Source organism: Lolium perenne, chromosome 7 (assembly GCF_019359855.2).
Source record: "Lolium perenne isolate Kyuss_39 chromosome 7, Kyuss_2.0, whole genome shotgun sequence".
NCBI classification, from domain to species: Eukaryota; Viridiplantae; Streptophyta; class Magnoliopsida; order Poales; family Poaceae; genus Lolium; species Lolium perenne.
In genome coordinates this window covers 194,359,769-194,431,857 of record NC_067250.2, presented here as the reverse complement: position 1 = coordinate 194,431,857, position 72,089 = coordinate 194,359,769, and the positions used below count along the sequence as shown (strand labels likewise).

The 72,089-nt window shown below is 43.8% G+C and overlaps 1 long non-coding RNA gene across 1 annotated transcript; it reads right to left on the bottom strand.

The window, feature by feature from the left end:
- Positions 1–21,845: 21,845 nt before the first annotated feature.
- On the bottom strand, positions 21,846–36,691 carry LOC139833151 (uncharacterized). The gene is made up of 2 exons (XR_011748297.1): positions 36,405–36,691; positions 21,846–22,156 (listed from the first exon to the last, which is right to left on the bottom strand). It is a non-coding gene; the product is annotated as an uncharacterized lncRNA (long non-coding RNA).
- Positions 36,692–72,089: the final 35,398 nt, after the last annotated feature.

Sequence of the window (72,089 nt, the reverse complement as noted above, 5' to 3'; positions counted from 1 at the left end):
TTCCCGCTACAATTCGGGGTTTCTTGACGCGCCAATGCGTCCCGCCGTGCAGGTTCAAGTGAATTTGGGGTGCCACACTATGGGCCCTGGTTTCGATGAGACATGTAATGACTAGTCACATCAGTAAGTTCACTGTGTAACAAAATATGTTACCCCTCCCCTTTATGTAGCCCCCTTTGTCTCTCCCGATCGAGTGCCGACAGCCGACGGATGCAAGCCGCTAGCTCGATCCCCTCCTTTCGCCTCCACCGTCCAGGCATCCAGCTTGGAGGGGCAAGCTGCATCTAGACCAAGCGGATTAGGTAGTACTAGTAATGCTCTTTCCTTTCTCGAGATCGGTTCTTTTTTCCTCACCTCGATATCTTGCGCTTCTACTATTTCCTATTCTGGGCGAAGGGGTGTCTTTCTGGTCACCCTCGCGGTGGGAGTGATTGATGGGGGTGGGGGGCGGGGGCTACCTTTGCTTGGATTGGGGTGTTCTTCCTTTATTTGTCGACATTTGCAACCTTTGTAGTTTCTGCAGAACCTCAATTTATCTTTGGTCAGATTGACATGGAACGGAAATACCTGGGTGGGGGTGGGGGGGGGGGCAATGGAGCGTACGGCCACCACGCATGTGGGCGGTTGGTGAGCCGAGGCTGCGTCCCACCCATAAAGCGGGTACTCCGTTTGCTTATCCACTCTGTCCGCTGCATCCTCAATCTGTTCCTCGTTACGGAAGATGCTTAAAGTAGCACATGTCTTGTTTGTTTGTGCATAAAGCCTCTGTGACACCATGCTCTATATTCTCTGTATCAGGTTGGTACCTCCGGGTTCCGTCTTGAGGCTATGGGGAACGAGAATAGCGCCCCACTGCTGCGGGAGCATGGCCCGATCTGCAAGACAAGAAGCGAAATGCCTTTGCCGAGTGGCGGGGACCGCCGAGGGGTAATTTTTTTTAACCAACTTACCATGATGTAGTCTGAATCTGATACTCCCTCAGATCCAAATTAATTGACTCAACTATCTATAGATACGAATGTATCTAGATGTGTTTTTAGCTCTAGATACTACTACCTCCATCCCAAAGCTTAGGGATTATATTATTTTTAGAAAGTCAAACTATACCATGTTTGACTAAGCTTTTACCAAAAATCATTAACATGCAAAATACAAAATTAATATCATTAAATAGGTTGTGAAATATATTTTCCTACGGTATCTACACAATATTATATTTGTTGATAGAATGTTCTAAAATTTTGGTCAAACTTTACTTGTTTTGATTTCTCAAAAATAAATAAGCCTTAAGCTTTGGGATGGAGGTATCTAGACAAAGCTGAGTTAAGCTGGAGTAGTTTTTTGTCTGTCCATAGCTAGTGTTCATGGTGCAAAAGGCTAAGAGCATCCACTATATGCATCAGTCTATCTCATACGATAATTCAATATCAACTGCCGAGGTCTGCCTTTTGTTTTGCTATTCATATGCAGACTGAAACTTTAGGGCCTTTACTCAAAGGAAGATCAAAGCTGCGGTGATCAGGCTGCCGGTATGTTGATGCCGCCCCATCTTCTAAATGCCTCTACAAGAACAAGGCCACGCACCCATTTGGTGGTGATCTTTTAATGAATATGGTATATTTTCTTAATCCACAAAACATGCCTTGATATTTGTCTGTTTATTGTCGGTTTTCTAATGCTTGCCAAAAGTTTACAACAACAACAACAACAACCAAGCCTTTAGGTCCCAAACAAGTTGGGGTAGGCTATAGTTGAAGCCCATAAGATCTAAAGCCAAAAGTTTAGAAACACCAAATTCGTTTGCTTACAATCATCATACAGGTAATGTTCATCTACTCTAGTTCCCTAACCCAACAAAAAATGATGTTAATTACGATTTTTAGATTAAAAGAGCACCATTAGGCGCTGTTAATTACGATTTTGAGATTAAATGTCATTTGCAATTGCTAATTACAATTTTGAGGCAAATGATTAGTTTAACCTTGATCTGTTCCGCTCTCCATTTTTCCCAACCGAAAAAATGTAACCATTCCATTCCTCTGAAATGGAACCATTCCATTCCACGCTATTTCAGAACCGAACACACCCTTGCATTGTTGTGAACTGTTGTCCATACACAGCCATACCCTTCCACTTACATCCAGCACTATATGCATCAGTCTGTCTCAGAGTCATTCAATATCACTGCTGAGATCTGTTCCCATTCTTATGCAGGCTGAAACTGCTGCGCCTTTACTCAAGTGGATGCAAAATGAGGCTGATGAGGCTGTTGTGAGGACGATGGTGCCGGCACCATCATCCGAAAACCTCTACAAGCACGAGGCCATGGGCCAGCTGGGTGGTGACCTTTTAATGAATCTGGTATATTTTCTTAATCCACATACATGATTTTATTATTATTTGTTTAATTACTGTTGGCTTTGCCTAATGCTTACCAAAAGTTCAGAAACACTGCATTTGCTTACAATCATCATACACTAATTTTTCACTTTTCAGTCTGTCTCATCCAGTATATAAACTGTTGAGTTCCGTTGGCTTCTTTTGTAATCATTTGCATTGTTGTCAACTGTTGTCTATGCATAACCCTATTCTTCCACTTACATCCCGCACGTTTTGCATCAGTCCATCTCATAGATTTATTAAATATCAATGATGAGTTCTGTTGCTATTCATATGCAGGATGAAGCTTCTGTGCCTCTACTCAAATGGATAAAAAATGATCCTGATGAGGCTGCTGTGAAGATGATGGTGCCACCACCATCTTCTGAAAACCTCATCAAGCACAAGGCCACGGGCCAGCTGGGTGGTATCCTTTTTAAGCAGGTATATTTTCTTAATCCTCATACATGATTTGATTTGTCTGTTTATTGCCGGCTTTGTCTAATTATGCTTACCAATAGTTCAGAAACACACACAACCCTATTCTTCCACTTACATCCAGCACTATATGTATCAGTGTCTCATAGATTTATTTTATATATCACTGCTGATGTCTGTTGCTCATCAATTTTCATATGCAGACTGAAACTGTTAAGCCTTCATTGGTCAAAAGGATTGCAACTGCTGCGATGAGGCATCTGCGAGGCTGCCACCAAGTTCTTGTATCGGCCCCACCTTACGGATGCTTATATAAGCTCAAGTCCAAGGACCAGCCGGGCCGTAACCATCCAAGGGTTCGGGTATATTTTCTTAAGCCACATATACATGCCATGATTTATTTACGATATTATCACCGGCTCATCTCTTTGCTTCTTGGAATTCGGAAACGCCAAATTAGCATGCTTATATTCATCATACACTAAATTTTATTTGTTCAGTTTGTAACATAGTGTTATGCACTCGCTTGTCAACATTTGCATTGCTCTGAACTATGCACTTTACACAACCTAATTCTTCCACTTACATTCAGCGCTACGCACCAGTAGTACCTCCCATGTTTCCTTCACCATCCCGATGCCGAGCTTCCGAGAATATGGTGGGCCCATGTACATACCCCGCATATAACACCTCCTATGGCTCTATCTACCTTTCTAATAACTCCTTCACAGAGTTACAGGTATGTATTCTCACTGGTTTAGCATGAATTGGCATATAGTAAAGTCTTGTTTTTAGTCTTCCTGCTTCTTACATTAGTATCAATTTTCACCTGCAGACTGTACCTTGTGAACTTCGTCCAATGATTAACCAAATGTGTCCGCATGAAGGGTCTTTCACTATGCATGGCAATGGCAAATTGATGAACACCTACACGGTCTATGAGGTGTATGTCTACAAGACGCAGGCCATCACATATTTGTATGGACATGATCGGAGAAAGTTTGCTTTTGACTACGGTGCGAAGAAGAGAGCGACGAGCTGAGCATCGAAACTCAAACGGGCAGATATACGTAGCGCTTACGAGTTGGAGACACTTCCAAATATATAATATGTAACTTTTTTGTACTCATATCCTTTGATTACGCATTACGAGTAGTTGTTCTAAACCATTCCCTCTGTTCTAGCTTGCTGGGTTTAACATGATCAAAGCTGCGGATCCCCGATGGAACAGAGCGGATGTCACAAAGGGCACCCACACCGGCACCGGCACCGGCTTCCCACTCTCTGCATCAGCACCGGTTCTGTACCGGCACCGTTTATTGCATCTACCCGGCGAGGCCCCTACATCGGCATTGGTTCTGTAGAGGCCCCATATACTACACACGCCCCGTGGGCTCTGCATCGACCGGTTCCTCTAGCTGCACCATTTCTGCACCTGCCCAACAGTCTCTGCATCAGCACCGGTTCCTCTAGAGGCACCGTTTATTGCACCTGCCCAGACAGTCTCCTGCATCAGCACCAGCTCGTGTACCAGCCCAGGCTCTGCACCTGCCCGACCAGATCACCGAGGTCTCAGCTCATTCTTTGTGGCCACCCGTGTGGTGACCAGGACGCATCTGAAGGCTATGTTCGTGAGTATATGACAGCATAACTGCTCTTATCTTGATGTCTTCTCTGCTCAAAGTCTCACATGGTTCAGTCTTCAGTGCATTGGTGCCATTGACTAATTTTTGTTGGTATCTCTTGCTTTGAATCAGAAATTGCCTAAAAGTATCGCCAAGGATCTCAATGCTGGCGAAGGGGCAAGATTTCCCTCGTCATGGAGAGTGAAGGTCTCACCGTGGAGGGACGGTACTCCGTCGAGTCCACAGAGATGGCCGCTTGGCTGTTACTTCCAGGTGGAAAAAGTTTATTGACGGTGCCAAACTTCGCATTGGATCAAAGTTGAAGGTCAAGATCTTTCGATGCCGCATTTGTGACATGCTTTGGTCATCAAGTTTGCGGTTGTCTAGTTCTATTGTCCCATGAGCCCTTAGCAAATGCATTTGTAGTTATACTTATATAAGGTTATCTTATACGAGCTGCTAATTAATTGTATGGGTGGTAAAACTACGGCAAGCTTTTGCTCTTAGTAAGTATGTATGTATGATCAGCTATTATGATAACTAATGTTTGTGTTCATCTTAATTTGCATTTCCGTTTTAGAAAAAAACTTAATTTCTATTTTGGCTGACCTGTTAGAGAACTATCAGATTGAATCCACAACATGATTCAAATAGATTCATTACACCAAGCCACATGTCTTGACCTTGCTATACACTAGTTCCATTAATCGGTGCAAGAAGGCTTACACGAGCTGCTGAACCACGACGGTCGAATCCACCTTAGCTATCTAGCTAGAAATACAACCTTTGCGAGAAAGAGGATTTGCGGTACGGGAGGCTGACATTGGGGACCCATGAGCCAGCCGGCGGCGTCGTCAACGTTTTAAAGGCGGCAGGAGATCGAAACAAAAAAGCCAAAAATCAGTTGGTAAACAAAATCCAAGAAATGAAACTTTTACCTTTACGAGAGGATGACATGCGGGACCCATGAGGCGTGACATCCTCAACTATTCCAAGGTGGCGGGGATCAAAATAAAAATAGGAAATAGCGAGAAATTAATTAGGGTAAAAAAATAAATCTATCAAAGGAAACCTTTATTGTTCATAGAGGATGACATGTGGGACCGACACCGGTACTGCGTCGTCATGGTTTCAAAGGGGGCGGGGATCAAAAGAAAAAGGCAAATAACCAGAAATTAGGGGTAAAAAATAAATCCAACAAAGGAAACTTTTATTGTTCATAGAGGATGACATGCGGGACCCATGAGCGTGACTTCCTCAACGTTTCAAAGTCGGCATGAGATTGAAAGAAAAAGGCAAGTGACCAAATATCGGGAGCCAAAAATAATCCAAGAAAAGAAATTTTATTGTACATAGAGGATGACATGCGGGTCCCATTTTGCAGCAGCGGTCTCAACATTTCCAAGGCGGCACAGCACCAAAAGAAAAATGAAGTAGCCAGAAATCAGGGGGTGAAAAAAATCCAAGAAAAGAAAGATTTCAAGTGGGCTGCATACGGACATCACGGGCCTTCGAACTATCCTGCTGGGCCTTTTGACTCGTACAATTTCAGCCCACTCCAAAACAGGAAAGTTTGGATTTTTCTAAAAAAACAGGAAAGTCCTATGCTTCGCAAAAACACAAAACAAGGAGATTCAACATATAAGTTTGTTTATGTAAAAATAAAGATTTAATTTATCCGTTTGCAATAGCTCAGAGCGAAACACAATGTTTATTGTCTGCAAAATAATCAAGATATCACATGTTTCTTGTACGGGGAGGCTGACATCGGGGACCCATGAGCCAGCAGCGTCGTCAACGTTTTAAAGGCGGCAGGGGATGGAAAGAAAAAATAAACCAAAAATCTGTTGGTAAAAAATACAAGAAAAGAAACATTTTCGTTACGAGAGGATGACATGCGGGACCCATGAGGCGGCGGCATCCTCGGCGTTTATTGTTCATAGAGGTTGACATGTGGGACCCGTGGGCAGAGCGGCGCCACTGAACGTTTTAAAGGCTGTAGGAGATCGAAAGAAAAAATAAGCCAAAAATCGTTTGGTCAACAAAATCCAAGAAAAGAAACATTTACCGTTCTGAGAGGATGACATGCGGGACCCATGAGGCAACAGCATCCTCAACGATTCCAAGGCGGCAGGGGATCAAAGGAAAAAAGGAAATATCGTGAAATTAATTAGGGGTTCAAAATAAATCCATCAAAGGAAACTTTTATTGTTCACAGAGGATGACATGTGGGACCGACCTGCCAGCTGCGTCGTCATCGTTTCAAAGGGGGCAGGAGATCAAAAGAAATAGGCAAATAGCCAGAAATTAGGGGTCAAAAATAACTCCAAGAAAGGAAACTTTTATTGTTCTTAGAGGATGACATGCGGGACCCATGAGCCAGCAGCTTACTCAACGTTTCAAAGGCGGCATGAGATCGAAAGAAAAAGGCAAGTGACAAAATATCAGGAGGCAAAGATAATCCAAGAAAAAAACTTTATTGTACATAGAGGATGACATGCGGGTCCCAACTAGCAGCAGCGGTCTCAACGTTTCAAATGCGGCTTGAGATCAAAAGAAAAAGAAAGTTGATTGTACATAGAGGATGACATGCGGGTCCCATGTGTCAGAAGCTATCTCAACGTTTCCAAGGTGTCAGGCGATCAAATGAAAAAGGAAATAGCCAACAATCAGAGGGTGAAAAAAATCCCAAGAAAATAAACTTTTATAGCACATAGAGGATGACATGCGGGTCCCATGAGCAGGCGGGTTCCTCAACGTTTCAAACGTGGCATGAGATCGAAAGAAAAAGGCAAGTGACCAAATATCAGGAGCCAAAAATAATTCAAGAAAAGAAACTTGAGTGTACATAGAGGATGACATGCGGGTCCCATTTAGCAGCAGTGGTATCACCGTTTGAGAGGTTGCACGGGATCAAAAGAAAAAGGCAAGTGACCAAATATCAGGAGCCAAAAATAATCGAAGAAAAGAAATTTTATTGTACATAGAGGATGACATGCGGGTCCCATGCGCCTGCAGGGTCCTCAACGTGGCATGAGATCGAAAGAAAAATGCAAGTGACCAAATATCAGGAGCCAAAAATAATTCAAGAAAAGAAACTTGATTGTACATAGAGGATGACATGTGGGTCCCATTTAGCAGCAGGGGTATCACCGTTTGAGAGACTGCACGGGATCGAAAGAAAAAGGCAAGTGACCAAATATGAGGTTCCAAAAAAAATCCTAGAAAAGAAAGTTTTATAGTACATAGAGGATGACATGCGGGTCCCATTTAGCAGCAGCGGTCTCACCGTTTGAGAGGCGGCAGGGGATCGAAAGAAAAAGGTAAGTGACCAAATATGAGGTGCCAAAAAATCCAAGAAAAGAAAGTTTTATAGTACATAGAGGATGACATGTGGGTCCCATTTAGCAGCAGCGGTATCACCGTTTGAGAGGCGGCAGGGGATCGAAAGAAAAAGGCAAGTGACCAAATATGAGGTGCCAAAAAAAATCCAAGAAAAGAAAGTTTTATAGTACATAGAGGATGACATGCGGGTCCCATTTAGCAGCAGCGGTATCACCGTTTGAGAGGCGGCAGGGGATCGAAAGAAAAAGGCAAGTGACCAAATTTGAGGTGCCAAAAAAAACTCCAAGAAAAGAAAGTTGATTGCTCATAGAGGATGACATGCGGGTCCCAATTAGCAGCAGCGGTGTCAACGTTTCCAAGGCGGCAAGGGATCAAAAGAAAAAGGAAGTAGCCGTAAATCGGGGGTCAAAAAATCCAAGAATAGAAAGAATTTTGGTTCATAGAGGATGACATGCGGGACCCATGATCCTGCATCGTAAACGGCTCGATCGGAGAGCGTTGAACGAGATGGCGCGATCGAGAAAAAAAACAATGCCAGAGAGGCTGCCATCTGGGCCCTACATCCCTCGGCGGTGCGGATTTGCGTTGACTCGGCTGGCGAACCCGAGAATTCGAGATGCACCACGTCCCGGGCCACCATACGCAACGTTTTGGCCGGTTTCGTCGGGCTAGGTGGCCTCAAAAACGTGAAAAAAACGTTTTGACATGCACAACGGACAGACCCAAAATCGTCGGCCATGGTACACCAGCAACCACGGCGCGACTTCAACTTCATCGGCCATGGCAACTTTTCTTGTAGTGAATGTTTCCACTCCTAATGCAAAGCTTGCAAAACAGCCTAAAACTGCTAAAACTGCTGAAATTGCTTGTGATAAAACTGCTGAAATTTTTCAACATATTGGGGACAATGATCCCATTGCTTTAGATCATAATGGTTTAGATTTTGATGATTGTCACATTTCTGAAGTTATAAAGTTCTTACAAAAACTTGCTAAGAGTCCTAATGCTAGTGCTATAAATTTAGCCTTTACAAAACATATTACAAATGCTCTCATAAAAGCTAGAGAAGAGAAACTAAATCGTGAAACTTCTATTCCTAGGAAGTTAGAGGATGGTTGGGAGCCCATCATTAAGATGAAGGTCAATGATTTTGATTGTAATGCTTTATGTGATCTTGGTGCAAGTATTTCCGTTATGCCTAAGAAAATCTATAATATGCTTGACTTGCCACCATTGAAAAATTGTTATTTGGATGTTAATCTTGCTGATAATTCTACAAAGAAACCTTTGGGGAGGATTGATAATGTTCGCATTACGCTTAACAATAACCTTGTCCCCGTTGATTTCGTTGTGTTGGATATTGAATGCAATGCATCTTGTCCCATTATATTGGGAAGACCTTTTCTTCGAACTGTTGGTGCTATTATTGATATGAAGGAAGGTAATATTAAATATTAATTTCCTCTCAAGAAAGGTATGGAACACTTCCCTAGAAATAGAATGAAGTTACCTTTTGATTCTATCATTAGAACAAATTATGATGTTGATGCTTCATCTCTTGATAATACTTGATTCACACTTTCCGCGCCTAGCTGAAAGGCGTTAAAGAAAAGCGCTTATGGAAGACAACCCATGATTTTACTTCTGCACTTTTGTTTTATATTTGAGTCTTGAAAGTTGTTACTACTGTAGCAACCTCTCCTTATCTTTATTTTATTGCATAGTTGTGCCAAGAAAAGTCTTTGATAGTAAGATTCATACTAGATTTGGATTACTGCGCAGAAACAGATTTCTTGCTGTCACGAATTTGAGTAGTATTCCTTGTAGCTAACTCAGAAAAATCAGCCAATTTACGTGAGTGATCCTCAGATATGTATGCAACTTTCATTCAATTTGAGCATTTTCATTTGAGCAAGTCTGGTGCCTCAGAAAAATTCGTCTTTACAGACTGTTCTGTTTTTGGCAGATTCTGCCTTTTATTTCGCATTGCCTCTTTTGCTATGATTGATGGATTTCTTTATTCCATTAACTTTCAGTAGCTTTGTGCAATGTCTAGAAGTGTTAAGAATGATTATGTCACCTCTGAACATGTTAATTTTTGATTATGCACTAACCCTCTAATGAGTTGTTTTGAGTTTGGTGTGGAGGAAGTTTTCAAGGATCAAGAGAGGAGGATGATACAATATGATCAAGGAGAGTGAAAGCTCTAAGCTTGGGGATGCCCCCGTGGTTCATCCCTGCATATTTCAAGAAGACTCAAACATCTAAGCTTGGGGATGTCCAAGGCATCCCCTTCTTCATCGACAACATTATCAGGTTCCTCTAGTGAAACTATATTTTTATTCCGTCACATCTTATGTGCTTTACTTGGAGCGTCTGTTTGTTTTTATTTTGTTTTGTTTGAATAAATTGGATCCTAGCATTCATTGTGTGGGAGAGAGACACGCTCCGCTGTTGCATATGGACAAATATGTCCTTAGCTTTATTCTTAATGTTCATGGCGAAGGTTGAAACTGCTTCGTTAATTGTTATATGGTTGGAAATAGAAAATGCTACATGTGGTAATTGGTATAATGTCTTCAATAATGTGATACTTGGCAATTGTTATAGCTCATGTTTAAGCTCTTGCATCATATACTTTGCACCTATTAGTGAAGAAATACATAGAGCTTGCTAAACTTTGGTTTGCATGATTGGTCTCTCTAAAGTCTAGATATTTTCTAGTAAGGGTTTGAGCAACAAGGATGACAGTGTAGAGTCTTATAATGCTTGCAATATGTTTTTATGTGAGTTTTGCTGTACCGGTTCATACTTGTGTTTGCTTCAAATAACCTTGATAGCCTAAGCCTTGTATTGAGAGGGATTACTTCTCGTGCATCCAAATCCTTGAGCCAAAAACTATGCCATTTGTATCCACCATACCTAGCTACCTACTACATGGTATTTCTCTGCCATTCCAAAGTAAATTGCTTGAGTGCTATCTTTAAATTTCTATCCTTTGTCTTTGCAATATATAGCTCATGGGAAAAATAGCCTAAACACTATTGTGGTATTGAATATGTACTTATGTATCTTATTTCTTATTAAGTTGCTTGTTGTGCGATAACCATGTTCCTGGGGACGCCATCAACTATTTCACCTTTGTTGAATATCATGTGAGTTGCTATGCATGTTCGTCTTGTCTGAAGTAAGTGCGATTTACCATGAGTTGAATGGTTTGAGCATGCATATTGTTAGAGAAGAACATTGGGCCGCTAACTAAAGCCATGATCCATGGTGGAAGTTTCAGTTTGGACAACAATCCTCAATCTCTTATGAGAATATTATCTGTTGTTGAATGCTTATGCATTAAAGAGGAGTCCATTATCTGTTGTCTATGTTGTCTCGGTATGGATGTCTAAGTTGAGAATAATCAAAAGCGAGAAATCCAATGCGAGCTTTCTCCTTAGACCTTTGTACAGGCGGCATAGAGGTACCCCTTTGTGATACTTGGTTAAAACATATGTATTGCAATGATAATCCAGGTAATCCGAGCTAATTAGGACAAGGTGCAGGCACTATTGGTATACTATGCATGAGGCTTGCAACTTGTAGGATATCTTATACATAATACATATGCTTTATTACTACCGTTGACAAAATTGTTTCTTGTTTTCAAAATAAAAGCTCTAGCACAAATATAGCAATCCATGCTCCCCTCTGCGAAGGGCCTTTCTTTTACTTTTATGTTGAGTCAGTTTACCCACTTCCTTCCATCTTAGAAGCAAACACTTGTGTTAACTGTGTGCATTGATTCTTACATGTTTACCTATTGCACTTGTTATATTGCTTTATGTTGACAATATCCATGAGATATACATGTTACAAGTTGAAAGCAACCGCTGAAACTTAATCTTCCTTTGTGTTGCTTCAATGCCTTTACTATGAATTTATTGCTTTATGAGTTAACTCTTATGCAAGACTTATTGATGCTTGTCTTGAAAGTACTATTCATGAAAAGTCTTTGCTATATGATTCAATTGTTTAACCATTGTCTTTACCATTGCTTTGGATCGCTGCATTCATTTCATATGCTTTACAGTATTGATCAAGATTATGATAGCATGTCACTTCAGAAATTATCTTTGTTATCGTTTACCTACTCGGGACGAGTAGGAACTAAGCTTGGGGATGCTGATACGTCTCCAACGTATCGATAATTTCTTATGTTCCATGCTTGTTTTATGATGATACTCACATGTTTTATACACACTTTATGTCATATTTATGCATTTTCTGGCACTAACCTATTAACGAGATGCCGAAGAGCCGATTCTTGTTTTACACTGTTTTTGGTTTCAGAAATCCTAGTAAGGAAATATTCTCGGAATTGGACGAAATCAACGCCCAGGATCTTATTTTTCCACGAAGCTTCCAGAAGTCCGGATGGGAAACGAAGTGGGGCGACGAGGCGGCGACACGCCAGGGCGGCGCGGGCCACCCCCTGGCCGCGCGGCCCTGTTGTGTGGGCCCCTCGCATCGCCCCTAAACCTACCTCTCCGCCTATAAGAAGCCTTCGTCGATAATAACTCCAGTACCGAGAGCCACGATACGAAAAACCTTCCAGAGATGCCGCCGCCGCCAATCCCATCTCGGGGGATTCAGGAGATCGCCTCCGGCACCCTGCCGGAGAGGGGAATCATCTCCTGAAGGACTCTTCACCGCCATGGTCGCCTCCGGATTGATGTGTGAGTAGTTCACCCCTGGACTATGGGTCCATAGCAGTAGCTAGATGGTCGTCTTCTCCTCATTGTGCTATCATTGTCGGATCTTGTGAGCTGCCTAACATGATCAAGATCATCTATCTGTAATGCTACATGTTGCGTTTGTTGGGATCCGATGAATATGGAATGCTATGTTATGTTGATTATCAATCTATCATCTATGTGTTGTTTATGATCTCGCATGCTCTCCGTTATTAGTAGAGGCTCTGGCCAAGTCATTACTTGTAACTCCAAGAGGGAGTATTTATGCTCGATAGTGGGTTCATGCCTCCATTAAATCTGGGACAGTGACAGAAAGTTCTAAGGTTGTGGATGTGCTGTTGCCACTAGGGATAAAACATCAATGCTATGTCTAAGGATGTATGTGTTGATTACATTACGCACCATACTTAATGCAATTATCTGTTGTTTGCAACTTAATACTGGAAGGGGTTCGGATGATAACCTGAAGGTGGACTTTTTAGGCATAGATGCATGCTGGATAGCGGTCTATGTACTTTGTCGTAATGCCCAATTGAATTTCACACTACTCATCATAACATGTATGTGCATTGTCATGCCATCTTTATTTGTCAATTGCCCAACTGTAATTTGTTCACCCAACATGCTATTTCTTATGGGAGAGACACCACTAGTGAACTGTGGACCCCGGTCCATTCTTTACATCGAATACAATCATCGCAATACTCGTTTCGTTTTCTGCAAACATCATCATCCACACTATACATCTAATCCTTTGTTACAGCAAGCCGGTGAGATTGACAACCTCACTGTTAAGTTGGGGCAAAGTATTTTGGTTGTGTTGTGCAGGTTCCACGTTGGCGCCGGAATCCCTGGTGTTGCACCGCACTACACTCCGCCGCCATCAACCTTCAACGTGCTTCTTGGCTCCTACTGGTTCGATAAACCTTGGTTTCTTACCGAGGGAAAACTTGCTGTTGTACGCATCACACCTTCCTCTTGGGGTTCCCAACGGGCGTGTGCTTTACGCGTCATCATGGCCCTCCTGTGCCATCTTCTCGTGGACCTCCTATGCCCCCGGTTTCGTTGCGGTCTCCAACACTGCCGATACTCTCTACTCCTCCAGTCCAGGGCCAGAGTCAGCCTCAGCAGCCTCGTGGTACGACAGCACCTCCCTGCACCTACTGTGGCAGGTCTGGCCACACTGTCTCTACCTGCTGGCAGAGGGATCCCAGCTTACGTCGGCGACACTATACTCGTCGGCAGGGTGGTTCTTCAGGATCGTCTGCTGTTGCGCTATCTGATCAGGACATTATCCGTGGTCTTCACGGTCTACTCGCTGCTACATGCTCTTCCTCAACGGGTACTGCTGGTTCTGTGCCTGGCTGGCACCGCGCGACCACCACCTTCTACACAGTTAGGTACGTCATTCCCGTGGTATCTGGATTCTGGAGCTTCTTTTCATATGACTTATGCGTCTTCTACTCTCTCTGCTCTTTGCTCTCTTGTTTCTCCTGTCCGTGTTATCACGGCTGATGGTACCTCTCTTCCTGTTTCGAGTCGAGGCACCCTTTCTACTTCTTCTTTCTCTGTTCCTGATGTTTCTCATGTTCCTAGTCTTAAGATGAACTTGTTTTCTGCTAGTCAGCTTACTGATTCTGGTTGTCGCGTCATCCTTGACGCCGATTCTTGTGCTGTTCAGGACCGCCGTACACGGGCCCTGGTTGGAGCTGACCCTCGCAGCCTTGAGTCCCCGGGGCTCTGGGAGTTAGACTAGCTTCGTGTTCCTCCTTCTGACACTTCATCTGCCAGTTCTCCTGCGGTTGCTGCTTCTGTCACTGGATCTTTTCAGCAGTGGCATCATCGGCTGGGTCACCTCTGTGGCTCCCGTTTATCGTCATTAATTCGTAGTGGTCTTCTGGGGTCTGTCTCAGGAGACGTGTCTTTGCATTCATGTCAGAGTTTTAGGTTAGGCAAACAGATTCAGCTTCCCTATCCTACTAGTGCGTCTGTATCTCAGCGACCTTTTGATTTAGGTCATTCAGATTTTTGGGGTCCGACTCCCTTTCCTTCGAAAGGGGGTCATCGATACTATGTTTTGTTTATTGATGATTTTTTGCGGTACACCTGGTTGTTTCTTATGCACTCTCGCAGTGAGGTGCTCTCTATTTATCAGCGCTTTGCAGCCATGGTTCGTACTCAGTATTCCACGTCTATTCGTGTGTTTCGTGCTGATTCTGCAGGAGAGTATATCTCCCAGCACCTGCGTGGTGTTCTTGCGGCACCCTTGCTCAGTTCTCGTGTCCCGGCGCCCATGCTCAAAATGGTGTCGCCGAGCGTAAGCATCGTCATATTCTTGATACTACATGTGCTATGATGATTGCTTCCTCTCTTCCACCGCATTTCTGGGCTGAGGCTGTCGCTACAACGACTTACCTCATTAACATTCAGCCTTCTGCTGCCCTTCAAGGTGACATTCCTCTCGAGCGTCTTTCTGGTCGCTCTCCCGATTACTCGACTCTTCGTTTATTTGGTTGCGTTTGCTATGCCCTTCTCCCTCATCGCGAACGCACAAAGCTGACCACTCAGTCTGTTGAGTGTGTTTTTCTCGGATATAGTGATGAGCATAAGGGCTATCGCTGTTGGGACCCTGTTGGTCGTCGGATGCGCATCTCTCGTGACGTCACGTTTGATGAGATGCGTCCCTTCTATCCTCGCCCCACCTCGGGTACTTATCCGGTGGATGATATCTCTTTTCTTATTTTTCCGGATGCACGCCCTGCTGTCCCTTCTCCTCCTCCTCCTAGTTCTAATGCGCCTCCTTCGGCTTCGGCGCCATCCTCTCCTCCGTCTAGTTCCCCTAGTACTCCCCGTTCTCCGGCTTCGGATCCTTCTGATGCTGTCCCTTTTTCCTCTTTTTCTGATGAGTTGTCTTCTGCCTATGAGCTCCCTCCTTCACGGCCTGTTCATCAGCATCGTGCTCCAGCCCGTTACTCTCCTAGTCAGTATGGTCTCTCTGTCCTTTCTGAGCCGACTTCTTATAGGGATGCCGAGCGTCATCCTGAATGACAGCTTGCCATGGCTGAGGAGATCGCTGCGCTTGAGCGCACTGGCACCTGGGATCTTGTTTTTCCTCCTTCTGGTGTTCGTCCTATCACGTGTAAGTGGATCTATAAAATTAAGACCCGCTCTGATGGATCTCTTGAGCGCTATAAAGCGCGTCCTGTGGCTCGTGGCTTTCAGCAGGAGCACGACTGTGACTATGATGAGACTTTTGCCACTGTGGCTCATATGACCACTGTGCGTACTCTTCTTGCTGTTGTTTCTGTTCGACGTTGGTCTGTGTCCCAGCTTGATGTTCAGAACACTTTTCTTAATGGCGAGTTGAGTGAGGAGGTTTATATGCAGCCTCCTCCTGGGTATTCTGTTCCCGATGGGATGGTTTGTCGTCATCGACGTTCTCTCTATGGTCTGAAACAGGCCCCTCGTGCCTGGTTTGAGCGTTTCGTCTCTGTGGTGACCGCTGCCGGTTTCTCTCCTAGTTTTCATGATCCAGCACTTTTCGTTTACACTTCTTCTCGTTGACGCACTCTTCTTCTTCTCTATGTTGATGATATGATCATTACTGGTGATGATCCTGAGTATATTGCCTTTGTCAAGGCTCGTCTTCGAGATCAGTTTCGGCGAGTTGAGTGAGGAGGTTAGGGCATCGGTGTCGTGGCCATACGCTAGACGTAGGGAAAAGTCTCGGCCTCGGAGCTAGTTCATGAACGCCGTGCCGAAAATGGATCTTCGGCCACTGCCGCTGGCCAGCGGCCGCTCTAGTCGCGTGAGACTATCCGGTAAGAACGGCGGAGAGCATAGCAGTTGTGGACGAGCCCGATTGTGGCTCAAAGTAGAATGTCGTGGGGGTAGGGGGACCACGACGAGCGAGCCTGAACTTGCACAGGAGCACTACACTTCATTTTACGTGTGAAATAAATTTAACGTCTTGTTTGGTACCACTGGAGATTTCTCAAATAAACATATGTTTGGTTCTAGCATATTGGTTAGTTTAATTCATACTTTTTTTCTACTCATCCTTACTTTTTTATTGTATTTTCTCAATTCCTAATACACTACTTCTATCTACTGGATTGGAGATTAGGATTTATGGAGATTTCAGGTGACCAAATGAAGGTAGGGGGTTCACCCAACCTCCTCGAAGATTATCCCTTTAATTCCTATAAAAGCTCTAATACCAAACAAAGCCTAACTGAAAGGTGAGAAACAGTGTATAACCTACAAAATAACAAACAAAAAAAACAGATTAATTCGATTCTAAAAAATAGATAATAGACATGGGCCTTCTGCTCAAAGATATTTCATATTTAATCATATTGTATTCGTAGTATACCCATGAGCCAAAAACTATTACTATTTCATCTAACTTGAATAACCAGGACTGAATTTGACTATGGATTCTGATAACTCGAGAAGCTTTTAATTGGTTATGATCCAAAGAGAATAAAAAGATTTAACAAGCCATGAGAAAATAGAGTAAAGTGATTACGCGGTATAAGAGAAGATTTGCAAAGTTAACGTGGTTAGTGGGTGTCACTAAAATCAGGGTATAGGATTACCGCAATCCACCAAATGGCGAAAGGGAAACGTTAACTATGAATATATTTTTTTTCGAAATGGAGGTTGGACCCCATCCTGACTATGAAAAGATACACATATACACACGATTGATCGCTCGTAAATCTGCATACTTTCAGTTCAGTTCAGGTTGTTTTAACAGAGGAAAATTGGCGAGCCTCCCAAACAAGGGACTCATTCCGTTTACAGATTACAACTGTTTCTTGGCTTCTAGTCTTGGAAAATAAGTAGCAGTACACCTAATTTAGTGACCTAAATGTGTGACATGTGTCCCTGCAAGGCACAATTAGTTTTTCTCATGCCATCGCAAAAATGGCACCCATATCTGGAGGGATTATACACGCTCAGTGATCATAGTGACTAACACCTGCCATGCTATAGTTAGGTGTCTCTGCAAAGACCATTGATGATTAGTTACTCATGTAGTCGAGCTTTACCAAACCGCCACCAGCACCAAGGACCGTCCAAAACTACTCCCATCTGGAGGGCATATAAATCTTCTTGAAACTCCCGCGTTCACAACATATCTTAGCTAATACGACCAGGATTAGAGTCCTGGCAACTATCTTTGCCATTGCCAGTCGAGTTGCCCCTTGCGGGCAGGCACTGGTTGCTATCAACGCTTCAGGGTGATTGGGAAATGTTTCCAAGACATCTCGTCTCCCCTGCCATCTAGCTTTGCTCCGCACAGCAAAAGGAGATGGCGATCATGAATTCCTGATCTGGGAAGGACGGGCACCATGTGCCTGCTGCCTGGCCCTTGTGTCTAGGGTAGGCATCAACTGATTCATGCTCGTTTGTGCATACAACACGGTCACAGAGCGGTGCATATACAGTGATCCTTGTGTTGTTATTTCAGTGTCCTGAGAGGCCCCGCTCATGGTGCCAAAGCAGTAAAGGTTTTATTATTTCAACACTGAATGGTTAAACAGGAATGTGTTGCAATACTTTCGCGTGCAAGAAATCAAGAATCAACCGACTTTTCGAAGTTACATCAACATTCCTGAGTTCCAAACAGAGGCTACGGGTTGACGCATAACAGAGAAATAGTTGTTTCTATCGGACTGATATCAAATTGCTGTCTGATGAAGCTATATATTGCCTGCTGGCAGTGGCATGCATGGCTTCGACAACATTAGGAAAGGTGAACGACAAGTTTTTTCTTTCCTTTTGCGAATGAACGTGAATGACAAGTTGACAACGAGAACTAGCCAAGCCACTATAGCTGAAGTCCTATAGCTATGGAGAAATCAGGAAACTAATCCAAACATTCCTACTCAGGAGTAGAAAACTTGCAAAATTAATTGGTCTTGATACAGCCAATTTGTTTGCGCGGTGATATCCTAAATTACTAACCAATTTAGACGAGCTAACCTATGTTGAGAAAATAGGATGGCCAATTAAGAACCTCTGTGTTTCAAAGGATTTGCATAGAAAATTTGGAGGATTCAAATCTTAGACTTTTTTTTATGGTGGCTGTTTGATTCGGAGGATTGAATCCTATAGGATTTTTTTTCCTAAGTAATGCTTTGCACTAGATTTCATAGAAAATCTAACATCTACCCAAACCAAAACTTCTTTTCAGAATTCTTTTGGTTTTCTTGTGATGAAATCAAACAAAATTTGGTACAATTGAAATCCTATAAGATTGAAGGTACCATGACATTGCAATCTTGCTTTTTCCCAATTCCTGCTTTTTTAGAATCTTGCGGATCAAAAGGCCCTAAAGACGTACATGGCCTGGCCCAAAATGATTGTAACTTGTAAGGCGGTTCATCGGGTTTCAGGTGGCCCAACTGCAATTCTACTGGTCTGAACATTTTGTTCACTTCCTTTTGGGGTTCCAGACAAATTGTTTCTCACATGGCAAACCTGCTTATGAGTTTGTGACCTAGCTAGTTGCGCTGAGACACACAGCAGGTGCAAAGAATTTCCATAAACATATTTTAGTATCTCAATCTATATGATTTTTTATAGAGTCCATTTGGTTCAAGGAACTGAACCTCCAAAATTCTTATGAATTGCTTTTCTAAGCTAACATTCGATACAATTTGTGACATGAAGTTTGACCCTTCGAATTTCCATTGTTTCTATGAAAACTATAATACAAGTTTTATAGTGGTTGGCATTTTTAACAACCGTCCATCTAACTTTGATCTAACGGTGGTAAAAAGATGGAACCAAATTGATGGAACTAAAAATGTAGGACCGGAGCTAAAATCTGTGGGACCAGAGCCTCCGATTTTTTTTACAAACTTTATAAAAAACGAGCGTCCTTTTAAACGATCGAATCATCAGATAAGACTGCACACATCTTAAAGCAAGCAATTAACATATCTGCACACATCTCATGTAAATTGAGGCATATCACATTCACCGATCATCCTCTTTATCCTTTCGTCTCTATATCTATTGTCTCTCACCGTTCATCCTCTTTTAAGGCTGGTGCCAACGCAGGCTATAGCGCGGGCGATACCGCCCGCAGCAAGGCGGTAGCGGGGCGGTAGGCGGGCGAGATGGTAGCGGCGGGCGGTGGTTCCACCGCCCGGCGGTAGGGGGCGGTACCGCCCGCCTATAGCCCGCGTTGGAGGCGAGAGCGGGGCGAGAGGGAGGCGATAGCGGTGCTAGTGGGGGCGGTAGGGAGGCGGTAGGGAGGAGAGAGAAGTGAGAGCTGGCACTATAGGCCGTGCACTGGCACCGTGGGGTGAGAGTGAAGTGAGAGTGAGGTGATAGTGAGGATAAAAGCTGACGTGGCGGGTGAGAGTGGGGTGATGCATTGGCACCAGCCTAATTTCTCACTGATGTATGGTCTCACCCCGGCGATCCCTGGGCGGCGACGGCTAGAGCACCGAGGGCGGCGGAGGCCGATGGGATCGAGAACGTCGAGAAGGAAACGAAGCGGCATCTCTCCCGGCGATCTCTGCGCGGCAGCGGCTGGAGCACCGAGGGCGGCAGAAGCGGACGGAAGCGAGAGTGGCGAGGAGGAGACGGTTCGACAACGGAGTTAGGCGAGGAAGGAGCGGGCGGCGGTGGCTGGAGCACCAAGAGTGGCGGAGGCGGACGGGATCGAGAGCGGCAAGGAGAGGCCGGGGCGGTGACGGAGCTAGGTGAGGAAGGAGAGGGCGGCGGCACAACTTCAGATCTCTGTAAGGTCCTCTTGATCTGTATGAATTGCATGAAAACAATCACGTATCCGCTCTCTCTTTTCCCCTACCACACCGTGCGCGTCCTGCCCACGACCCAACTTGATTCCTCCATGCTCGGTGCCCCGCCGCGAGCGAGGCTGCACGCAATCAAGCTCCCGCCTCCATTTCCTCTCTCCCAGGACAGAAGTAGCGCCCTATCCCTGCCACTGTTGCGGACCTAGCTGGGGAAGCCGCACTGACGACCACGCGCCGGTGGGAGACGCACCAGCCGCTGCTGTACTTCCTCTTTCCGTGCTTGTTGTCTGCCATCCCCAATCGCCGTCGTTAACAGTGGCCTAAACCAAAAAAACTTCAAACGGTTTCTCGAATCTTGGTTTAGATATGAGCGCAATTAGAACCAATGTATTTTGGTATCCTCACATATTCAGTGTATTTAGTGAATGACTATGTGGTAGAGTAACAGTACAGCTGTTCAGCAGTATATGAAGAATTAGCTTCTGCAATTTACTTCTGAAATTCCAGATGTATTTGTTGACCTTTATTCATCTCCACAAATATAAAAGCAGTTTGAAATCTTTTTTTTGCGTGTTTCTTTTTCGCGGAAAGCAGTTTAAAATCTAATTAGCTTGAAGTTCAGTTAGTACTCGATCTGATATATACAACGCTCATCTCCCTTGGGTACTAATCCTTTTCCGTTGTCTTATTTTGCCATGTGTTCGCACAGCCAGCTGGAAGAGTCATCCAGATTTTCTCCCCGGCGAGGATGGAGAGCGGTGAGGAGGAGACGGGGCGGCGTTTCTCCCCGGCAACCCCTAGGCTGGCTAGAGCACCGAGGGCGGCAAACACAGACAGGATTAGGAGTGGCAAGGAGGAGACAATTGTTGATGACAGTCATCCAGATTTTCATGCCATTCGATCATTTTATCCTTTTATGCTTAATATGTAACAAGGTCAGAACATCTCAAGTTTGTAGCACATGCTCTTAAGTTTACACGTATAGAAAAAAAAAAAGACATGAAGTGCTTGAACACAAGACTTCTCTGTACGAAACTAGCCTACCCTTTATCGGGAATATCTATTTACATCAACTGCAAACAGAAAAGGGTTCAAGGTCTTTAGCGAGCGTCAGTAGCATCTAGCCGAACCAGCAGGAACAAAGCCTCAGACAGATGACCTGGCAGCAGCGACCATCTAGTTGAGCAGCTCCCGGAGCGAATCTGGAGAAGTCACGGGAGGGCTGCACTTGAAACTCCCGGAGCGAACCTGGGCTGCCCCGTGCCATCTAGCGATGTTTGTATTGTTTCTCTTCCAGAATACCATGTTTCTAGGGTCTATCTGCATCACCTGGATCAACGAACGACGTGTTGCTAATCAGTAAATATGAAGTAGGGTGCTATGTTGAACGCATAATACAACTAATTAGCACATCACTGTTCTCTTTGATCATATGATGAGAAAGCAGCTGCAATCATGTTTCGAAATTCTGCAGATCCTTTTGTCCCCCACAAGCACCATTTCTATCTATTGAAATCACACTTCAAGCTACATAAATCAAAATGCATAATCTTTTATGCTACTGTGAAGTGTAAACCTCATGTTCTGAAACCAAACCGCTGTTGTAGTGTAGTGCATATAAACGTAGAAGATGTTCAACATTACGTTTGTAGCCTTCAGATTTTGCGGCATCAAATATACTGGGCAATCTGATCATGTTAATCGCTGCCATCGAGTTTTCAGAGGGTTCTGCACCATCATAGTCTTCTTCAACACCCAAAAGGACAGAAGGGTCTTCTCCGGAAGTATTGAAATAGGCGCCTCCTTCTTTGTCCAACAGCAATTCAGCCTGAATGACTTGCAGCTGGACAGCCCACATAAGCCACTCAGTCTAGCAACAGAAACAATAATTAATGGCACCCACAAAACAAAATTGGGCAGATTTTCTACCTCTAATTAAGTTATGTTCTAAGGTTAATCATTTCCAGGCACGATTCTGAATCAATGCTAACCTGAACCTCTCAGTCTAGCAAGGTATCAATCTGACTACTATGTGAATGCCTCCGTTGCTGGCATCCATGTAACTGAACCATGTTTTCAGAATAAAAGCTACAGTACTTAAGATCAAAACTAAGTGCTGCCAAACTCCACAGAACTGAAATCATAAGTGGACCCAGAAAATTTTCGAAGCCTGGGCAAGCCAAGGTTGGACTAAAAAAATTCGCATACGCACCAGTAAATATTAACGGCATCTCAAACGGTTTTACCCATTTTAGACACCAAAAGTGTTTATTTTGATTCGTATGGGTCATCCCGCGGAAATGCCACAGGCTTGCTCCTCCCCTAGTGTTGTAGTAAACTGTTTGTATCAACAAAACACTCCTCATTTGTGTAATCTAAAAAAATTTAGGTTCAATAACAGTACTACAAGTTCATTTCAGTAATCTTGATTCTAATTTGATAAATGGGCAGTGCTACAATTAAACTTGGGAACTACAAAAGCAAACTGCAAATCTGCAATCATGCAAACCAAAATCTCTTCTGCCCGCATATACCGAAATGGAGCCAGCTATTTTGTGGAATCGATCGGTACGTTCCAGCAATCCAGCTAAAGTTGGCCCAATGTGAGAGACAAAAATAGATCCTGGCTCAGTTTGTGGCCCATGATGGGCTGGTGTTGAGGCATAGCCCAAGAATTGACCAGTAAAGCCCGGGCACGGCAGCCTTTGAGGATGCTTTGTCGCTAACAAAACGTCTGTACGCCAGTGTCGCGCGCGAGCGAAGCCCGGGCAGTCGCCCGGGCAGCAGGGATGGTGCGTCCGCCCATGACTGAAATATAAGAGCGATGAAATTATTCATAGGTTTCTCTTTGGCCAAGAAGTCGCACTGCAATTTTGCAACGGCCGTCGGTTCTTGCAGTTGTCAAGCATCTCACCTCAGGGAAAAGAGCGAGGTGGGCACCAATCCTGAACAACCAAACGGCCAACACGCGGAATCAATAAGGGGAAAATCCAGGATGAGGCAAAAGAAATTCTAGCTTGCTCTGGACTGTCACACCTGCAACCATCGTGTGATTGTGCTGGTGGACAACGAGGTCCAGGGTGAGCTGGACTTGAGCCAAATAGGGGTTTGGTTTGTTGACCAAGTTGGTTGTGTGTGAGCTGGCGGTGGTGGACCCTGGGCCCCACTTGTAAGTGTGTTGCGTCTTGGTTAAAGGGGAGTTCCCTGTGTATCTGAAGGACATGTTGAGAAATGAGACGAAACTGAATTTCCCATCCTCTATTGCTTCTCTCATCCCCTCTGGCTGCTCTCCTCATCCCCTAAATCCCAATTCCCCTCTCCAATTCAGCCGCTGTGGTGATCCCCAATCATAGGGACATCACAATCTGGTATCAGAGCCTAAAATCCGCTCCGCTCGCGCTCCGATTTCTCGAGATCAGACCGGTAAAACAATCCCACCGCGAAAGGTGCGGTGTTGCTCCAGCGACGCTGCTCGAAATCCTTAGCGGGGTTCGGTTTGGTTCAGAGGTGAGCCGCGACGGCGCCATCTAGATCGGCTCAACCGTCGGCCCAAACTTTGTTTGTGCTGAACAAGATGGAGGACTTGCAGAAGACGATGCAAGAGTTGCTGAAAAATTTCGGCGAGATGCGTGTGGAGGTGAAGACGGTGACGACCGAGGTGCAAGGTCTCCGTCAGCAACTAGAGGAGTTTGGCGAGGATCTCGACGGGGTCAAGCGCCGCGTCAACGAACCGGGGAAGCCCGCCGCGCCACCTCGGGTGGAGATTCTGCAAGCAAACAAGGGTGTGGCCATGGCGCGCATGATGAACAAGGGGCCACCCCTCATCGATACATCCCCGCACTGCACCACCAACGCCGGATTCGCCACCGCCCCTTCATCACCCAAGGATGGACCCGGTGACGCGCCTATGGGCGATTTCGTCGTGCGACCACGCCGTCATGATTTTCCACGTTTCTCAGGTGAGACACCCTTGCTGTGGACGGACCTCTGCCTCACCTACTTCGACATGTACCGCGTTCCAGAGCACCATTGGGTTAGCACTGCGACCCTGCATCTTGATGGTCATGCCGCACTGTGGTTTCAGTCGTATAAGCGGAGAATTTGATTGATTTCATGGGATGCATTTGTGCAAGCACTTGTTGAGGAGTTTGGACAGGATGAATTTGATGGTCAGATGTCCAAGTTACTACACCTCCGACAGACAGGTACAGTTGCAGAATATAGGCTGGCATTTGAAGAGTGTATGTATCACTTGATCTCAGTCGATGACAGTCTCAGCGCTCGTTGGTTTGTGTCCCAGTTTGTTTTTGGCCTTCGTGATGACATTCGTTGTGCGGTTCGTTTACAAGCACCAACTAGCATCACCCGTGCTGCAGCTCTTGCTCGCATACAAGAAGAGGAATCTGAACATCATAGACCCAAGGCACGACCGGCTGTTCCGACAAAACACCCACCAACAACAGTGAATGACAATACAACTCAGCGTGTGGAGTGGCCCAAGAAGCAGGGCGCTGATGATTTCAACAGAGAACGTCAGTTGCGCGATTTTCGCCGCGCTAACAATCTCTGTTTCAAATGTGGTGACAAATACTCTAAAGAGCATCAGTGCAAGCGCTCCGGACAGTTACTGACCATCGAAGTTGGTGAATTTGGCGAGGTGTTGTCTGATGAGGCAGTGTTAGCATTGGAGTTATTAACTGAAGTCACAAATGGAATGGAAACTGCAGCGTGTTGTCATATTTCTATGGCTGCTTTGGCCGGCACAACTTCTCCAGAGACACTTCAACTCAGAGCTTTAGTGGGCAATCAAGTGATGATTCTTCTTGTTGATTCTGGCAGTACTAGCACATTTGTCACCAAGTCTTTTGCTCTGAGAGCTGGTTGTTCCATTTCCTCTGCGCCAGCAGTTCCGGTTAAACTTGCGAATGGACAGATGCTTGTTTCTGATGAACAGGTTAAAGGATTACAATGGTGGACTCAAGGTCATACCTTCAACACAGATATGCGCATATTGGATCTGGGCGCTTATGACGCGGTACTGGGAATGGACTGGCTGAAAAGTTGTGGCAAAATGACTTGTGAATGGACAGAGAAAACTCTAGAATTCCAACATGGTGGCAAGCAAATTCTATTGCAAGGAATACCGGAGAAATCCCAAACTGCTGTGACGGAATTATCAGCGGAGCAACTTCAGAAATGGATGATAGGCAACGAGGTGTGGGCTATGGCTGTCTTGGATCCAGTGTCAGTACTTGATGCAGATGCTAGAGTTACAGTGGCACCTGATCTGCAGTCAATACTCACAGAGTACTCTGATATCTTTTCTGAACCCAATTCTCTACCACCTCAAAGAGCTTTGGATCATGCAATAACTTTGGAAGCGAATGCAAGGCCGATCAATAATCGTCCTTATCGTTACTCGCCTTTGCAAAAGGACGAGATCGAAAGGCAAGTTCAAGAGATGTTAGCTGCAGGTCTGATTACACCAAATATGAGTCCGTTTGCTTCTCCCATTCTCTTGGTCAAGAAAAAGGACGGAACATGGCGTTTTTGCATTGATTATCGATGTCTTAATGAGCTTACAATCAAGAACAAGTTTCCTCTTCCAGTAATAGACGAGTTACTTGATGAACTTGCAGGCACAAAATTTTTCTCCAAACTTGACCTGCGTGCCGGTTACCATCAGATCCGGATGAGGCCAGCTGACGAAGAGAAGACGGCTTTTAAAACGCATCATGGTCATTTCCAGTTTAGAGTCATGCCGTTTGGTCTCACAAATGCCCCCGCAACGTTCCAGTGTATCATGAATGAAGTGTTTGCTCCGTTTTTGAGGAAGTTTGTCATTGTTTTTCTTGACGACATCCTGATTTACAGTCCATCATGGCAGGAACATTTGAAACACATTAAGATGGTGCTAGAAAAGCTCAGAGAGACACAATTTTATGCAAAGTTATCCAAATGCAGCTTTGGACAGACGAGTATACAATATTTGGGCCATATTTGTTGGGTCCAGCAGGATCAACTAGCTCTAGTTTGAGCCACAAAAGAATAAGATCAGAAATACCTTGGTCTGAAGATGATGCCATGCCTCCTCTTGTTTAATTGCTCACACCAGGATGGAGCAATTTGTGCTAGGTTCTTCCTAGTGCTTTAGTGCTAGCCTGATCGGTGGCTTGTTCTTGAGAGAGGGTGTGTAAGAGAGAAGGCAGAGAGCAGCAGCCATCTTCCACTTCCCCTCTTCTAGGTCATTTGACCCCTTTTATATGTTTAGCACTATGCACTAGGGGAACCAGCACCGTTGGATCAAAATCGATGTCTCCGATCAAGACAACACATAAGGATAGGTGGCCATTTACTGTAGAGCCGCCTTACTGTAGCTACAGTAGTGCCGCCCTACTGTAGCAGTCCAAAATATCTGACCTAGGAAAGCAGCCTAGATCACCAAAATATCCAACATTCTCCCCCTTGATCGTAAGGCTGATCATTATAAGCTCATTTTTTCAACAAAATAATGCACTAGGACGAAAAGATTATAATGGTCTGTTAGGTACCATTTAATCTAGTGACTATAGCACATTACTTCATATCAAAATGAACCTCTTTAATTTATGAGCTCCATAAACTTTATTCACATCATATATTAACTTAATTTACATAATTCTTTACATAAACATCATAAACATTACAGACTCATCTTTTGATAAAATGGTACACCAAGACAATAGGTTACAACAGTCAATTAAGTACTGCTAAACCAAGTGACTATGGTTCCCATCCGATCTCAAAATGAGCCCCTTTTGGGGAGATGGTGCCATAATAGTTCCAACTTCTCCAGGATTAAAAGCTTTCAACCAAACCCATGCCGGCAACATGCTCTCTAAATACGCTGGGTGGTAAGCCTTTCGTGAGCGGATCCGCTAACATAAACTTAGTACTAATGTACTTGATATCTATTGTTTGATCCTGGATTCTATCTTTCACAACAAGATACTTAATGTCAATAAATTTGCCAGCTGCACTTGATTTGTTGTTACTCGCATAGATCACTGCGGGTTGATTATCGCAGTATAGAGTGAGAGGCCTGGAAATGCTGTCAATCACTCTTAGTTCCGGGATAAAATTCTTCAACCATACCGCCTGCCCGGTTGCCTCATAACATGCTACAAATTCTGCCTGCATTGTCGACGATGCAGTAACAGTTTGCTTTGAGCTTTTCCATGATATAGCTCCTTTTGCAAGGGTGAAGATATAACCTGATGTGGATTTCTTAGTATCAACACACCCCGCAAAATCAGCATCTGAATAACCCACTATTTCGAGGTTATCAGATTTCTCATAAGTAAGCATGAGGCCTTTAGTACCTTGCAAATAACGCAAGACCTTTTTAGCAGCCTTCCAGTGATCCAGACTTGGATTGGACTGATATCTGCCAAGCATCCCGGTCACAAAAGCTAAATCAGGGCGAGTGCACACTTGTGCATACATAATACTCCCAACAATTGAGGCATAAGGAATTGACTTCATCTGCGCAGATTCATAATTATTTCTTGGGCACTGGAAAGTCCCAAATTTATCGCCCTTAACAATAGGAGCAGGCGAGGCTGAGCACTTATACATATTGTACTTTTTCAGTACCTTTTCAATATATGCTCTCTGAGATAGCCCCAAGATCCATCTGGATCTATCTCGGTGAATTTCAATTCCTAAAACATAAGTTGCTTCACCGAGATCTTTCATATCGAACTTTGAAGACAGGAATCTCTTGGTCTCCATCAACATATTTTTATCACTGCTGGCCAAGAGTATGTCATCAACATATAATATCAGGAAGATAAAATTACTCCCCCTGAACTTAACATAAACACAATTGTCCTTCTTATTTTCCTCAAAACCAAATTTTTTTATGACTTGATCAAATTTGATATAGCACTCTCTTGATGCTTGTTTCAAACCATAGATGGATTTCTTCAGATGACATCCTAAATGTTTGTTTTCTTCCATAACAAAACCTTCCGGTTGTGCCATGTAAACATCTTCGCGTAAGTCACCATTTAGAAATGCCGTTTTGACATCCATCTGATGTAGCTCTAAATCATAATGAGCCACGAGTGCCATAATTATTCTGAATGAATCCTTCGAAGAGACGGGTGAAAAAGTTTCATTATAATCAATCCCTTCTCTTTGAGTGAATCCTTTTGCCACAAGCCTTGCTTTAAACCTTTCGATATCACCCTTGGAGTCACGTTTGGTCTTATAGACCCATTTGCATCCAACTGTTTTGGCTCCTTCAGGGATTTCTACTAAGTCCCATACATCATTAGTGCTCATGGACTTCATTTCATCTTTCATAGCATCGAGCCATTTAGACGAATATTCACTTTCCATAGCCTCCTTAAATGAGGTGGGATCATTATCCAACACTGGCTCATTTGTATCCTCACTCATGTAGGTGAGATAATCATCAGGAATAGCAGGCTTTCTAGCCCGCTGTGACCTTCTAAGAGGCTCATTATTCGGCACATTAATAACAGTTTGAGACTGCTGATTATTTTCAATAAGAGCATCATTAGATGTGACATCTGGAACAGTCGCCGGTGTATCAGCAGGTGTTGCATTAGCAGCACGTTGCCTTCTTGAATACACTCGTAATTGCTGTCCTTGGTCCTTTTGTTGTCCAGTTATGTGAGCACCATCAGCTACAGGAGCTGAAACTTGAGGTGCAATTTCAGTATGTACTGGAAACACTGGCTCTTGGATTACAGGCATCGGGACATATTCCTGTTTTTCCTCCAAGACTATTTCTCTGGGAGTCATGCTCCCCCTCATCATATTACTTTCCAAGAACACAGCGTGTCTTGTTTCAACAAATTTCGTTGTCTGATTTGGACAATAAAATCGATATGCTTTAGATTTGTCAGGATAACCAATAAAATGGCAACTGACTGTCTTGGGGTCTAATTTTCCCATAACCGGATTAAAAATCCTTACTTCAGCAGGACAGCCCCATACATGAAAATAATTCAGGGTTGGCTTTTTCCCAGTCCATAATTCATACGGTGTTTTGGGCACCGATTTACTGGGAACCCTGTTAAGAATATGTGCTGCTGTTTTAAGGGCTTCCATCCATAAATTCACCGGTAAAGTGGAGTGGCTTAACATACTCCGCACCATATCCATAAGTGTGCGGTTTCTCCTTTCAGCCACCCCGTTTTGGCCGAGGTTCACCAGTCTTGAGTATTGGGCGGCAATGCCATTTTCCTGTAAGAATTTTGCAAATGGTCCAGGAATTTGACCATAAGTTGCATGTCTGCCGTAGTATTCACCACCACGATCAGATCTTACAACTTTAATTCTTTTATTGCACTGATTTTCAACCTCAGCTTTAAAAATCTTGAACTTGTCTAATGCCTCTGATTTTTTTTTAATTTGATAAAAATATCCATAACGGGAGAAGTCATCAGTGAACGTTATGAATGAATTATAACCGTCCACCGATCTCACATTAAACGAACCACATATATCCGTATGAATTAATTCCAAAACTCCCGTGCTTCGGTTTGCACCTTTCTTAATTTTCTTGGCATATTTTTCTTTGATGCAATCGATACAATGATCAACATCCGCATCGGAAAAATCAAGAGAAGGAAGAACTTGATCTTTAATGAGACGCTCAATCCTCCCCCTCGAAATATGGCCTAAACGGTAGTGCCATAATTTCGAAGAAGTCTCATTATCATTACGTTTGCGTTTGGTACCGACATTTATATTTGAGGTAGAATCCACATTATTTATATCATCACAAAGGGAAATTACATAAAGTTTGTCTTGTCGACAGGCAAGACCAACATTATTATTGTCATACATAATTATACATTGCTTATTCCCAAAGTGACACTCATAACTATCATCATCTAAACATGAGACGGAAACTAAATTCCGTTTCATTGAGGGTACATAAAGAACATTATTTAGCTGAAGCTTAAAACCGCCATGAAGTGTAAGAGTGAAGTCTCCAATCGCCTCGGCATAAGCTTCAACACCATTAGCAACTCTAATTGTTCTTTCCCCTCTTTTTAGGGTCTTCCTCATATTGAATCCCTGCAACGAATTTACAACATGAATTGTTGCACCTGAATCAATCCACCAAGTATTGGTGGCATAATTAACATAAAGGGATTCTTCAACAACAGTAATAGTGTCGGTACCTCTTTCTTTGAGCCATCTCTTGAAGCCAAAACAATCCTTTCGCCTATGCCCACCTTTTCCACAAAAGTGGCAAGCATTGGAATTATTTCCTTCAGCATTAGGCGCTTTTTCTGGCTTCTTTTGCTGTGAACCTTTTGAGGATTGGCCTTTTTCCTTGAACTTATAAGGCTTGGGCTTCACATATTCATTCACAAATTTTCTATACTTCTTCTTTTGTGAATGACCAAACTGATTAACATGATCAATTCTGTCAGCCTTAAGCCTTTCTTCTTCTTGCACACATCGCGCCATCATTTCATCAATCTCCCATTTAACATCCATCGCATTATAGTTGATCATAAATGGATCAAATTGGGGAGGCAAAGATGACATAATAAAATGGACGAGGAAACCATTAGAGATTTCCATCTCCATTGACTTTAGTTTGGCGGCCATGTTGCATTTTTTCATAATATGCTCTCGAAGACTTCCAGTGGGATCATATTTTTCATCAATTAGCCTTCTGATAAGACTTGTTGCATAAACTTTAGAAGACCCTTTAAATTGATGCTCAATTTTTGCAAAGTACCCTTTTCTTTGTCTCACAATCGTGAAGGGCTCCCCTCATACTCTGTGTAATGGAGCCCTTTATCATCATAAGGCATTTGCGATTAGAGTCATCCCACTTAGCCTTAATAATGTCATATTCCTTCTTGAGGGCTTCATAATTTTCATTATTTTCTTTAGGCACCTCAGGAGGATCATTAAGGAGAGCATAATCAATATTGAGTAAGGCCATAGTGATCTCAAGCTTCTCCTTCCACATGACATAATTGCTGCCATTTAGCTGTTCGATGCCATTTAGCATTCCAGCAATATTAGAGACATTAGTTGCTGCAAAAGAAAAATTCAAAAAATGCTTTAGTAAGCATCATCATAATCATCATTAAATTTTATTGATCAAATTCAAATCAGCTTTGGCCAGAGATGAAAATGAACAACAAAATTTTGTGGACAAATATTCATCAATTAGCTTTGGCCAAATTGATAAATAGAAGCCACACATTAATGATCCTCATTCATTATTTTCTTTTACCGACCCGGTTCACATCAGCTTTGGCCAGAAGTGAAACAGACCAATAAAAGAATTTTGCAGTTAAAATGCCCGTCAAACAACTTTGGTCAGAATGACAAGGCATAAAACCACACTTTATTTGAGGATCCATAAACTTTATTTTGCAGCGAAAGCATTATCACATAATAATTATAGTGATAAATATCACCATAATTCATTAATCATAAATAAACTAAATAATAAAAGTAATATCAACATGTAAATTAACTAAGCATGACAATTAAAATTGTGGCCTAAAATAAACATAATAAGCATAATCAATTTATCCAGAAAAAATAGCCCTGAAAAGATATTTATTTCAGCCCTAATTTTTTTTTTATTATTATTAGCATAATAATCCTGCTGAACTGGGCCAAAATTGGCCCAGCCCAGCACTTAGCTCCCCCTGATCCCCTCTTGGGCCACAGCCCATTAGCAATACGCCTGGACGACCTGAACCGTCGGATGCGATCCGACGGCCAGGAACGACCGCAGCTGGAACAAAACCAGCTCACCGTCGCCCGGTTCCCGGCGAAAAAACCCTAGCCCCCTTTCTTTCTTCCTCCTCTCCTCTCCCGACAGCGATGGCGACGCCGAGCGACCAAGAGGCGGCGACGGCGAGCACCACGCGACAGGGAAGAAGACTCGGCGTCACCCAGGCCCTCTCGCCGGAGTTGCGTGCAGCTTTGGCCAGCGCGCAGCTCCGTTGAGCGGCTCTGGGCGGCGCCTCCGTGCGAGGCAGGCGCGCGCGTGCGGGCGTCCCCGCGACGGCGACCTCCCCTCACCATTCTCCAGCACGGCTGCGAGCTCCAGCGGCGACAAGCGCACGTAGAGACGAGCTGCCGGCGGTGCGACGGACGGCGAGGCCGCTCGGGTTTGAACCCGAGCACACCTGCCAACATTAGAGAATGGCTCCGACGCCGCCGTGGCCAGCGATGACGACGAGGCCCATAAGGTAATCGTCCGCTTCTTAATCTTGAATTAGGGTTAGGGTTCCTCCAAAAATGGGGAATTTCATAATTTAGGGTTTCGGTAATTTTGGGGATTTTTCTTTAGGGTTGATTACGGCATCAAGTCAACCAATCCCCACTTCAATTCATGCTTGACCGAAACCATGTGCATCAAAACAGGGGAAATTTTCATCATGTTAGGGTTCCGGATTGGGGAAAATCATCAAGATTTGTGCATAATTAACTTATTTCCCCTTTAAATCTTAATCAATCTTAAACCAGAAGCTCATAATTGAGGAGGGGAAAAGAGGACAACATTTCTAGGGTTTCTGGAAAAAATAGGAATTTAACATAAGAGCTTTAATTCCTTTAGTTAATAGCTCAAATTGAAACCCTAGAGTGTCACATAGTCTGTTAGGGCTTGGAGTTTGAGAAAACAGGGCTTAAACTTAAGGCATGATTAATAACCAGGAAGAACAGCCTTTAAACATAAGCATAAAATACTTTCACAGAAGCAACTTGGGCATATGCCTTGACTTGGTGACAACATAAACACATGGGTATGTGCATATGCCCTTGATCTTGATCTTGGCTTGATAAATCAAGCATGAATCTTAACATAAGAGGGCTCAAACTTAAGAGCTAAATGGCTCTGATACCATTGTTGGGTCCAGCAGGATCAACTAGCTCTAGTTTGAGCCACAAAAGAATAAGATCAGAAATACCTTGGTCTGAAGATGATGCCATGCCTCCTCTTGTTTAATTGCTCACACCAGGATGGAGCAATTTGTGCTAGGTTCTTCCTAGTGCTTTAGTGCTAGCCTGATCGGTGGCTTGTTCTTGAGAGAGGGTGTGTAAGAGAGAAGGCAGAGAGCAGCAGCCATCTTCCACTTCCCCTCTTCTAGGTCATTTGACCCCTTTTATATGTTTAGCACTATGCACTAGGGGAACCAGCACCGTTGGATCAAAATCGATGTCTCCGATCAAGACAACACATAAGGATAGGTGGCCATTTACTGTAGAGCCGCCTTACTGTAGCTACAGTAGTGCCGCCCTACTGTAGCAGTCCAAAATATCTGACCTAGGAAAGCAGCCTAGATCACCAAAATATCCAACAATATTATTTCTGACCGTGGAGTAGCGACTGATCCCGAGAAGACAACAGCTATGGAACAGTGGCCATTACCAACTACAGTCACTGAGCTCCGGGGTTTCTTGGGCCTTACGGGATACTATCGGAAATTTGTGCAAAATTATAGCATCATCACAAAACCCCTGACTCAGCTTCTCACAAAGAAAGGCTTTCAGTGGTCACCAGAAGCCACAGCCGCATTTGAGCAATTGAAGACAGCAATGATCAGTACACCAGTTCTAGCATTACCGGATTTTAACTTGCCTTTCACAGTTGAAACGGATGCTTGTGACACCGGCGTGGGGGCTGTGTTGATGCAATGTGGCCATCCAATTGCTTACATGAGCAAGGCCTTGGGGATTTTGAATCGCAAGTTGTCTGTATATGAAAAGGAATTCTTGGCTGTTATCATGGCAGTGGATAAATGGCGACAATATTTGCAAATTGGGCCTTTCACTATTCTCTCAGATCATAAAAGTCTTTCCAACCTATGTAATCAGCAATTGACTTCGGATCTGCAAAGAAAAGCCATGTCCAAATTAGTGGGTTTGCAGTTCACTATCAAGTACAAGAAAGGGGCGGAAAATGGTGCAGCTGATTCATTATCTCGGGTTGGTCAAGTTCTTGAAGCACAGACAATATCTTCATGCAAACCTGACTGGATTCAAGAAATTCTCAATTCCTATACAACTGATGCAAATGCCTCAGCTATTATGCAGGAGCTTGCAGTTCATTCACCATCTGAACAAGGGTATGCTTTACATCAAGGATTGATCTACTATAAGGACCGGATATTCATTGGAGCAAATATGGCTTTACAAACCAAGATAATTGCTTCCTTACACGACAGTGCTGTGGGTGGTCACTCAGGGATACAAGTTACATACAAACGTATCAAACAGTTGTATTTCTGGTCTGGTTTGAAAGTGGCTGTGGAAGATTATGTGAAGAAATGTATGGTGTGTCAGCAGGCGAAGCATCCTCACACTAAGCCAGCTGGTTTGTTACAACCTCTTCCACCACCTACAAAACCTTGGGCTGAAATCACAATGGATTTCATTGAAGGTTTACCTCTCTCTGAAAATGCAAACACCATTTTGGTAGTAGTGGATCGTTTGACAAAGTATGCCCACTTCTTGGCTCTCAAACATCCTTACACTGCTGCTTCAGTGTCCAAGCTATTTATTGATCAGATAGTTCGTCTTCACGGCGTTCCTCTTATGATCATCTCAGATCGTGACAATATCTTCACGAGCCAGTTCTGGAAGGAGCTCCTCAAAGCTTTGGGCACAAAACTGCACTACAGTACTGCCTATCACCCACAGACCGACGGTCAAAGCGAACGCGTCAACCAATGTCTTGAGCAGTATCTGCGTTGTGCGGTGCAAGACAATCCGAAGCACTGGAAGAAATGGATTGCTATGGCGGAATTCTGGTACAATTCTAGTTTCCACACCGCCCTGGGCTGCACTCCTTTCAAGGCTTTGTACAGGGTGGAACCAAATTTCGGCGCCATGCCTAACCTTGTTGTCACTGAGTCCTCTCCGGTGGTAGAATCAGCTTTGGAGTATCAAGCTCAGACTGAACTGCTCCGAGCTCAGCTCATCCGTGCTCAACAACGTATGAAAACTTATGCTGACAAGAATCGCATAGAGAGACAATTCACAGTGGGGGAGCAGGTGTTGTTGAAGTTGCAACCTTATGCTCAACAGTCCGTGGTCAACCGCCCATATCCAAAATTGTCTTACAAATACTTCGGGCCTTACAAGATTGTTGAACGAATTGGAGCAGTTGCGTATAAACTGGAGTTACCGGAGTCAGCTAAGGTACACCCGGTTTTCCATGTCTCACAATTGAAACCTTTCACTGCAAACTATACTCCTGTCTACAGCACTTTGCCGTCAGTACCAGACCTGGTAGCTACTACTCCAGTTCCAGTCTCCATTCTTCAGCGTCGATTGGTGAAGAAAGGCAATGCTGCGTCGCCACAAGTGCTGATTCGTTGGGCACATGTACCTGATGAGTGTGCCACCTGGGAAGATTACTACGTGCTCAAGAGTCGCTACCCTGACGCTGCACTCTGGGATGAAGAACAAGAGCAGGCTCCGCCTCAAGGGGAGGCAAGTGTCACACCTGCAACCATCGTGTGATTGTGCTGGTGGACAACGAGGTCCAGGGTGAGCTGGACTTGAGCCAAATAGGGGTTTGGTTTGTTGACCAAGTTGGTTGTGTGTGAGCTGGCGGTGGTGGACCCTGGGCCCCACTTGTAAGTGTGTTGCGTCTTGGTTAAAGGGGAGTTCCCTGTGTATCTGAAGGACATGTTGAGAAATGAGACGAAACTGAATTTCCCATCCTCTGTTGCTTCTCTCATCCCCTCTGGCTGCTCTCCTCATCCTCTAAAACCCAATTCCCCTCTCCAATTCAGCCGCTGTGGTGATCCCCAATCATAGGGACATCACATGGACCCTCTGAAATTTTTACAATGAACAAGCTGGTAAATATGTTCAAGCAAACACAAAACAAATTTAGAAGTGATGAACTAGCCAAAGTTATTGAAATTTAAATTTAAGCAAGATGCTTCCACCTATACAGAGATAACCTAAGATAACTGGTCCTGCACGCGGCCGTGGCCACACCATTGACACCAATCATACCAGCACCACCTCAAGCGAGAGTAATGGACACGCGCATCAAAGGTACACACGCATACCTGGGGCACGATGAACTCGTGGACGACCCCGCGCTCCCGGTCGTGGACGGTGACCTTGTGGGTCGCGACGCCAGACGCCGCGGCAGCGGGCGCCTACTGCAGCTCCGAGGCGCGCGCCCTCGTGTTGAGTCCCCGCGACGGGCCGACGGGCGGCGACTCGCGACGGGGGGGAGGGGCGGCGGCGGGGTGGCTGCAGGGCGGCGGCTGCGGGGCGGTGGCGGGCGCTCGTGGGAGAGTTCTTTATCCGATCTGATTCTTATTTTCTTTTATTTGGAATACTGATTAAAACGTCCGTTCCGGAGCTCTTTTACGGTGTCATATCACTATAGAACTTATAGCAAATTTATCGCAGATTTAATCAACGGTCACGAAAAATTACATTAGACGAAACCAAAATTCAATTAGACGGAACCAAAGTTACATGCCAATCAACCTAAAAGAGCTATCTGTATGAAAATTTCATGTGGTGCAACCAAAACAACTTCTAGTGCCCAATTATCTGACTACGATTTCTGTAGAATTTCACATGTCACGACATTCTATTCCGATGTTTCTTTTATTCTTATCTTGCGATCTGAAGAGACAGGAACCCTAGGATACGAGTAGATGTGTGCCACCCTGTTGCTTGTGCAGTTTACCAGTAGTCCAGAACACAAGAGTTTGTACCTTAATTCTGAAATAGAGTAGGATTTGATTTATTATATCTGGAGACATAGCTTTTTCTTATACAACTGTACCAGATGGTAATACACATCTTATCAGGAGGCACCATTAGGGCAACCCACCTCTGTGCTTTTCAGTTAATGTGGAAATTTCCAGTTATAGTGAAAATAAAGATCGTCTTGATGGCAACTATAATTTGGAGGAATAAACTGTATACCATCTTTTCTTTGGAGATGTCCATTTACTGGAAACTATTGGGACTTTATTTGTCAACAAAAGACATAAATCCTGTACTTTAAGCTTTTGAATATATCAAAGACAAGCTAATGTTCCCTTCAACATGGATATCATCATACGTGCAACATGGGGGGGTCTATGGATTGTCAGAAACAAGATAATCTTCAGAGATGAAAATCCAACATTCAGAAATGGAAGCAAACATACATGTATGAGCTAGCCATGGTTGGGCATAGAGCAAAACTAACACAGGCAACACAATTTAGATGGCTTAGATATCAATAATCAGGTTTTTAAAACTTATTTAACCGTTGGCTTTGTACATGCTCTTCGTAAAAAAATTACTTTTATATAAACAAAATTGCAGTGAGGATTTTCGTCATTGTTTTGCCTACAAAGAAGATCGTTTTGACCTTAGATACGATTGGTTCAATAGTTCTCAGTACAATCAGAGCGTGATTATAAACAACGTTCAGTCCATGCTCAACACTAACCATACAGTCAGGGGTGTCGTCTATGTAAAAAGCTGGATATCTCTTTAGCCAATAAATATTCAGAATTGCCTTCTAGCTTCAGTAGTTTCTGAATTTGGCAAGAAGCTCTGCTGTTTCTGAATATATCATGCTTTTCTTCTTCCACACTAGCAACTGGCAAAACCAAGAAAGGCTTTTCACTTTTCACGAGAACAGACTCAGATCTAACATTTATTCGAGGTTACACTATTACTCCTGCTCCAACACGAGCAACTTACTCTCGGCACAAAGAAGGCCCCTTTCTGGTACCACTTAATAAATAGAGTAAAACAGCAATAGCTGCTGTAGCGAAAACGAAGATACTCTTTGATGAAGTTCAGGTCTGCTAGCTATAAATCTGCCCAGACCAAAAAACGAGAGAAAGGCCAGCTACCTACAAACTCCATCGTTCCTGTTGATCGACCGATCTAGGCTTTTGCCATCGGCGCCAGGAATGTGCGCTTGTCGGCCTCCTTGCCGTAGCTTGCATTGTGATTGAACGTCCCCGGGGACGACTCCATGGCCTCCCTATCATCCTCCGCGATCGGGTCGAGCTTCCTCGGCAGCCTTGCGCGCCTGATGATCGACGCCATCTTCGAAGGCGTGACCTCCATAGTGATCCGAGCCGCGAACTGAGCCATTATATGCTAAAATATAGCAAAGCTAAAATTCTTGAAGCTGGGATGGTAAATTGTATAAGCAAGAAAGAAGAAATGGGAGTGTAGAACGAGAAGGGAGGAAGCTCAAGGGGGGATGTGTATTTGCTGAATGCGGTTTGTTTTTGATACCACAAGGTGACCAATGGGGCTGCTTTATATAGCCTATGATATATGATATTTTTTTCTTCCGAGAGCACGCGGAAACTTCTGGAGGGTATTTTGCGCACGAGGAAATGAGAGACGGGGTCCCCGGAAATGTTTCTGTTTTGTGGGAGGAATGAATGAGAAGATAGTGAAAGATGGAAACGAACGGCGAGCATCAACCAGACTGAAGAAGTGAAGATGGCAGGGCATGTCAAGCGTTACGTCGATATACGGCCACGTGTGGTCTTTTGGCTGTGCGTCTACCGATATTATGCCGAGTGAACTTTTCTAGCCGTACAAGTGTACGAGCTAGAAAAAGATGGTCTTCATACTTTTCAAAGTGTCATTCAAAAACACAGAATAAACGAACTGTAGCCGTGTAAATTGTACTGTACAATTACTTTGCTAGTTTGCTCAACAAGCTGCAGCGCGACACGAATATTTTGAGTGTCAAATTGCAAAAAAAAAAACTTGGTGTGTTGTACAGCTATCATTTTTACCTCTCCTCGTTCGTATTATGTCAAATATTTTTGGGCCATGATATGTTGAGTGGGTAAGTCTTGCAAGCGCTGCGGTACTGGCTTTTGTTTTATTTGGGTTGTAACATGAAAGCCATGCATTAGGTTTCTCATATATGAACTGGCTGCAGTATTGATGACTATACTACAACGAGAACAATATAATTAAGCGATGGAGTTTGGCGCCAAGAAGTTAGAGCATCTCTAGCCGTCTCCCCGGGAAGGTCCCCAGGATGTCCTTTCTTCATCCGGATGACGAAAACGGTCCAATTGCGTCCCTGGATCCTCGTTTTCGTTCGGATTTGGGCTTTCATCCATCCGGGGAGCCCAGATCATCCCCGCCCCCCTGGGGAGCGCTCGAGGACTCCGGACGAAACGAAAGCGCGGGAAACACCGAGAAAACTTCCCGCGCGGCTGGTGGCCCCGACTTGTCGGCGAGAAAGTCCGATCGTCGTCCTCATCGCATCGTCTTCTGCGCGCTGTAAAAGCCTACCGCCGGTCAGTCTTCGCCGGACGCGTAGCTTCCACGCGACGAGTTAATGTCGTCGCCTCGGATTCACGCGCGTCGCCCTCTATTTATCGCCGAACTACCGCGTCTGACCGCATTCACCATGCCGTTTCGGCATGTAGATGGCCGCTATTAATTTTAGTTTATGTTTTCATCTGGCCGAATTCAAATATATGTACGAATTCGGCCTACATATGTACGAACTCGTCTATATATGTTAAATATCTTTCAATTTCGCTTATGTTTGAACGAATTTCGTCTTGTTTTATCCGAATTCGCCGTTTTTTGTCAAAACTTTTCATCCATCCTGAGCTTACCGCTGGGAAAATGGGCCTCCCCAGGCTAAAAATTACATCCATCCGGCGCTAAATAGCGCCGGATTTCGGCCTGGGGAGCCCAACGGCTGAAGATGCTCTTAGAGTGGCTTACCAAGGAATTTATATCCGGATTTGGGTGTCACACATGTGTTTGTTTGCTCACACATTAGAGCTTGACACTTTTTGATGTGTTGCAATTTTCATGGCTAGACCTTTATACTTTGAGGGCTGCGACGTAATGGAACTACCATTTTCTAAAGAAACAAAGCACAATTGGAGTTTATTGTAGGACTGGACATTTTCCTTTCTAAAGAGGAAGAGAAAATAATGGGTAAGAAAACATCCATTGAAACAATCTAGAACGGAAATAACAATAGACGGAACAAATATTTTTTTCCTCACAAAACTTGCTTAATAGTTGTCAACATATTTTCAATATAATAGGAACATGACGATTCATATGAACTATATAGTATCCGAGCATCTCTATCGCAATGCCCCATTATTGATTTTTTGTTGGTAAAATCATGCCATATTTACTTATCAATGTCAGGTTTCCGGGTCGTTTTAGTTTTTTTACAATTACGGGCAATGTCAGTTTTTTTTTTGAAATAAGGCAAGAGGACTTACCATTTTCGTTCATTAAAAAAAACTTTTTAGAGAGGTCTTACAAACCAAGTATTGGTCAAGCTCGACCAAGACAAATATATTAAAAGCCTACTCTCGTGACATTACATTACTCAACACCGGCCTTTGCCCCAGCGAGGCACCACAAAGCTGCCTCCTCTTTAATTTTGTACACAAGCATGGTTGATATGGAGGCCCGGTTTCTTCTAAACATGAGCATTTCTTTCCTTCCAAATCTCCCAAGATACCAACATTGTAAGAGAAGCCATTGCTTTCCTTGAGGGGCATTCTTGTGTATGCTCTCAACCCTCCACTCTTTGACGGAACTCATGCCGTGTCAATTTTTTGGCTGAATGTTAATAAGGCCAAGCCTGTTTTTTAAGGTGGTTCGTGAAGCGGCATTTGGAAAAAAGATGGAAAGCCGATTCTTGAACTTGGTTACAAAGTTCGGAAAGATCAAATTTTCGAAAATTCAATTTAGCTCTCGGGTCCATATGCTCCATCTACCAAAAAAATATTTTTCAAAGTGTTGAAAATTTTTGACAAAAAATTCTACATGTACATCTCCACAATATGTGTGCATTCGTCAAGTAGAAAGCGAAAAAAGAATGATATTTTTGTGGTCTAAGTAGAAAAGAGAAATTTTATCTTGCGAAAAGCCTTATTTTCAGAACCGAACTTTGTCTTTTTTACACACGCCACACGACAAGTCGATTTTTTATGAAACGACTTTGTGAGCGCGTAGCACCTGAATATGTAGGTGTGATTTTTGTGTTTCAAATATTTTGACATTTTAAGATGTGTCTAATATGCATTTCGAAATAAAGAGAGCATATGCTCCCATGAGGCAAAACAAAACTCCTTTTTTCCCCACAATTTTGCCATCCTCTCCATTCGAGTCTATTCTCCGTCCAAACTCTATTTTCAAGAATCAACCATGTGAAGATCTTATACTTTGGAGGAGCCGATGGCTTCCAAACCAAGAAGGACATGACGGATTTAGTGAGGAATTATGAAAATAGGTGTGCTTGGATTGTTTCATATTGTGGACATTAGATATAATTTACTACGTGAATCTATTGATTAAGGGCTATTTGATAAAATGCTCCGCTTTACTTTGCCATTTGCCTCAAAAGGCATATTTACTTTGGCATGGTTAAAATGCCCCGCTTTACATTGCCTGTTTGCTAAAAATGCCCTGTTTGGGGTTACGGTTCTAGTTGAAATAATCTCCTTCTAGTCTAATCTCTAACCGGGCTAAGCTTTTATCTCTTTGGCTTATATCTCAGACGTACGAACAGTCAGGCTACGCCGGCCCGGCGAAGAACCCGTCCAACTGTCGCGACCAAGCCCTCAGCGCCGTCCCCTCTCTCGCCGCTGTCGATATTGTCTTCGCCATCTCTCCCTTTCTCTCTTTGGCCGGCCGTGCCGAGAAGGGCAGCTGTTGTTGCGGCAGCAACCAGACCACCAAGTCACCCATCCTCGTTCATGACGCCAAGATTGAGGCCTGCATGGCCTTCAAAGCCATCTCGGTCCTCCGTGGTCGTCGGTGAGGTCCGGGATGCGCCGCCACCGTCCTCCATGGTCGCCGGTGAGGTCACCCTAGGCCCTAGCACAGGGACGCCGGGGGGGCGGGGAGGGGGCGGCGGAGAGGGACAAGGCGAGGAAAAGAGAGCGGTGCTGGGGCTCGGTCGGGGCGGCCGGCCGGTCGTGACCATCGCCGGCGTCGCCTGCGTACTCGTACGGGACAGAGATGCAGTTGGGCCGGTGTCCAGCTTTGGATCAATCCACTCAAGGGCATAGCGGGAGATTAGATTAAGAGGAGATTGTTTCAGCTAGTAATCAGGTACCAGTAAATCACCAAACTGGGCATTTTAGCAAATGGGCCATGTAAAGCAGGGCATTTTAGCTATGCCAAAGTAAATGTGCCCTTTGAGGCAAATGGCAAAGTAAAGTGGGGCATTTTATCAAATAGCCCATTGATTAAAGAGCACACGATAGGTTGCTGCTAATTCTTGGATCCATCAAAATACAAAACACACCAAGTATTATGTAATCTATATGCTAGGATGTCTATGAACGATGAGAAAATGACTCTGCCAAGGTATCCTCACAGCGATGGCAGCCGCATGGCGACACAATAGGTTGTTTTCATCACCTTTTAGTGATCGATGAGGCAATCAAACGAGATTGTGATGCCTATATCAATTCATTTCAACGCATGAGAGGGATGGATGTGTTAAAGTAAATATGTTGTTGCACATCTTCCCATCAGTTAAAACTTTTAAGATATTGACTAGTGCATCAATTCTATATGATATTAGAGCTAAGAGGACTCAAGTTCAAGACTGCTCACGTAGTATTAATAAAAAAAAGGCAGCCAACATCAAACCCTCGTTAAGCACGTCCAGATTTTTGGGATAGTTGGCTAGTGCAACAATTCTGCCACGTCCATTTATGTCCTAGAACCTCAAAAGGTAGGGCCATATTGGTCGTTGTTTTGGCTTTTGTGCATCACTAAGATACGATGCATTTAAAAAATAAGAAACAAACACCCTTGGTTAGCATTGTGATGATTTTTTTCTCTTGCAGAGATGTAGTAGTTAGTTGAAATCACCATTTACTTGGATGTGATGATAATAGCTCACAAGAACAACATATATCCCTCCAAATAGATTCAACCGTTCAACACAATGCCAAAAACCGTACGAGTGAATCAAGAGAAAAAGAAAGAAAAAGCTAATATGAAATAGAAAACCATTTGACCGGAACAACATGGTATAGTGACCGGTCACCAAGAATAAGCTTTGCTTTCAATGCCAATGGCACCACCACTGATGTGTGCCGTTCATTGTGCCAGCTCTCCGCCGATGAGAGTCACCCGTTGGAAGTTACCATCAGTCAGCACACGGTCGACAGCGCAGTAGGCCAGCCAAGATGCAGCGGCCTAGATTGGCCAGTGCCGCGATATCCTTATGTCAATTAGCAGAATTGCCGTGCAGGTGCAGTATCGTGGAGGTGTAGTAAAAATAAATACACTCATGCGACACATCAGTCTACACACAACTCCCACGTTCACAATACATAAACCTGACAATTCACAAGCAACAAAACTCCAATTGGTATAGGATAAATATGAAATCATCATTAACCCTCATGAGAGCCTTCTATCACCACAAACTCATACTTATAGCAGTAAAGAAGAACGATCGATTATCAGTAGCAAGGGAAACAGTATTTTGTTATAAAAACACTCAGATGCCATTGAGATGATGATACACGGAGGGAAGACACCATTTTGGTACGAAAAAAATGGAACGTGAGCTCAGAAGATAATAAGGGTCATGCCCAGTGTTGGAAAAGGCGACGCCTAGGAGACGCTTACTCACGCTTAAGCACTAGACGATGGACAAACGCCTCGCCTAGGACATAAGAGAAAGTCTAGGCAGGGCAACCATGAAATTGTCTTTCCCATGAAGAAATCATGACATATTTCACTGTCGTGACATATGGGACATATTCTAATGGTAGTTGATAGTAATTTACTCATTAACATGCTCTAGATTAATATATATTCACATATGTTTAACCTATTTACACACTTTATAGTACAAACTATATGCCCACCTAGGCTACGCCTAGGACGCTGATACGTCTCAAACGTATCCTTAATTTCTTATGTTCCATGCTACTTTTATGACAATACTCACATATTTTATACATACTTTACATCATTTATATGCATTTTCCGGCACTAACCTATTAACGAGATGCCGAAGAGCCAGTTGCTGTTTTCTGCTGTTTTTGGTTTCAGAAATCCTACAAAGGAAATATTCTCGGAATTGGACGAAATCAACGCCCAGGGTCTTATTTTTCCACGGAGCTTCCAGAAGACCGAAGAGCATACGAAGTGGGGCCACGAGGTGGCCAGACCATAGGGCGGCGCGGCCTGGGAGGGGCCCGCGCTGACCTATGGTGTGGGCCCCTCGAGCGCCCCCCGACTCTGCCCTTTCGCCTATAAAATCCCTCCGTCGCGAAAACCCTATTACCGAGAGCCACGATACGGAAATACTTCCAAAGACGCCGCCGCCGCCAATCCCATCTCGGGGGATTCAGGAGATCGCCTCCGGCACTCTGCCGGAGAGGGGAATCATCACCGGAGGGCTCTACATCATCATGCCTGCCTCCGGATTGATGCGTGAGTAGTTCATCCTTGGACTATGGGTCCATAGCAGTAGCTAGATGATTGTCTTCTCCTCATTGTGCTATCATGTTAGATCTTGTGAGCTGCCTATCATGATCAAGATCATCTATTTGTAATGCTACATGTTGTGTTTGTTGGGATCCGATGAATATTGAATACTATGTTAAGTTGATTATCAATCTATCATACATATGTTGTTTATGTTCTTGCATTCTCTCCGTTGCTAGTAGAGGCTCTGGCCAAGTTGATACTTGTAACTCCAAGAGGGAGTATTTATGCTCGATAGTGGGTTCATGCCTCCATTGAATCTGGGACAGTGACAGAAAGTTCTAAGGTTGTGGATGTGCTGTTGCCACTAGGGATAAAACATCAATGCTTTGTCTAAGGATATTTGTGTTGATTACATTACGCACCATACTTAATGCAATTGTCTGTTGTTTGCAACTTAATACTGGAAGGGGTGCGGATGCTAACCCGAAGGTGGACCTTTTAGGCATAGATGCATGCTGGATAGCGGTCTATGTACTTTGTCGTAATGCCCTGATTAAATCTCATAGTAATCATCATGATATGTATGCATCTCTATTTGTCAATTGCCCAACTGTAATTTGTTCACCCAACATGCTATTTATCTTATGGCAGAGACACCACTAGTGAACTGTGGATCCCGGTCCATTCTTTTACATCTGAATACAATCTACTGCAATCATTGTTCTCTGCTGTTCTTCGCAAACAAACATCATCTTCCACACTATACATTTAATCCTTTGTTTACAGCAAGCCGGTGAGATTGACAACCTCACTATTACGTTGGGGCAAAGTATTTTGATTGTGTTGTGCAGGTTCCACGTTGGCGCCGGAATCCCTGGTGTTGCGCCGCACTACACTCCGTCACCAACGACCTTCACGTGGCCCTTGACTCCTACTGGTTCGATAAACCTTGGTTTCTTTCTGAGGGAAAACTTACTGCTGTGCGCATCACACCTTCCTCTTGGGGTTCCCAACGGACGTGTGCATCACGCGTATCAGACGCTTAAGCACCGCCTAGGCACTAGGCGAATGCCAATCGCCTCGCTTACGCCTAGCGCTTTTTCCAACCTTGGTCATGCCCCAATAAGAATCGAAGAGGCAGGTTAGTGAGCTGCACGTTGTTGTCAAGCAGATTAGCAGGATCTGAGGACAGGATTCAGCCGGTGATGTACGAAATATACGCATAGAGCCATAGACACGCCCCTATTTTTTAGGATGTAATCCTGTAAGGAAAATTTTGAGGTTAACCATAAGAGAAAGGGGAGATGATGTTAAAGTTTAACCGACTGCATTCAGAATCATCACGGAATAATCATCAGAGGAGGAGAATAAAACATGGAAGATACAGTGATCAGCAATTTGAGTGCAAACAAAACAAACATCAAGATATTTTCATGTCTTGTTCATGCATATTTTACCATAACTTTCTCACTTACCTGATGTGTTTTGTAGCTGTGGCTAAATTTTATGAAGGGAAATCTGAAACCAGCTCCAGATTGGATGGCAGATATTCCAGTCGTATCATCATAGATTTTGTGAGCTCTGTTGTTTCCTTTTCACCATGACTTTTAACAGTTGCCGTACAAAGTAAGCAGAGAACAGTTAGCACAGCAGTGTATATCATTTCATGAACAGAACTTATTGTTGGATATTTTGGTGATCTAGGCTGCTTTCCTAGGTCAGATATTTTGGACTGCTACAGTAGGGCGGCACTACTGTAGCTACAGTAAGGCGGCTGACAAGGGATTAACTTGTCAATGCCTATGGATTATAGGCTAGGGTTTAGTTAGAAGTAGAGGGCAAGTAGATCTCGAAGGTTTCAGCCGAAAAGTACTCGACGACTATGAAAACTAGGGTTTGCAGACAATGATTCGATTGATTCTTCGTCCCTCGACCCCCCCTTTATATAGGAGGTGGAGTCGAAGGATTCGTGTTGTACAAGTTTACAGAATTCGGGACGGTTTCTAACTCATCCCGCCAGATTACAAGTAACACTTCCTATTACAACTCTATTTCTTCCTTAAACGCATCTTGGGCTCCCGAATCTTCTTATTCTTCGGGTAGTGGGCCTTCAATAAACCCCGGGTACTATATTCGGCAGGCCCATTTGGGATGCCTATGTCAGTAGCCCCCGAGATTTTGCTTGAATTGTAAAGTCAGGGAAAATCTCCACTGTTTATTTTTACCCGAAAGCCTTAACTTTCTATATTTCTTCTCATAAAATTCTATATTGTACAGGGATATTGGTAATTGGGGCTAGTTCATCTGACGGATCAGGTACTAGTTAACTGCTCTAGTGGCAATCCGCAAAAACCTACTTCAAAATCACGTCCCTGGACATGATCTCGGGATACTGGTGTAAACTTCGACAGGTGCCGCTTAAGGTCTTACCATTCTGTCGAGTCCCAGTCAAATTTATCGGGTACCTAACGCGTCCGTTAGGATTTTTCTTCGTATCTGTTGATACGGATAAAAGTAGCAGAGCGCGCGATCTTTGGCGATGCCACGCCCAGCAGAATGGATTCTGGGGTCTTACCTTCGCAAATTTGCGGCATTCAGAAATTGATCGCAACTTTGGCGTCCTGAGAATATATTGTCGAGTGCTTTTCCGGCTGTTGGAATGGCACATTTTATTGAGTCAAATATGACTTATATTGTTCTCCCGATGGGAGTATATGTAGAGTTAATTATAACTCGAAATATACTCTCTTGCTCTTCTATTTTTCCTTTGTTAATTTCATCGGGCACGCGAACAGCGTTCCCGATGGGAGTAGCCCCCGAGGCTACAGCCAAGAACTTGTGCTTGGTTGTAGGCTCAACATTTTATTCCACCTTGTCGCTATTTTGTCATTATTTCACAATATGAACTCTTTCCTCTTTTTCTTCTTCTCTCTCTTTATTTTTATATTTCTCGGGTGCGCGAACAGCGCTCCCGATGGGAGTAGCCCCCGAGGCTACAGCCAAGAACTTGTGCTTGGTTGTAGGCTCAACATTTTCTATATTGTCATACTCGAAATTTTACTTTTTGTCGGAGTAGCCCCCGAGCATTTGGGCAAAAACTTGTATTTGATCAAAGGCTCCCGAAGTATTGAATATTTCATCCTGTCGCCAATCTCTGAATACTTCCTTGTCGACATTCTTCACTTAATCAAATTTACTTCATCCTTGACAAGTAGTCGTGAATTTTCTGTCCTGTGGGTCCATTGCTTTCACCACGTTGACACGTCGTGCAAGTGGGGGACACACGTCCTCCGCTTTTTCTGGCGCACGTACGGTAACGCCTATCTCAGTAAAAATACGTTTTTGCCCTTGTATCTGGAAGATCTATTCTCACCCCACGATTTTTTCATCCAACGGTGCACTGCTTCACCCGATTCTTATATAAACCCTTCTTCAACCTCCGTTCATCCCCTTGCTTGCGCCGCTCATCTGTTCCTCTTCGCAAAACTTCTCCTGCGCCCAAATCTCTCCGAGCTTCCGCATTCACGAACATTGCTTTGCCCATTGCCGTTGATGCCACCGCGCACGCGACTCACTCGCCACAGCACTCCCGAATCCAAGATGGCCACCGAAGATCTTGAGTGGGAGAGATCCAAAATCTCCAACCAGGACATCAACACGCTGAAAAGGCTTGGCCTCATGAAGAAGGAGGACGCCATCCGCTTCCCCAGCGAAGAAAGCTACCCCAACCCTCCAATGGAGTATCGGGTTAGTTTTGTTGATCATCTCATCCGTGGCCTCTCTACCCCAATTCATGATTTTCTCCGCGGTCTTCTCTTTGTTTATGGGATTCAACTGCACCAACTGACTCCCAATTCCATCCTCCACATTTCTATTTTTATCACCCTTTGCGAATGCTTCCTCGGAGTCCCTCCTAATTGGGCTCTGTGGAAGCGTATTTTCTGCCTCCGCCGCAATGGCTCTCACAACGTCACCTATAACATAGGTGGCGTTGTTATCTGTGTCCGCACTGATGTCGATTACTTCGACGTCAAGTTTCCCGACTCTGTCCAAGGATGGCGCAAGAGATGGCTCTACATTCACGAAGAAAGCGCCAACTCCGTTGAACACAACATAGTTCCTTTCGACGGAAACGCAAAAATCCAACGCCGCTACTCCTGGGACGCTGAACCTTCCGAAGAAGAGAAAAAGGCGACAGAGGCACTCATGTCTCGTATCCATCAGCTGCAAAACACTCGAGGCAAAGAACTGTCTGGTGTTCAAATCACTGCCTACTTCCTTAGGATTAGGGTGCAGCCTCTTCAGGCTCGCAAAAATCCCCTCTGGACGTATTCTGGTAAAAACGACGCCAATAGAATCTCCGACGATCTTTCTGCAAAGGACTTGGAGAAGTTGATCCGAAGAGTTTCCCGCTTGGCAAAAAAGGATCCTATTCCTTCCGCTTGTCGCGTGGAACCATACAGCTCCACCAATCCTCTCCCCAAGGTATTTTGCCTTCTCGAGTTTCTATCTTGTTCCGAATTTGCCCTGCATCTCATTGTATTTGTGTCACTCTAATTTTTCCTTTTGTCGCTGTTTTCTTGCAGAACCATCCTACTATGACTTCCCTTCCTCCTCTTCCTGAGGATGGAGAAGTCGAAGAACGGGCATCGTTGCCGAAGATACCCTGTGTTCTTCTATTCCCGAAAGTGAAGTCGCGGGTTCCCACAAATCTGCGGCTTCCCATGAAAAGGAAGTTGAATCTGAGGCCAGTGAATCGACGCAATCCCTTCCTCCTGCAGTTTCCCCAAAGAACAAAAGGAAAAGGCATGATGCCGAGGATTCTGGCACTTCTAAGGCTGAAGAAGCTGGTCCTTCTAATCCGAAGGCAGCTTACGATCCTTATGTTGAATCCCTCATCAGCTCGTAAGTCACCTATCTCGCTATATTTTTGTACTCGAAATATTTATCTTGTCGTGCTTTTTTTTTTTTTTATACTGCCGATTTTTTGATCAATCAGTGATGAGGAGGAAGAAGTACCAGTTACTGACGTGGCTCCTCGAACAAGCACGTCACGTCTTTGTACTTGCCTCGGACACGCTAGTTGAAGGAGAAGAAACGTCGCCTCCTCAACAAGACGTCGTCACCACTACTCCGCCATCAAGCCCCCGTGTCCCTTCACCAAAAAGGGCAAGGGTTGAAAAGATTGTTGATTCTGCCCCTCAGTTGGGCAGTTCGTCGCCCCTGCTCCTAGATGATGTAAGTTTGTCGACATCTATATTTTCCTTATTTTATTTTTTTCACACCTTTTCTCTTTTTCATGCCGATGTTTCTCTTACTGTGTTCATGCTGAACAGCCTATGATCAAGGATCTTCTCCGCATCGGGTCCCAATTTATTGGGTACCGTGAATATGCCGCCAGAGCCGAAGGTAACGACTTTTATACTTGCTATTTTGCACTTTCTATTCCTGTTGCTCGTCGCTATTTTTTGATCTTTCTTTTCTTTCTTTTTCATATCTCGACAGAAAAACTTTCAGAGGCCAACGAACGTGTCGACGCACTTGCTCAAAAACTCGAGCAAAGTGAGGCGGCTCGCAAGAAAGCTGAACTTGCTGCTAGCAAAGCCAAGGCCGAGGTTGATGAAGCCAAGGTGAAAGCTGCTAGTGTCGAGGAACTGCAGAGAAGGCTCAAAGATGCCGAATCTGCCTTAGATGAGCAGAAAACTGCACAAACTGTGCGTGAACAAGAGATCATCAAGCGTCTGAAGTCGCAAAGTCGACGTACGCTGAGTAATATCATCAACCCCTTCTATTGTACTTCCTGTTTCTTGGTTTTTGACTAATGGTTCTTTGTTTTGTGTGGCAGCCCAAACAAACCAAGATTTTGATCTGGAGAATCCCGTCAATGACCCTCTCCTTGATGCACTTTCTCTTCTGGAGTTCCATGGGCGCAAAATTCGTGAAGGCGTGGCCAATGCCAGTGCGAGTTTGTCGGCGTTGTTCCCCTACTTCTTCCCGAAGAAAGAGGAACCTTCGACTTTCCTTGCCCTTGCCAAGCTTTTCAATTCGTCGGAAGACCTGGGATTGAAGATGCGTCAGGAGAATATGAAGGTTGCTGTCGAGAGTACTGTTGCCCTGGTTGCTGACAGCCAACAGACGCTTGATTGGATGAAGGTTGGCGACACCAGCCAGGTAGAGCATTCGAGATGGAGGTTGCTGATCAAGGCAGCCAAGCCCAACACGAAGAAGATCTTGGCGTATCTGGGGATCAAGCCAGCTTCGACTCCTAGCTCCTCGAGGCCGGAGGTCTAGTTGCATGCCTCCTTGTTTCTTTTTCTGTTTCTTTTGCTTTTGTTGCCAAAGTAGTTGTTTTGGCGACATTCATTTCCTTAGCTCCACTGTAGTGCCCTTGTAATTATTCCAAGAAATTAATGAAAAACTCTATCTGTCATTTGATGTTGTCTTGTCTAAATTTCAGTTGATATTTGATAACTATACTCCAACTTCCGCTCCTTCCAATGTATCGCCTTCTTCTCGTGCGAGGAGAGCTTTTGCTGATACCGCTCCTGTCGACGATACCTTGTCGCAAGAACTGGATGAACTTCGGCAACAACTTCAGTATGCGAAGAAGCAAACACTTGTGATGATGGAGCAATCTCGTAAGTCATCTGAAGCCGAAAAAATTGCTCTTCAACAAGCTCGCGAGGCCGTAGCTGCTAAGGAAATTGCTGCTTCCGAGGCTGAAAAGGCGACTATTCGAGAAAATTTCATGCTCGAATTAATGAATGAAGCCAGTGCAGATATGTCGGGTATGCCTGTTTCATCCGCTGATATCCTTTATTTGCATACTATTGTTTCTTTGAAGGTTTCCGCTTTTTTGTTTTGATAGGTGCCTTTACTGATCTGCTGCCTAGGAAGAGAGGGTTAATGCTTTGAAAACCCTCCTTGTTAATCTCTCCTTGGACCATGGTTATTTGTTTTGGGCTACCGGAAAGGACCCGCCAAATTGTCAGATTTCAAGATCGCGCCTCTCAAACTCGCGATTTCCTCGACTTCTGTACCAAGACCTTGTCCATGGTTTACAACTCCATGTTTCCTCGCAACGTCCAACCAAAAACTCTTCCTGAATTGATGGAAAGGTTCAAGGATGCTCGCAGTATCCATGATTTTGTCAAGGCTCAACTAGTAGCTGGCGCGCATTTGCTCTTATCATGCTCCAAATCTGCCACTCGAAGCTTGACCTTACCCAGGTTGTCGAGAAGGTTCACCAAAAAGTAAAACGTCGGAGAGTTGGTGTTGACAGGATTAACACGAAGGTTACGCCTATAGCCGAAAAAATGATTGAGGACCTACTTCGGATGGATGCCGACTTTTTTGCCGATGGCCATTATGCCGATTTTCTTGGTGCTGCTCCTGAGGAAAACAGGGTTACTCTTGATGACATATTGAATCAAGACTAGTTAGTTTCTTCTTGTAGATATTTCTTCTTTGTAATCCATGACTATATTGTAAAGCAATCATTATATTTCTCTGTTTGTTTAGCCCCCGAGTGTTTCGGTGACTCTTTACTATATTTGTATTCTTGCGAGGTTTTGAACCAAGACATTTATATATTTAAGGCGAATATGAGCCCCCAAGCTTTTTATTGAGCACTATTTTGTATTTTTGTTGACTCACGAGGTATTTGAATACCAAGGCAAGTTTTTCCTTTTGTCGATGAACTATATTGAAATTCGTCGGAGCGAAGACTTTGGTCATGTCGATAAGGAAGAAAAGTTATATTGTCACTATCTTTATTATATTGCAGCACCGCGAGCCCGCCTCATTAAAAACCTTCTCCGGCCCCACTCGGTGCCCCGAAAAGGAAAAGAGTGCGTCTGAAAACTCGCGGGCGTTTCAGTACATTGAAGCTTTACAAAGACTATATTTTGACTCTAGGCGTAAAAACGCCTAAGTTGCGCCACGTTCCAGGGGTTTGGCTCCTCCACCCCTGTCTTCTTGTCCTTTATTCTGTATGCTCCTCCTCCAATTACTTCCGTGACAATGTAAGGGCCAAGCCATGGTGACTCGAGTTTTTCATGACTTTTTTGTGTGAGCCGAAGAACTAGGTCTCCCACCTGAAAAGATCTTGGCCGCAAACGTCGACTGTGGTAATTCTTCAAGTCCTGTTGATATTTGGTTACCCGAGATAATACTTCATCTCGAGCTTCATCAAGTGCGTCGACGTCGTCTTCTAGCACTCTTCTCGACGTTTCTTCATCATATTCAGCGACACGTGGAGAGTTGTGCTCTATCTCGATTGGTAGTACCGCCTCTGCTCCATGAACCAGGAAAAACGGAGTTTCCTGCGTTCTTGTGTTTGGTGTTGTTCGGATGCTCCACAACACGCTTGGTAGTTCTTCTGGCCAGGTATGTCGAGCTTTTTCCAGTGGTCCTAACAAGCGTTTCTTAATACCATTGCAGATGATGCCATTGGCTTTCTCGACTTGCCCATTGGTTTGAGGATGTGCGACTGACGCAAAGTTCAGCTTAATACCCACCTCTTCGCAATAATCTTTAAATTCATGGGATGTGAAGTTGCTGCCGTTGTCTGTGACGATGCTGTGGGGCACTCCAAATCTGAAGACGAGGCCTTTTACGAATTTTACTGCGGATGCTCCATCCTGGTGAATTTATCGGCTTCGCTTCTATCCACTTTGTAAACTTATCGACACTACTAGCATGTACTCCTTTCCTCCTGGCCAGGATTTGTGTAACTTACCCACCATATCAAGTCCCCATTGAGCAAAGGGCCAAGACAATGGTATTGGTGCTAGCTCTGCTGCTGGAGAGTGAGGTTTTGCGGCGAACCTTTGACATGCGTCGCAAGTTCTTACTATGTCCTTGGCGTCCTCGATTGCTGTCAACCATTAGAATCCTGCCCGAAAAACCTTGGCTGCGATAGCTCGACTACTTGCGTGGTGGACACATATTCCTTCGTGTACATCCTTCGGGATTATTCTTCCTTCTTCGGGTGTAACGCACCTTTGCAAAACGCCTGAAATACTTCGCTTATACAATTCTCCCTTGACCACCGTAAAAGCTTTGGAGCGTCGAATTACTCGCCTTGCTTCAAGCTGGATCATCGGGTATTTCTTTCCTCATGATGTATGATATGTACGGCTGCATCCACGGTATCTCGTATCACCATGACCAAGTCCTGATCTTCTTCTTCGTCCTCTTGCTTTTCCTTGGCAGCCCCCGAGGGTTTCTTCTCCTTCTTTTTTGACTTTGTTGGCTTAGTGGATCTCTCTGTTATCTCTTCCCGAGAATACACCTGGCGGGATTGGAAGGCACCGTGACCCGATGTTTGCAAGAACGTCGGCTTCGTCATTGCTCAACCTGCTAATATGATTTACTTCGCATCCATCGAATAACTTCTCAAGCTCGTTGTACACCTCCTTGTATGCCATCATGCTATCATTGATTGCATCACATTGGTTCATAACTTGCTGAGCCACCAACCGTGAGTCGCCAAAGATTTTTAATCGAGTTGCTCCGCAGCTTTTGCCATCTTCATCCCGTGTATGAGAGCCTCATATTCTGCTTCATTGTTAGATGCGTTAAGGAACGTCATCCGGAGGATGTACTTTAATTTGTCGCCTTCAGGTGATATGAGTACTACTCTGCGCAGCTCCTTCTAGTCTCTTGGACCCATCAAAGTTCATGGTCCAAGTTCTCGATAAATCTGGAGGTCCTGTATTTTGCAACTCCATCCATTCTGCGATGAAGTCCGGCAAAGATTTGCGACTTTATTGCTTTTCTTTTTTCATACGTGATGTCCCGAGGGGAAAGTTCTATTCCCCAAAGGGAGACACGACCCGTAGCTTCGGGTTATTCAAGATATTTGATAAGGGAGCTTCATTGACCACTATGATCGGGTGTGCCGAAAAATAGTGGCGCAATTTTCGTGCTGTCGTGAACACTCCATATGCTAGCTTTTGGTACGAGGGTACCTTTGTTTTGAAAGGTGACAAGACTTCGCTCACGAAGTATACCGTCGCTGCACTCCATGGATTTTCCCTTCTTCCTCTCTTTCGACAACTAATCTTGTGCTAACCACTTGGGGCGTGGCTGCAATATACAGTAGGAGAGGTTCCTTTTCCTTTGGAGCCACCAGGATTGGTGGTGTCGAGATTTTTCGCTTCAGATCCTCGAAAGCTCTGTCGGCCTCTTCGTTCCACGGAATTTATCTCCTTGTTTTATCAGCGCATAAAATGGTAACGCTTTTTCTCCTAACCCGGCGACGAACCTGTTCAAAGCTGCGACTCGCCCAGATTAGCTGCTGTATTTCTTTCAACTTTGTTGGCTTTCTCATTGTTACTATGGCTTGTATTTTGTCGGGATTTGCTTCAATCCCTCTTGCCGAAACTAGAAACCCCGTAAGTTCTCCTGTTGGGACGCCAAAAGAACACTTCGTCGGGTTCAGATTGAGGCAGAATTTGTCGAGGTTGTCAAAAGTTTCTTTGAGATCCTCGATCAACGTTGTCCCCTTTTTTGATGTTATGACGACATCATCGATGTATACTTGCACGTTTTTCCCGATCTGTGTTGCTAAACACTTCGCATCATCCTCTCGATATGTTGCTCCCGCATTTTTAGACCAAAGGGCATTGTTTTGTAGCAAAACACGCCGTAAGGTGTAATAAACGCTGTCTTGGCTTCATCATCTTCTTTTAATCTGATCTGGTTATAACCAGAGTATGCATCCAAGAAGGAAAGACGTTCGCAACCTGCCGTGGAGTCGATAATTTGATCGATCCTTGGGAGGGAAAGTGATCCTTAGGACAATGTTTATTGAGACACGTAAAGTCGACGCACATGCGAAGGACTGTCGTGTTTTTCTTCGGCACCATCACCGGGTTAGCTACCCATGTGGCTTCGTAGATATTTCTACGATAAAACCAGCTTCTTCGAGTCGATTTATCTCTGAAAGCATGGCTTTGCGGTTTGGTTCAAAAACGCCGCAAAGGTTGTCTCGATTGGTTTTGCTGTTGGATCCAAATTTAGGTGGTGCTCGGCAAGTTCCCTGGGTACTCCTGGCATGTCACTGGACACCATGCAAAGATTTTCCAGTTCTCACGGAGGAACTTGACGAGCGCTTTCCTATGCGATATCCATATCGTTTGCGATAGATGTCGTCTTTTTTGGATCTGTCGGGTGAATCTGCACCTCCTTAGAATTTTTCTCTGTGTTGAAAGTTGATTCTTTATTTGGCCTTCCAACGTCTGGCAGTACGTCGTAATCAGTCATGCTTTTTGACGCCAAGTACTCGGCTTGCATCCCGAAAGTTTCTGCCAACTTTGTGAAAATCCTTGTCGCACTTATCGGCTAAGGCAAAGCTTCCTTTGATCGTGATTGGTCCTCTTGGTCCGGGCAACCTCCACAACAGGTATGTATAGTGTGGTACTGCCATAAATCTAGCATATGCTGGTCGTCCCAACAGAGCGTGGTATTGTGATGGAAAATCCACGACTTCAAATTCGAGCTTCTCGATTCTATAATTTTCTCGGGTCCCAAATTGAACATCGAGATTGATTTTTCCCAATGGATAACTTGGTTTCTCTGGTGTGATGCCGTGGAATCTTGTGTCTGTTGGTTTCAAGTTTGCTAAGGATATGTTCATCTTCCTCAATGTATCTCGCATACATGAGGTTCAAGCTGCCGCCGCCGTCTATGAACACTCGAGAGACATCAAATCCTGCGATAGCTGCGGCGAGAATAAGTGCCGATCGCCCTGGTCGAGGAACTTGCTGCGGATGATCTGCTATTGTGAAGCCGATATCTTGTCCTGACCAATTAAGGTACTCAACTGTTGGTGGAGGCATTTTCTCTGCCATAAACACCTGTCGTGAGATTACTTTTTGAGCTCTATTGGACGGCCTTCCCTTCTGAATCATCAACACTGCTCCGTTGGAGTTAGGATCAACATAGGGTGGTGGTGCAAAGCTGCCGCTATTCTTAGCTGGTGTCGATTGTCCTCTGTAATCGCGGGAGGTGGCGGTAGATGAACCTCGCTCCTAGGCTCCCGAGGGTTTCTCCGTGCTGCTCGAGCGTGAGCATTTTCTCGCGTATCCGAACATTGCTCGAAAATTTCGACGGTCTTCTGCAGGTGCCCCGACTGTCTTTTCCCGTTGCTTTGTCGAGGAAGAAGTGCATCCGGCACGGTCCGTTCAGCATTTCCTCGGGGACACGAAAGGTCTTGGAAACCTCGGCCCACTATTTTGCCTGTTGCGTGAATCATCCCTATTATCACCTCGCTGTTCACTGCTTCTCTGGTAATCATCTCTGTTGCCTCCTGTATTTGTCCGAAAACCTGCCGAAATTTGTTCTGGGGCGTCGTAGTTCTGGTACGTCCGAGGAAATCTTCGCCTCGGTTGATAGTTTCGACCACGGTCCTCCTCTGGCGACCTGTGTCGTTTGTTGTGGACAGCGTCTTCTCCATCTGCCCATTTATTTGCTATCTCCATTAACGCGGATATTGTCCTTGGATTGGTCCTTCCCAAATCCTCGACAAAGTCTCCACGCCTGACTCCTGCGACAAACGCATCTATTGCTCTCTCGTCAGATATGTTTTCTGCCGAGTTTTTGATGATATTCCATCTCTGGATGTACTTTCTCATTGGCTCATCTGGCTTTTGTCGACACGCTCTCAACTCCTCTAACGATGCGGGTTTTTTGCACGTGGATCTGAAGTTCTTGACGAACACGTCCTCGAAACTTTCCCAACTGTCGATGGATCCTGGAGCGAGTTTCTTTATCCATGATCGTGCGGCACCACTCAGGTGCACCAGGATGCTTTGCATGGCTGTTGCCCTAGTTCCTCTGTCGGCTTCACCGTCTCCAGATAGTCGACTAGCCAATCCTCCGGATCTTGAAGGCCGTCGAATTTCTTGAAATTATCGGGTAACTTGAATCCCGAGGGGACTCGCGTTTTCTGACTCTCCTCGTGAAGAATCGTAAGCAGCACATATCTTAGTCTTTAAGTTCGGGGATTGCCGATGATCCCTTCGCTTTGCCGCGCTCTGTCGACTCTTGCTTGTGCTGCTGTGTCTCTTGCTCCACTTGGCCCTTCGAGTGCTGCCGCTGTTGTCGCTGCGGGTCGCGGACTATTTTGCCTTGCCACTCCTTCGGGAGGCGTTGATATAAACGCTGTCCCCATAGCTCCAACTCCTGCTACCGCCATATTGTACAGTGTTTCCCTTGGGTCACACGGAGGTGGTTTAGATGCAAGGATAAAAGCATGTGTCGCCACCGCCCCAGCCACCGGTGTCGTAGGGATGATGTTTCCTCGTCTAACCAACGACCGAAACGACATGACGAGGTTTTGAACCAACTGTTCTCTCGCTGCCTCGGGTACGTGTGGCAGCCGTGAGCTTGCTCTGTTCCGCCTCCCGATGGCTATCACCCGTAGTTCTAGATTGTCGACTTAAATCTGCCCTTCTCCCGCCGGATGCGTGCTGCCTCCTTTCTCTGTTCAACTCAATCGTCTGTTTTTCCAATTCTTCGGCAGCTCGTGCGAGCCTATATTGATATGCTTGCAATTCTTCCGGTGTGGCTGTGGTAGCCATTGGTTCTGTGCCGTTCATAGCTCTCGCAGCTCTATCCCACGCTGCTTGTGAAAGTTGAACTCTATCTCGCGGCTCGGCCCGACGTATTTGTTGCCCAAGCCTTGTCGCAGATTGGAGGGATCGACGTATGGATTTCCCAAACTGTCGAAAGCCTCAGATGTCTCCTCTTGACCTTCAATGGCGTAAATCTGATGATACCTTGTACTCAGATCTATGTTGGGTTTGGTGACATCATCGTTGAGATTGATGAAGACCTTGCCCACTGTGAGAGATTTGTCGATGAAGTCATGACTGTCGACATCGCTTGAGCCATCGCTTATATACGAGTCCGCAGATGACTCAAACGATATGTCGTTGAAGATCTTGGCGAGTTTCTCTCTTGCTCTGATACTGACGTAGCGTGTCGCCGAGGTTTCTTCTTCTCCTGACTCGTTTGACGATGCATAGCTTGAAAAATCGGAATCGGCCACTGATGATCCCGACGAAATCGGAATCTCGACACGATACGATCCTTCCTTCTCGACGCGAAAGTGGAACCTTCCGAACGTCATCTCCATGGGCTCCGCCAGATACGCATATGCATCCAAACGGGAGGGTGGGTGAGGAACAAAATCGACAAGACCAGTAGCGATCTGTTTACCTCGATCCATTGTGTTGCTTGCGGTTGACGATGTCGAAGATCTTGAGCGTGCCATCGAGATCAGCTCCTTACGCCTCTAATTCCCACAGACGGCGCCAATTGACAAGGGATTAACTTGTCAATGCCTATGGATTATAGGCTAGGGTTTAGTTAGAAGTAGAGGGCAAGTAGATCTCGAAGGTTTCAGCCGAAAAGTACTCGACGACTATGAAAACTAGGGTTTGCAGACAATGATTCGATTGATTCTTCGTCCCTCGACCCCCCCTTTATATAGGAGGTGGAGTCGAAGGATTCGTGTTGTACAAGTTTACAGAATTCGGGACGGTTTCTAACTCATCCCGCCAGATTACAAGTAACACTTCCTATTACAACTCTATTTCTTCCTTAAACGCATCTTGGGCTCCCGAATCTTCTTATTCTTCGGGTAGTGGGCCTTCAATAAACCCCGGGTACTATATTCGGCAGGCCCATTTGGGATGCCTATGTCAGCGGCTCTACAGTAAATGGCCACCTATCCTTATGTGTTGTCTTGATCGGAGACATCGATTTTGATCCAACGGTGCTGGTTCCCCTAGTGCATAGTGCTAAACATATAAAAGGGGTCAAATGACCTAGAAGAGGAGTGGTGGAAGATGGCTGCTGCTCTCTGCCTTCTCTCTTACACACTCTCTCTCAAGAACAAGCCACCGATCAGGCTAGCACTAAAGCACTAGGAAGAACCTAGCACAAATTGCTCCATCCTGGTGTGAGCAATTAAACAAGAGGAGGCATGGCATCATCTTCAGACCAAGGTATTTCTGATCTTATTCTTTTGTGGCTCAAACTAGAGCTAGTTGATCCTGCTGGATCCAACAATGGTATCAGAGCATCTAGCTCTTAAGTTTGAGCCCTCTTATGTTAAGATTCATGCTTGATTTATCAAGCCAAGATCAAGATCAAGGGCATATGCACATACCCATGTGTTTATGTTGTCACCAAGTCAAGGCATATGCCCAAGTTGCTTCTGTGAAAGTATTTCATACTTATGTTTAAAGGCTGTTCTTCCTGGTTATTAATCATGCCTTAAGTTTAAGCCCTGTTTTCTCAAACTCCAAGCCCTAACAGACTATGTGACACTCTAGGGTTTCAATTTGAGCTATTAACTAAAGGAATTAAAGCTCTTATGTTAAATTCCTATTTTTCCAGAAACCCTAGAAATGTTGTCCTCTTTTCCCCTCCTCAATTATGAGCTTCTGGTTTAAGATTGATTAAGATTTAAAGGGGAAATAAGTTAATTATGCACAAATCTTGATGATTTTCTCCAATCCGGAACCCTAACATGATGAAAATTTCCCCTGTTTTGATGCACATGATTTCGGTCAAGCATGAATTGAAGTGGGGATTGGTTGATTTGATGCCGTAATCAACCGTAAAGCAAAATCCCCAAAATTAACGAAACCCTAAATTATGAAATTCCCCATTTTTGGAGGAACCCTAACCCTAATTCAAGATTAAGAAGCGGACGATTACCTTATGGGCCTCGTCGTCGTCGTTGGTCACGGCGGCGTCGGAGCCATTCTCTAATGTTGGCAGGTGTGCTCGGGTTCAAACCCGAGCGGCCTCGCCGTCCGCTGCACCGGCCGGCAGCTCGTCTCTACGTGCGCTTGTCGCCGCTGGAGCTCGCAGCCGTGCTGGAGAATGGTGAGGGGAGGTCGCCGTCGCGGGGACGCCCGCACGCGCGCGCCTGCCTCGCACGGAGGCGCCGCCCAGAGCCGCTCAACGGAGCTGCGCGCTGGCCAAAGCTGCACGCAACTCCGGCGAGAGGGCCTGGGTGACGCCGAGTCTTCTTCCCCGTCGCGTGGTGCTCGCCGTCGCCGTCTCTTGGTCGCTCGGCGTCGCCATCGCTGTCGGGAGAGGAGAGGAGGAAGAAAGAAAGGGGGCTAGGATTTTTTCGCCGGGAGCCGGGCGACGGTGAGCTGGTTTTGTTCCAGCTGCGGTCGTTCCTGGCCGTCGGATCGCATCCGACGGTTCAGGTCGTCCAGGCGTGTTGCTAATGGGCTGTGGCCTAAGAGGGGATCAAGGGGAGCTAAGTGCTGGGCTGGGCCAATTTTGGCCCAGTTCAGCAGGATTATTATGCTAATAATAATATAAAAAAAAATTAGGGCTGAAATAAATATCTTTTCAGGGCTATTTTTTCTGGATAAATTGATTATGCTTATTATGTTTATTTTAGGCCACAATTTTAATTGTCATGCTTAGTTAATTTACATGTTGATATTACTTTTATTATTTAGTTTATTTATGATTAATGAATTATGGTGATATTTATCACTATAATTATTATGTGATAATGCTTTCGCTGCAAAATAAAGTTTATGGATCCTCAAATAAAGTGTGGTTTTATGCCTTGTCATTCTGACCAAAGTTGTTTGACGGGCATTTTAACTACAAAATTCTTTTATTGGTCTGCTTCACTTCTGGCCAAAGCTGATGTGAACCGGGTCGGTAAAAGAAAATAATGAATGAGGATCATTAATGTGTGGCTTCTATTTATCAATTTGGCCAAAGCTAATTGATGAATATTTTTCCACAAAATTTTGTTGTTCATTTTCATCTCTGGCCAAAGCTGATTTGAATTTGATCAATAAAATTTAATGATGATTATGATGATGCTTACTAAAGCATTTTGAATTTTTCTTTTGCAGAAACTAATGTCTCTAATATTGCTGGAATGCTAAATGGCATCGAGCAGCTAAATAGCAGCAATTATGTCACGTGGAAGGAGAAGCTTGAGATCACTATGGCCTTACTCAATATTGATTATGCTCTCCTTAATGATCCTCCTGAGGTGCCTAAAGAAAATAATGAAAATTATGAAGCCCTCAAGAAGGAATATGACATTATTAAGGCTAAGTGGGATGACTCTAATCGCAAGTGCCTTATGATGATAAAGGGCTCCATTACACAGAGTATGAGGGGAGCCCTTCCTGATTGTGAGACAGCAAAAGGGTACTTTGCAAAAATTGAGCATCAATTTAAAGGGTCTTCTAAAGTTTATGCAACAAGTCTTATCAGAAGGCTAATTGATGAAAAATATGATCCCACTGGAAGTCTTCGAGAGCATATTATGAAAAAATGCAACATGGCCGCCAAACTAATGAAGGTGATATGCCCTAGAGGCAATAATAAAGTGGTTATTATTTATATCTTTATGTTTATGATAAATGTTTATATATCATGCTATAATTGTATTAACCGAAACATTAGTACATGTGTGATATGTAGACGAACAAAAAGTCCCTAGTATGCCTCTTAAACTAGCTTGTTGATTAATGGATGATTAGTTTCATAATCATGAACATTGGATGTTATTAATAACAAGGTTATATCATTATATGAATGATGTAATGGACACACCCAGTTAAGCGTAGCATAAGATCTCGTCATTAAGTTATTTGCTATAAGCTTTCGATACATAGTTACCTAGTCCTTATGACCATGAGATCATATAAATCACTTATACCGGAAAGGTACTTTGATTACATCAAACGCCACTGCGTAAATGGGTGGTTATAAAGGTGGGATTAAGTATCCGGAAAGTATGAGTTGGGGCATATGGATCAACAGTGGGATTTGTCCATCCCGATGACGGATAGATATACTCTGGGCCCTCTCGGTGGAATGTCGTCTAATGTCTTGCAAGCATATGAATGAGTTCATAAGAGACCACATACCACGGTACGAGTAAAGAGTACTTGTCAGGAGACGAGGTTGAACAAGGTATAGAGTGATACCGAAGATCAAACCTCGGACAAGTAAAATATCGCGAGACAAAGGGAATTGGTAATGTATGTGAATGGTTCATTCGATCACTAAAGTCATCGTTGAATATGTGGGAGCCATTATGGATCTCCAGATCCCGCTATTGGTTATTGGTCGGAGTGAGTACTCAACCATGTCCGCATAGTTCACGAACCGTAGGGTGACACACTTAAAGTTGGATGTTGAAATGGTAGTACTTGAATATGGAATGGAGTTCGAATATTTGTTCGGAGTCCCGGATGAGATCCCGGACATCACGAGGAGTTCCGGAATGGTCCGGAGAATAAGATTCATATATAGGATGTCATTTTATGTGAAATAAAATGTCGCGGAAGGTTCTATGGAAGGTTCTAGAAGGTTCTAGAAAAGTCCGGAAGAAACCACCAAGGAAGGTGGAGTCCACATGGGACTCCACCTCCATGGCCGGCCAACCCTAGATGGGGAGGAGTCCCAAGTGGACTCCTCCATAGGGGGCCGGCCACCCCCCACATGGGAGGTGGAAATCCCACCTTTTGGTGGGAGTCCTAGTTTGGCTAGGTTTCCCCTCTTATGGAAGGTTTTGGTTCGGGTCTTATTCGAAGACTTGGACACCAACACTTGGGGATCCACCTATATAATGAGGGGCCAAGGGAGGGGGCCGGCCACCCCAAGACCACAAGCTGGCCGCCCCATTGAAGTGGCCGGCCACCCCCTCCCAAGACCTAGCCGCCCCCCTCTCCTCCATATCTCCCGCGTAGCTTAGCGAAGCTCCGTCGGACTCTTCACCGCCACCGACACCACGCCGTCGTGCTGTCGGATTCAAGAGGAGCTACTACTTCCGCTGCCCGCTGGAACGGGGAGGTGGACGTCGTCTTCATCAACAACCAAACGTGTGACCGAGTACGGAGGTGCTGCCCGTTCGTGGCGCCGGAACCGATCGTGATCAAGATCTTCTACGCGCTTTTGCAAGCGGCAAGTGATCGTCTACCGCAGCAACAAGAGCCTCCTCTTGTAGGCTTTGGAATCTCTTCAAGGGTGAGACTCGATACCCCCTCGTTGCTACCGTCTTCTAGATTGCATCTTGGCTTGGATTGCGTGTTCGCGGTAGGAAAATTTTTGTTTTCTATGCAACGTTATCCTACAGTGGTATCAGAGCCGTGTCTATGCATAGATGGTTGCACGAGTAGAACACAATGGTTTGTGGGCGTTGATGCTTATGTTGTCTTTAGTTTGAGTACTTTGCATCTTTGTGGCATAGTGGGATGAAGCGGCTCGGACTAACTTTACATGACCGCGTTCATGAGACTTGTTCCTCGTTCGACATGCAACTTGTATTGCATAAGAGGCTTTGCGGGTGTCTGTCTCTCCTACTATAGTGAAGATTCAATTTACTCTTCTATTGACAACACTAGTATCACCGTTGTGGTTCATGTTCGTAGGTAGATTAGATCTCTCTCGAAAACCCTAAACCACGTAAAATATGCAAACCAAATTAGAGACGTCTAACTTGTTTTTGCAGGGTTTGGTGATGTGATATGGCCATGATGTGATGATGAATATGTATGAGATGATCATTATTGTATTGTGGCAACCGGCAGGAGCCTTATGGTTGTCTTTAAATTTCATGTTGAGTAGTATTTCAAAGTAGTTGTAATAGTTGCTACATGAGGTGAACAACCATGAAGACGGCGCCATGAACCTTGACGCTACGCCGACGATGATGGAGATCATGCCCGTTGATGATGGAGATCATGTCCGTGCTTTGAAGATGAAGATCGAAGGCACAAAGACTAAAGGGCCATATCATATCACATATGAATTGCATGTGATGTTAATCCTTTATGCATCTTATTTTGCTTAGATCGCGACGGTAGCATTATAAGATGATCCCTCACATTAATATCAAGATAATAAAGTGTTCTCCCCTCGTATGCACCGTTGTACAGTTCGTCGTTTCGAAGCATCTCGTGATGATCGGATGTGATAGACTCAACGTTCACATACAACGGGTGTAAGCAATGTTGCACACGCGGAATACTTGGGTTTGCTTGACGAGCCTAGCATGTACAGACATGGCCTCGGGACAACGGAAATCGAAAGGTTGAACACGAGTCATATGGATGATATGATCAACATGTTGATGTTCACCATTGAAGCTACATCATCTCACGTGATGATCGGTTTTGTTGTAATGGATGTGGATCGTGTACCACTTAACAACTATGAGGGATGTTGTATTAAGTGGGAGTTCATTAGTAATTAGATTAAAACATGAACTAATTATCATAATCTTAGTCTGAGTAGTATTTTGAATTAATTTTGTAGTATTGGCATCCGTTTACTACTATGCGCTAGTCTTGTTATTGAGATAGAAATACTGTTAAAATCTGACAAGAAACTTTACGGATTGGTACCGTATTGTTAAAGAATCAAGAATTGATTAAGTCCTATTGCAAACTTTTAGTAAACCTCACATTGTTGATTCAAAGAGCTATGGTTTCAATTAGTACCTAAAGTTATCTTGTCTCCGTGAAACTTGAAGTTCAAATCTGTTTGAAAAGTAAGGAGCTGAAAATTTAGTTTTCAGAAATAATCAAGGTATGAGATATATGTGATATCTAAGACCTTATTGCAAGATGATAGAATATAAATTTGGTGAGACTACATAAACTCATAAGTTTTATGGGAATGTATGAAGGTTGAAGACGCCAGGCGTTACAATCCTCCAACTATTGGGGCACTAATAATATTCGCATATCCATGAAGTTATCGTCCTTAGTATGCACCGTTGCTAAGACTCGTCGTTTCGAAGCATCACGTGATGATCGGGTGTGATAGATTCTACGTGTGCATACAACGGGTGCAAGCCAGATTTGCACATGCGAATACCAAGGTTAAAACTTTACGAGCCTAACATGTACAGACATGGTCTCGGAAAGTCGTCATGATATAATGGATAAAATTATGAGTGAAATTGTTCATCATATTACAAAGTTACTAATAGTGAAATCTAGAACACTTGTCATATGATGATCAACTTCAAAATAAGAACCTCAAGGTTATTGGTATTAGACCAACAAACCTAGAAGTTTTTAATGTTGAAGTGTTTTTCTGAATAATGAGGAAAGCTAAAAGAGAAACTGCAAAAAAAATTTTGGCAGAAAGAAAGAAAAGACTAGAAAGTCTAGCTCAGGTGTATATAAATGATATACATGTTATGGTTGTATTCCTAGTTAGGTCACACTATGAAATTCTTGGGTATTAGTACTATATTGGTTGGTATGAAGTGTCATACAAAACAACGCAATACAAGAATACAATGGCCTAAGTGACTGACAAGGAATATGATAGAAATTCACGTCTGGAACAAAATAAAGTGTTATTATGTTCGTCGTTGGCATTCTATCTAGCCCTTAGAATTTATAATAAAGAACTTAATAATTGTTATTTTGCTCTGGTCAAATGAAAACAATGAGTTGTTCAAATTATGACATTACTCCATATACAATGGATAAGTTATTATAAATCTTAATGGTAAAACACACATACATAACACTGACGCTAAAATGCCATAAGGCAAATGATTTGAATTCCACTTATTTGTGGAACCGCCATTTAGATCATGTTAGAAAGGAACGCATGAAGGAACTCCGTGCAAATGGATTTTTGGAGTCTTTTGATTTTTGAATCATTTGACGCTTGCAAATCTTTTCTAAAGAGAATGATTAAAATACCGTTCATAGGCCAAAAGTTGAACGGGCAACTAACTTAGTGGAAAAATACATGATGATGTATGTGGTTCACTGGGCATAGTTGTGTGCGGGAGATTCTTCTACTTCATGAAAACTTTCAACAATGAATTGAGTATATATATGTGGATATATTCAATAAGGAAGAAGTTTGAAACATTTGAATGGATTCAAATAAATTTCAGTATGAAGTGGAAATCATCGTAATAGAAATCAAATATCTATGATTGGATCATGGTGGAAATATTTGAATTACGAGTTTTAGCGAACATCTAAGAGAGTTATGAAATTGTTCTACAACTTACGTTTCTTGGAGTATCATAGTGATGATGAAGTATCCAAGAGATATATCCAAACTTTGTTGGATCAATGATGAGATAAAATATTGATGCCATTATATTTTTGTGGATTATGCTTTAGTGACTACCGCTTTTACACTGAATAGAGCATCATCATGATCCGTTGAAATGACACCATACAAGTTATGGCATGGGTATAAACCCTAATAGTCAACCAAAATCGGATGAATGTCTTTGTTGGTTATCCCAGAGATTTAATTGGGAATTCTTCCCACGAGACAAAGACAAAAGTGTTTGTCAATGTTTCTTATTTCCGAGAAATTGTTTCGAGTGAAGTATTTGAGTGGGAGGACAATATAATTTGATAAGGTTTATGAACCTGAGCATAATGATCAGAGTAGTGCAGCATCGGAATTGGTTTCGGAAGCGGCCACGACGATCATGGCTCTCATGACTACAAAGTGTTTTAGCCATGAAGATCGAAGTACATATTGAACCTTGTAGGTATGGTTTACTTTGTGATCAAATAAATGATTTGTGGACAAAGGATTGATTTTGAACAATGATAAACCAACTACAAAACAAAGAAGTTATGATGGGCCCTGACTCCGTTAAAATGGCCATGCGCCATGAAATCCAAGATAGATGAATACTTTATGAAAGTAAATGGATCTATGAAATTAATAGACTTGGATGAAATATCCTTGAAGAAAGCTTGACTTATCGAAAAATTGTTTATGACAAAGTTCAAAGAGTTGACTACGATAAGATTAGATCTTCCGTAGCAATGCTTATAGTCTATGTGGATTATTCTAGTAATCACTACATATTTCTTTTATGAGATATGCTAGTAGGATGGCAAAATACACTACTTAACAGAAGTATGTATACAAGATACAACCAAGAGTTTTGCTGGTCCGTGGAATACTAGATAGGTATACAAGCTTCAATTGGATGAAGTAAGTATCACGGAGTTGGAATCTTCACCAGATGAAATAGTCAAAGAGTTTTTGATTTCATCAGAAATGATGAAGAGGCTTGCATTTGCAAGAAATTAAGTGGGAGCACTGAGACATATTTATAATACTTTATGTAGATGACATATAGTTGGTTATAAATAATGTAATTATATACTTGATTAAAAGGTTTCATTGAGAATTAACTTCAATGAAAGGATATGGACTGAAACAAATTTAGTGTCAAGATCTATGAAGATAGATTGAAACACATAAATAAGTTTAAGTCAAAGTACATATGATGGATATTGAAGTAGTTCAATATAGAAATATTAAGAAAATGTTCTTGTCATGTGAAGGTTTAACAAGACTTGAGTGTATCTGACACTCAATGAGTAAAAACACATGAGTGATTATAGATCACGAATAATATGTACACAATCAGATATCATGTGCTATAAAGTGTTATGAGCATATACCAGAATGATTCATATGATGATCATTGGACGACAGTAAGAATATCCTTGAGTACTTTAGAAGAACTAAGGATATATATATATATTTTTGTATGAAGAAATGACAAACAAATCGCTGTAAGGTGTTACACCGATATTGGTTTTGTCACATATAAAATATAATTTCAATCTCAAATTAGACTAAGTGTTGTTTAAAAGGTAGCACAATGAGCTAGAAGTTGTCTATGCTAGATTTAGAAGAGTTCTAAATATTGTGACGGATTCTACAAAAGAAGGCAGAATATGTCATTGTTTTGACAATGACAAAGGATGTTAAGTCAAGAGGTTCTTTGAGAACTTGGTGTAGTTCCGACAGAGTCAGAACTTTGAAGCTATATTGTGTGTGACAATATAAGTGACATATTTCAGACAGCGGAATTAAGGTTCCACCAGAAGATCAAACATATATAATGCCAACTCATTTGGAAATGAGTGATGCGTTGAGACGAAAATGAAATTACAAAATACATACGTTTCTGAGCGTGTCAGATCCGATGACTAAAAAACCTCTCCCGTGAGCAATACATGATAAAGCACCAGAAGGCCAAGGTGTTATATCTTTACAAATGTAAACTAGATTATTGACTCTAGTGCAAGTGGGAGACTGAAGGAGATATGCCCTAGAGGCAATAATAAAGTGGTTATTATTTATATCTTTATGTTTATGATAAATGTTTATATATCATGCTATAATTGTATTAACCGAAACATTAGTACATGTGTGATATGTAGACGAACAAAAAGTCCCTAGTATGCCTCTTAAACTAGCTTGTTGATTAATGGATGATTAGTTTCATAATCATGAACATTGGATGTTATTAATAACAAGGTTATATCATTATATGAATGATGTAATGGACACACCCAGTTAAGCGTAGCATAAGATCTCGTCATTAAGTTATTTGCTATAAGCTTTCGATACATAGTTACCTAGTCCTTATGACCATGAGATCATATAAATCACTTATACCGGAAAGGTACTTTGATTACATCAAACGCCACTGCGTAAATGGGTGGTTATAAAGGTGGGATTAAGTATCCGGAAAGTATGAGTTGAGGCATATGGATCAACAGTGGGATTTGTCCATCCCGATGACGGATAGATATACTCTGGGCCCTCTCGGTGGAATGTCGTCTAATGTCTTGCAAGCATATGAATGAGTTCATAAGAGACCACATACCACGGTACGAGTAAAGAGTACTTGTCAGGAGACGAGGTTGAACAAGGTATAGAGTGATACCGAAGATCAAACCTCGGACAAGTAAAATATCGCGAGACAAAGGGAATTGGTAATGTATGTGAATGGTTCATTCGATCACTAAAGTCATCGTTGAATATGTGGGAGCCATTATGGATCTCCAGATCCCGCTATTGGTTATTGGTCGGAGTGAGTACTCAACCATGTCCGCATAGTTCACGAACCGTAGGGTGACACACTTAAAGTTGGATGTTGAAATGGTAGTACTTGAATATGGAATGGAGTTCGAATATTTGTTCGGAGTCCCGGATGAGATCCCGGACATCACGAGGAGTTCCGGAATGGTCCGGAGAATAAGATTCATATATAGGATGTCATTTTATGTGAAATAAAATGTCGCGGAAGGTTCTATGGAAGGTTCTAGAAGGTTCTAGAAAAGTCCGGAAGAAACCACCAAGGAAGGTGGAGTCCACATGGGACTCCACCTCCATGGCCGGCCAACCCTAGATGGGGAGGAGTCCCAAGTGGACTCCTCCATAGGGGGCCGGCCAACCCCCACATGGGAGGTGGAAATCCCACCTTTTGGTGGGAGTCCTAGTTGGGCTAGGTTTCCCCTCTTATGGAAGGTTTTGGTTCGGGTCTTATTCGAAGACTTGGACACCAACACTTGGGGATCCACCTATATAATGAGGGGCCAAGGGAGGGGGCCGGCCACCCCAAGACCACAAGCTGGCCGCCCCATTGAAGTGGCCGGCCACCCCCTCCCAAACCCTAGCCGCCCCCCTCTCCTCCATATCTCCCGCGTAGCTTAGCGAAGCTCCGTCGGACTTCTTCACCGCCACCGACACCACGCCGTCGTGCTGTCGGATTCAAGAGGAGCTACTACTTCCGCTGCCCGCTGGAACGGGGAGGTGGACGTCGTCTTCATCAACAACCGAACGTGTGACCGAGTACGGAGGTGCTGCCCGTTCGTGGCGCCGGAACCGATCGTGATCAAGATCTTCTACGCGCTTTTGCAAGCGGCAAGTGATCGTCTACCGCAGCAACAAGAGCCTCCTCTTGTAGGCTTTGGAATCTCTTCAAGGGTGAGACTCGATACCCCCTCGTTGCTACCGTCTTCTAGATTGCATCTTGGCTTGGATTGCGTGTTCGCGGTAGGAAATTTTTTGTTTTCTATGCAACGTTATCCTACAACTAAAGTCAATGGAGATGGAAATCTCTAATGGTTTCCTCGTCCATTTTATTATGTCATCTTTGCCTCCCCAATTTGATCCATTTATGATCAACTATAATGCGATGGATGTTAAATGGGAGATTGATGAAATGATGGCGCGATGTGTGCAAGAAGAAGAAAGGCTTAAGGCTGACAGAATTGATCATGTTAATCAGTTTGGTCATTCACAAAAGAAGAAGTATAGAAAATTTGTGAATGAATATGTGAAGCCCAAGCCTTATAAGTTCAAGGAAAAAGGCCAATCCTCAAAAGGTTCACAACAAAAGAAGCCAGAAAAAGCGCCTAATGCTGAAGGAAATAATTCCAATGCTTGCCACTTTTGTGGAAAAGGTGGGCATAGGCGAAAGGATTGTTTTGGCTTCAAGAGATGGCTCAAAGAAAGAGGTACCAACACTATTACTGTTGTTGAAGAATCCCTTTATGTTAATTATGCCACCAATACTTGGTGGATTGATTCAGGTGCAACAATTCATGTTGTAAATTCGTTGCAGGGATTCAATATGAGGAAGACCCTAAAAAGAGGGGAAAGAACAATTAGAGTTGCTAATGGTGTTGAAGCTTATGCTGAGGCTATTGGAGACTTCACTCTTACACTTCATGGCGGTTTTAAGCTTCAGCTAAATAATGTTCTTTATGTACCCTCGATGAAACGGAATTTAGTTTCCGTCTCATGTTTAGATGATGATAGTTATGAGTGTCATTTTGGGAATAAGCAATGTATAATTATGTATGACAATAATAATGTTGGTCTTGCCTATCGACAAGACAAACTTTATGTAATTTCCCTTTGTGATGATATAAATAATGTGGATTCTACCTCAAATATAAATGTCGGTACCAAACGCAAACGTAATGATAATGAGACTTCTTCGAAATTATGGCACTACCGTTTAGGCCATATTTCGAGGGGGAGGATTGAGCGTCTCATTAAAGATCAAGTTCTTCCTTCTCTTGATTTTTCCGATGCGGATGTTGATCATTGTATCGATTGCATCAAAGGAAAATATGCCAAGAAAATTAAGAAAGGTGCAAACCGAAGCACGGGAGTTTTGGAATTAATTCATACGGATATATGTGGTCCGTTTAATGTGAGATCGGTGGACGGTTATAATTCATTCATAACGTTCACTGATGACTTCTCCCGTTATGGATATTTTTATCAAATTAAAGAAAAATCAGAGGCATTAGACAAGTTCAAGATTTTCAAAGCTGAGGTTGAAAATCAGTGCAATAAAAGAATTAAAGTTGTAAGATCTGATCGTGGTGGTGAATACTACGGCAGACATGCAACTTATGGTCAAATTCCTGGACCATTTGCAAAATTCTTACAGGAAAATGGCATTG